Consider the following 72089-nt stretch of genomic DNA (forward strand, 5'->3'; position numbering starts at 1 on the left):
CTTCAAAGGAAGAACCTGTTTTGGAAACTAGTTTGTTTTTGAATGTACTAAATAATCAATAGATACAAAAATCCATCTATTTATCAAGTGAAGAGAACCAACATTTTTCCTCCAAATTTAAGACAACAGATTTGGATACCTTTCTATTTGTATGTGGATATATTCTGTTCTGTTTCTAGCTTGTGTTCAGTTACCTGGGAAATGGGTGTTATAGAAGGCAGCTATAGCATCACAAGTAGGGGTCATGTCATTTGTACAAAATACCCTTAACACTAATGGGATACTGAAAAAATGGGCTGAAAAAATGTATTTGGCATTTTAATGGGTAACATTCTTCCCCCGAATTACAATTCTTATAATATCCCTGTATAATGGCCTGTGGTGCTGGAGATGACATTTTTTGGCTGAAGCATATAATCACGATCCTGATTATTTGCAGTTGTTAAAAACTTCCTGGTGATTTAGCAAAAGGAAGGGTGTTAACTTCATGCTGCATCCAAATCCCAGCATAGCTAATTACATCCTGATTATTTAAATTCCTCAATAGGTTTCAGATGGATAAAGAATTCCTTGTAGCCCTTCTCTTCATTGTTAAATGGCTGACACAGTTCATCCCAGAGATGACTTTTCAGTGGTGGCCAAAATGATGCATAGATATTGGGCTCTCTCTGCCTCTTTTTATCATTCAGGAAGTAGAAACCAAACATTTCCCCATCTGGGAACTCTACTGTAGGCCAATACAACTCTATTGTAAAACTCAATTGTAGGCCAATAAGTATATTCCATACTTATTGGCCTACAATGGAGTTAGCAGCAAGACTGAGTAACATCCTGGGAGAGATTTGTATAACATCACCCATGTTAAGCACCCAACTTTTATTTGTGCCCTTGAAAAATCTCCTTCTTCCTCTTTTTTCTGTTTTGTTTTGTGGCATAAGCTTTGCTGCATCCCAAATTTCCTCCCCAAAAGCAAACAAAGCTGCTCTACCCCCACTCCAAGAAAGGTCCTGTGTGGTTTTAGTAGAAGAATGGATTTCATATCAGGATCTTTGCTTTGGGTTAGAGGTCCCATGCAAAACTGAAAGGGAACATTTTTTGAGTTCCATTTAACTGGGGCCATGATCTCAAGAAAGCAACCTGTCTTGCCTTGAATCATGGACATTTCTTACAAGACTATTTGAGCTTAAAGTATTTCTTTCATTTAATTTTCATTCAGTTTGTGCCTTCTGTGCTCTTGGGCTGATATCTTGCTAGAACTGTTTGTGACATTTTGGGTGTACTGAATCCAAACTGCAATCTTATCTTGAAATGAAGCCAGAATTCTGAACTTTAGCCTTGTCTCTTCATATAAATCACATTTGGACACAACACAAATAATTTTTTCTTTCTTCACTAAATCTTTCAAGTCTATGAAAGATAGTCTGATCATTAGTCTTAGCAAATCCAGGTATATCTTCTGGTATTGCCATGGACATGCTGTCTGAAACAACCAATCAGAGTGCTCCAAGAGTGTTCTGGACAGGAGGCAGTGTTAGAGTGCCACCATGGTGGTGGGGACAGAGCTCGCCCCACCCCAGCCCTGCTCCCTGGAGGTGGCGGCAATGGCGGGTAGAGTGAGCCCAGACTCCAAGCGGTGGTGCGTGGGAGTGGCATTGAGCCCCAGGCCTGACATGATGGTGGGGAGGCAAAGGAGGAGCAGGCCTGGGCCCAGTGCTGTGGGTAAGGAGTAGAGGAGTGGGCCCCAGCCTGACACAGCGGGGGGCAGGGGGGAGGAACTGGGCCCCAGCCTGATGCAGTGGGGCAGGGGGAAGGAGCTGACCCGGGCGTGATGAGGCAGGAGAGTGGGGAGCAGGGCGGAACCCGAAGTAGCAGGAGTGGAGAGGGGGAAGGGAGGGAATGAGCCCAGACGAGGGGGTGGGGGGCGGACGCAGGGCTCTGTTCCCCCTCCCCCCCCCACCCCCGTCATTCTTGGTGGGCAATTTGCTAGCAGTAATAACACGTTTTATTTTTATTTCTTTTGTAACATGGAATACTGAATAGTTTTCAAAGCTACACAGATTGTGAATGTATTGCCTATCTGTTTGATAAACAGATGAATTTGGGTATGTGTACTCAATGTCTACATTTACTTGCATGCCTTACATTTTCAATCCTAATTAAAGCAAATGAAGCAAGATTCTCTCATTAGTGCTATTTATCTTACTTTCAACATATGTTAACATTTACAGTTATTAAATTTACTCAGGGAAATGTGTGCTGCCCAATGTCATGGCTGTGTTGTAAAGAACTAGTGTTGGGGAAAACATGTCTGTAACCTCCTTTGCCAACACAAAATGTTTTCTCAGCAAGTGTATGCTGCTGACCTTGATTTACACACAGTGTATTGGATATATTGGATACCAGATACACACAGTGTATTGATATGCAAATATTTTTGGTGGGATAAATAGAAACCTAATATGAAAGCATACCTTGCACATCTGAGCAACACAACCATAAGATATAAAATAGCTGCTAAACTTGCTATATATATTAGAATAAAACATGTTAGAGGGGGAAAAACGTATAGGCAAGGTAGCATAAACTCTGTGTCAAAGGGTAATTGAAACCATCTTTCCATAGATATGGCTATTGATCACTAGAAGGAAATTTCTGTAAACAAAGTATATTGACTGTATCGTATTCTGTTCTCTTATCTACCATGAACAGTCCACTGAAATCTCTCAAGAGAAGGCAACTTGACACTCCAACTCTGCATAGGGCTTCAAAAGAAAAGTTATGATGGAAGGGAGTCTTGGAAACAGCAGCAGAAATACAGGCTGGCAAAAATGCCAAGTGCCCATTTATAAGAGAAACATGGTATAGAGCTTAATTGCAGAAGATGAGTTTTATTTGTCATGTTTTATCCTTAGAAGTATGGGTACATCTGTGCAGAGATATCTGTGCCTGGCTTATATTAATAGATTATTACTCTAGTAATAGTAGCATATATTGTGGCAAATGGGATGGGAAGCTGGTATCCATTTGTCAGTATGCCTTAGAAAGGAGAGAAGCTTATTTTTTTTTACAAGTAATTTTACTACATTTTATATGATAGACAAATCAGGATAATTATATAATATACCCTCCAATTTATTGGCACGAGTATAGTATAATTCCTCAAAGTCAGATATTAGTCTTATATTCTTCTAGCCATTCCCAACTTGGCCAGTAGACAGCTGAGTGATTTTTCACGAGTCACTGTATCTCTGCATCTCTCTGCACCATGATTTTTTCATCTGTAAAAATGGATCCCTAAAACTTAGGCATTGGGATGCCTTAAATTTAGATGCTTTGTCCTGAGAATGCAATCCAATTTGACTGAATTTTGGCATCTAGCTACTCTGTATAGAAAATGAGGAGAGGTAGGTGCCTCTAAGGAATGATCCAGGAAGGCTGTAGGTAACAGCTAGTCAAGTAGCCAATAGGAAACAGTAAGCACAGGGGTATGTCAGAACTCCTTCTCCTTACAAGGTTAGGCCCATGACCAGGACAAGTCTTCAGCAGAGTGCAGAGATGCAGTTACACCTCCCTTCATTTCCATGTTGCTGCTGAGAGCTCCAGTCTCAGCCACCAGGTGCATGTGCACTGAACTTCCTGGTTTTGCAACACCTACCCCTTTTCACAGTCATGTATCTGCTATGGCCCCTGCCTCATTCTGGACATCAGGCTTCTCTGTTCACTACCACTCCTTCCCTTCTCAGGACATTAGATATTTGACTCAGGCTGTACTTCAGGAACCACTGCTAACTTGGCAATACCTAATCCTGCTTCCAAGGTCAGGCAATTAAGGCAGTAGTGTCAGTGCCCATCTTTTGCAAAATAGGATATTTGAAATGGGAGACCTCAGTTCTAGGCCCAACATAGGGTAAGGGATTCAAGTACACATGGCCTACTTTCCAGGAAGGTGACACAAACACTGGACTATAGAATAGGTTATGTTTCAGTACCTTCCACCTGTTGAAGATGCACCACTGGACAGGCAAGAATGAAAGAATCAAGGGACCAGAAGGATGGCAAGCAAGAGGAAGCCTGACTCTGTAGCCTCATGGTTATGGCACTCCTTTGGGGAAGTAGAGTCCTGCATTCTGGATCCTGATGCCAGAATTATTTCTTTTTGTTTTTTAAATTAATGTAAAATGCATAACGAGTTCTGGGAATAAGAACCAGGAGTTCAGGACTCCAATACAAAAGGTAGAGTCCCCCCCCTCCCCCCCGCCCCTCCCCCCCCAAAAACAAACCAAAAAAACCAAAGCCACTCAACTAGTTTTAATATGGAGCTTAATTGGTCTATTAAAGGGATGATATAACTTTGTTTGCTGAAGGTAGACTTTTAAGGCACACTTCAGGGAAAACACATCATCATCTTTATTGTTCTTATATCTGCTATGACTACAACAAGAACCACCCCCATATTAGCTGCAAATTCTTGTCAGAATGATAATATTGTGTGTGTAATAATTTACCAGACAGATGTGTAGGTACTATACAGTGTACAAGATGTAAAGGCAAACATGCAGGACATGACAGACACAACAGGACTCCTACGACGGTAAGAAAAGTAATTTACCACAAACCTTTTAACATTCTAGATATCTAATTTTTGATCAGGAGCAGGTAACTAGAAAAATGAATGAATGGCATAGAAATAATGATATACTGATAATAGGACATACTAGGAGAATGATGCATGTAAATGTTCCGGGTATCTCTTATGCTATTTTCTCTTAAATGTGATGATCTCTAATACATATATTGCCAAGGTTCCTTCAATTTTTCATGTGGATACTATAACTTTTTCTATGGGTAGAAGAATTGTGAGTTTTGCATAATTATGGCTAATTTGTGACTGTATTTTCCTCAGCCATTCTTGAATTCTTGTTTTATAGCAAAGTGAGGATTAGATTGTGGCGGGGCAGCAAAGGAGGAGCAGATAATGAGAATTCACTTCAAATTAAAATTTTAAATTTGTTATGTAACAGCCTGCTAGAACTGCATTCCCCAGCCTTGTTGTCTTGCGTTGCTTTATCTTTAGAACTGATACAAGTCAAGGGAGGCAAAGGAAGTCAACATAACCATGGTTTTAACTATTGTCAAAGCTGACTGGTTTTGCAGAGAGAAGGAATCTGCACTCTTCTGTTTTATGAGCTGTAACCAATTACTTCCCCATAGCACATTCACAGGTCTCCAAAAGCATAACAGGCCCAGTTTAATCCCTAGTTTCTTGTGTAACTTGCCTGTAAAAAGAAGAACTTTGGGACATGTGTGCTCATAGTAAATGAAATATGGTGCCTTGCTGTGTAGGTGTCTCTTTAGCATGTTATGTAAAAGTAAAGAGTAGGTGTAGTGGGGAAATATGTCATCTCTATGAGCTTTAGAATCAAGTATAAACCTAAAAACAAGCTGTTTCTCTTCCCTGCTTCTGCTCATTTCACCTCGCAGAATGTTTCTTCTGCCCTCACTCTCCCTTTTACTTTGCAATATTCTACGCACATTGAATAATGCATTCTATTGAATTGTGGCTATAACACATGTTATTTATAAATGTTTTTCAGATTTTCCAAATCCTTAAACTCCTGAAAATCACGTGGTGTCAAACCACGCATTTCAGCTGCAAAAGCACCACCTGGATTTTTGTGGTTAATTAACAGATGTTGTTACCAGAAAAAGCATTTTGGGGTTTCTTAGTCATTCTACCCAATCCAGCAGTGCTAAAGCAAGGTCTCTCTCATAATTATTGCCATATACTTTTCAGAACCTACCAACAAGCAATGTACATGTAACTCATCTTACATCTACTTTGAAAGGATCAAAATTCTATTATACTGCTAAGATTCTTGATCAAAACATTCTACCAGTTTCATTTTCCAAGTTTTATATATCCACAGGATCTTTAAAAAAATAATTATTTTCCAGTTTTCTACAGCTCATTAACTCCTGTTTCCATCTGTACTTCTAAAACCATAATACAACACAGTGTTCTGCATGCACGTTATCACAAAATGTCTTGAAAAGCAAGTGAATCATAGTGTAAAAGAAGAGTAACCTTTTGAATTAAGCTAGATTTACATTTTGTTCTGGGGAAAAAAGCATCATTTTAAATGTAAGGGTGTAATTAACTAAAATGACTAGTTTTATATGGGTTAAAATATAAGTTGATCATCTTGTAATTTGTCTTTCAAGTCTGTCTCCCATAACATACAGGTTACATAATAATTCTTTGTGGTTGAATCTACATGTGTGCTTTATTGCAATGTTGACTAGCTCTGCAATAAAGTGTCACAGTCTACATGTGCACTGGTATTAGGATTCAGTAAACTAATTAAGTCTGTCATAGGATAGTACTGTTAGGGACAATACTATGTTATGGCAGAGTACTTTATTGTGTCAAAATGTACACGTAGGGTGCATCCAGATGAGTGCGGTTATGTGGTGCTGCAAACATGTTTGCAGTGCCACATACTGCACAGTCTGGAGTTCTCCACGCTGCAAGGACATGCTGCCTGTGCATGCACTGCTCCATTTTTTTTCTGTTTTTTTTTTTTTTGACTGCTAGATCTCCAGTGGTCAAAAAATATAAATTTGAAAAAAACCCGGAAGCAGCACATACTCAGGCAGTACGCAGCCCTAAAAAGCGGAGCCGGGCCACTCAAAGCCATGCTGTGGCTGCCAGCCAGGCTGTGCCTGGAAGGATCACTGTGGCTACAGCTCCAGGAGGCCCCCAGGACCCCAGGTAAGGTTACTGGTGCAGCTCTGGCTTTTGCCCTGGGCTCAGGACTGACGTCAGAGCTGAGCTGTGGACTCCCTGGGGCTGGAATGGCTTATTTTGGTGCAGTAAAGGACATGCAACAGGAGAGAACAGGGGAGGCAGTAGGTAGCAAGGGGAACATGTAGCCTACCCCTCCCACCCCCTGTGCCTGCTCTCCCACCCCCTACATCCTCCATACCCTGGTCCCCCCTGCTGCCTGAAACCCACCCAGCTGCCCTCTAACCTGCTAACATCTGTCTTGGTCCCTCCAGCCCTGATTTGGCTCAGCCAGGAGCTGCTGCAGCTTCTCCATGGATGGGCTAGGCTGAGCTGGTGTTAGGCGAAGTCACTGCTGATGCTGAGTGCCCTGATTTGGAACAGAGCTGTAGCAGCAGGGAGTGGGAAGGCAGGCTGCAGGTTTGGGTAGAGGATTGGGGAGACAGCGTGGGGAGGCAGGCAGGGACAAACAGGAAGTGTGGGCGCCAGGGAGTGTGGGGATCAGGCACAGACACTCAGAAAGGCAGCCAGAGAGCATGTGGCAGGAGGCACAGGCTGCGGGGGGGAAGCACAGGGGACAAGAGGTACAGGCATGATGGGACAAGGGGCAAGGGAGGAAGCGGCAGGAGTCTGGCTCCTGTCCCCACTTCTGCTTTCCCAACTACAGCAGTTGTGGGGTGGGGGAGGGGAATGGATTTCAAATGCTCTTCTAATTAGATTGTATACATGGAAAAGTATTTATGATTTTCCATGTATAGAATCCAATTATCAGGGCGGATCATCTTAAAGTTGAAGTAATCTAGGATTTGGGTAAATATGGTAGCAAGACAGTAGGAATAACTTACTTATTTGATCTTTGTATATACACAGACCACTTTCAACTCTACCTTTCTGATATGAATGACTCAGTTTGGTGTGATAGAAATATATTGTCATTTGCTAGCTTGTTTTGATATCTGTTAAATGGCCTAGATATCTGAAATGTATTTGCTTTTATCAGCCTCATTCACAGTGCACAGACACATAGGCACGCTACTTAAATGGGTATTAACAGGAGGTTTTGTTGGCCAACTCAATGAGGAGTCCATGGGCAGAGCAAATATAGACTGAACAAGTTTGCTCTTGTATGTGATCTTCTCTGGTCAGCGTGAAGGCACATTATCAGGGAAGCTGTGAATAAACTTGTCCTACTGTTTGATCATGCTGTTTTTGTTTTTGTGAACTTTTCAAGTCCAGGTATATTCTGAGTTTAGTACATTGTGAGAAGATTCAATTTACACATTTATATAAATAGTTACAATATATTAGATGAACTGGCTCCCTTCCTTGTGTATTTTATTTTAACAGCTTTTCTTGAAAGGAGACATGGCCTGCTTTTTCCTTGGGTGGAATCCTTTAGAAAATTAGGCAAATGTATCTTATTTGTAAGGAAAGATTTTTCTGGTAAAGTGAAGTTAATAAACGTGACCTAGAGGTAAATGGAAATGGGTTAAAATTCAATATTAGTTTGCCACCAGTAGAAGTAGACCATGGTGAACTAACTTTTTATCTGTCTTTGATAATATTTCTGGTCTCTAGACAAGGAATGGAGTAGATCTCAACTATTGGGACTTCAGTCAAGCATCCTATGTCTTGTCAAATAGGAAATTATTACTTAAGCTGGAGAAAATGGAACTTTACAGAAAAAACCCCATGGTAGGTAACAAACTGTTGGAAATGAAAATGACAGCAGGTGGTGATGGATGGGGAAGTGTTGGGCTGGATGGAGGTTACCAGGGGAGTTCTTCATGGATCAGTTTTAGGGCTTATTTAATATATTTGTTAATGATCTTGGCAAAAAAGTAGGGGGTTCTAGCACAAACTCACTACAGCCACAAAGGTAGAAGGCATCATCATTATTGTGGATGGATAGCATACAGGAAAAAGCTGTCTGACCTTGAGGGCAAAAGGAAAGAACTGGATGACTGAAGTAATAGAATTAGGATATAATTCCATAGTAAAAAGTATGGGATCCTATACTTTAAGATTAATAAAAAGAATTTCTGCTATATGTTGGAAGAAGATCTTCTCTTGTTTAGCCTATGGAAAAGAAAGCTGGGAGGCAATATGTATTCTTTTTATAAACACACCATGAGGATAAACAACAGGGATGGAAAAGAACTATTTAAGCTGAAGAACAATGTTGGCATAAAAATAAATGGGTATAAAATATCCATAAAGATATGTAAACTGGAAATTAGAAGATGGTTTCTAACCATTAGTGAAGGTTTTACAACAGTCCTCCAAAAGGAGTAACAGGGAAAAACAAAACCTATGTTGCTAAAGATGTAGTTTTATCAGTTTATAAAAAGGATTATATGACATGATTATTTGAAATAACAGTGGGGCTGGGCTTCATGACCCAAAAAGTCCTTTTCAGTCCTCTATTTTTATAACTTAGAAGAGGTCTTTCCTTAAGCCTTTATCAATATTCATTAGAAAATTAGTGTCTACAATGGTGCAGTCAAAATTATTGCCTTCCATCAAACTAGACTGTTTAGGTTTTTAGAGACAGAAATCTTGCCTTTCAGTCAATAAATGATAGCATGGTTTTTCCTATGCTGACAGAAAGCTAGAATTTTACAGTATATCCAGATTTACAATAGAAAATCTTATAGAAAACCACTCACCGTATATGCTAGTTTCTTCACATGTCATAAATTAGAAGGTTAGAGTCATATTTGTAATACTAGTCTCCAAAATTGTAGTTTGACATTTTATGCCTATATTTAATGCAAACTATTTTTCACAATCAGTTTTTCTGGGGCAAAACCATGGATATGTGTAAAAAAGATCTGTCCATGTACAAATTGAGATCTTGACTTTATTCTTTTGTTCAAAGAAACGTAGTAATTGTATTTCATTGTAACCATGAATTCTTCTACACACAAGACTTTAACTGTTATGAAATCTGTTACTAGTACCTTTGGTTTGGATTTTCTTGCCCTGAATCCAAAAAAAAAAAATCAACAAATATTTCTTAGATTTCCTTAGTAGCCTGACTTTGTATATTTTTTGAAGGAACAAAAGGTGAGACATATATATGTAGTAATTCAATTGAAAATGCATGAGTGCTGTAATGCCAAGGAAGGGTAGAATTATCTCATGCTGATACTTGAAGGGGCACATTTCGAGCATTTCCTATGTACCTGCTCCATAACTATTTGGCACAGGTTATAATAGATCTGAGTGGCCTTATACATGCTCATATGCAAAAACCAGTAGGATATGTTTGCAGCAGAAATGGATCCAGGATTTTACAAACGGGGGTGGGGTGCAGTTGCAGTGACTGGTGTTGCAGGGGTGGCTGCACCTCCACTCCCAGCCTCCTCCCTCTATCTCCCCACTGGTGCAGGTAGAATGAAACACAGGAGCAGCAGCCAGGGGCTTAAGTCCTGAGGAAGGTAAAAATGTCCCCTTCTCTTCCCTTCCATGCCTCCCCCAACTGCAGCCCCTTCCCTCCTATTCCCCCTTTCCCTGCTTGCTGCTGTCAGTGTCTGTGCTACCCCAGGAGCAAAGTCTCCAGATGCTACCCTTGTAGCATGGTCAGAAAGAGGTATGTGTGGCTATGCCACTGCACCTCTTCTGAATCCATCCCTGGTTTACTGAAAACTCCTGAAAACATGGGCTGTGTCTTCACTGCTCTTTGGTACAGTATAAGCACAGTGACAACTTTAACAAATAGCAATGAACTGACTTTCAGGGACCAGGATTTCTAAAATAAGCACTCTTAACAGCACTTAGCTAACTCCCCCAGAGTTCCCATATATAGTACTTATTGTACTTCTCACTGGGTTTATCTACATATACTATTAATGTGAAGAAACAAAGCATGGTGCAGTAAAACACATTTACACATGTGCTTTACTGTGGAGTAGACTAATTAGCTCCACAGTAAAGCCCCGCCATCTACACATGCGCTGGTATTCGGACACAGTAACCTAATTAACTCCATCGTAAGATAGTACTGTCCAGTACAGTACTATCTTAAGGCAGGGTCATTTACTGCACTGAAATGCATGTGTAGACAAAAGGTGACTGGTTGGGGGCCTGACTCCTGCCTGCTGCCTAGCCACACTGCTCTGCGGGGTCAGCACCCCTGTGCCCCTGCCAGTCCCTCTGCTGCCTGACTCTGCTACCCAGAGCCTGGCAGTGACCCCTGGTGCCTCCTGCTAGCCCGGGGCTGCTCTACCCGAGCTCAAATTGCTGCTGTTCCCAACACATGTATAGATGCTGTGCCTGGGAGCAGCTTACTCCAGCTCAAACAGCTCTGGAGTTTATTGCTTCACCCTAATTTCAGTGTGTAGGTGTACACACTGAGGAAGCGTGCCATAGTATTCAGCATTAGATTTATTCTCAACCTTTATTCCTTTGCTGCTTACTTCAGAACATTTCCTCCCAATTCTGCCTCCAAATATTTAAACAATCAGGCAAATGAAATCCCACCTCCAGTCATTAGCAAACCATTTGCGACCCTAACATTTAGTTTACACTTTATAATCAGATTTAAATTGCTGTAATTTATCTGATTTTAAAAGTCTATTCCAGTCATACAAAGAAAAACACTCCAAGTAAAAAAGAAGATATTGACAGAGCCATGGTCAGCACTAATACCATCAGCCCTCTAATCAGATTGCAGCTACTAGAGACTCCATCAAACAACATAATTGCCTTAACAGGGTCAAGAGGTTTCAGAATCCATTTGTTACAAATAGATTGTGGTAACACTGCCATCCGTGTGTTCCTTAAAATTATATTTATTCTAGCCACTACTCAGAAGTTGTTATGGATGTTTTTGCCTTAGAGCAGCAGGATTTCTGGGGACTGTGAGAATAAGATACACTATGATGAAATTAAAAGCAAGTGAAAGACAACAAGTCTCAATAAATGACTTATAAATCACTAGTTCTGACAAACCAAAAGGAGGTGGTCATTTTAATGGAAATGATTTCATAGTCTTGGTGAGTCATAAAACTGTTTGAAAACTTGGAATATTAATTAGACATCTGCCAAGAATACATTATTGGATTTTCTGGAAAGACTATTAACTCAGCAAATAAGCAAAATAAGGTCCACTCTTACTGAATTGTGTAATACATTATAGTAGTCTCAGACTGACTTGCTACTTTCAAATAAATTATATGGACTAGTATTTCTATTCTTCACAATAGGCAACTTAGGTCAGGTCGTTTTTTTATATTCACTTTTGATTGATAATGTAGTTTGGAAAATACTAAGAAGTTTTTCAACATCTCTTGACCTACCTTTTTAGAAGTAAGGTGTGTTTCCTATTGTAGGATAGTGTGTTAACAGTAAATCATCAAACCACACAACTGGAAAGGTTAGTCTATTTTGAAGGCCACTGAGTACTAAGAGCTGGGTCAATGAATCACAACTGAAAGCAAATCTTGGGCTGAATAATTTAGTGCTGGCTGACCAGAAGCTCTCTAGGTACATTGGTTTTCAGAATTTTTCATTTCATTAGTGTGATGCACACACACACTTTGAGCTATGGTGAAACACACAGGGGTTTGGGACAGTATTTTAGGCCCTCCAATGAGTCATTTTACGTGCTACTTTCTATCACATGATGTTGCTCTGCTAGCAACATAGGGTTTTTTGCTTCTGCATATCTTTAGCATGCTTAAACTAGTCCTGAATACAGGCTAATGATGAGATTAGAATTATTTGAATATAAAGGGTCTAGGCCTAGATCTGAAATCAGAAAAAGTAAGTATATGCAGTAATCTTCAAGCAGGATTTGGTATTGTTATTTCTTAGTTGTGTCTTTCATTTCTTTCTGTTATATTGTCTTAGATCTCAACTTGACAAGATGCTTGTATACAGGCATAAGGATGAGCAAGGGAATAATGACTCCTGTGCCTAAAGTAACACAAGTACCTTGCTGAATCAGGTTTCCATCACTGTGCTTTTCATTGGCTGAACAGAGAGACCTTTTTTAATAGATTAGTTATTTGCTCTTGCTGACTGGAAGGGTATTTTGAAGCTTTGCCATATACACTGAAGTCAGATATTTCAGACAGCACACGCATTAAAAAAAAAAAAATTAATACATGCTAGTCAGCTGTTGTTAATGCTGTTTTTCTACACATATTTGGGATCTGAAACATAGCAAGTAGTACTTTGCTTTAAACAGATGAGCATTTCTTCTGATTAGGTAGAAGAGTTTGCTTTAATGACAACAAGTTTAACAACTAAAATTAATGAACTGATGGTGTGAACGTTTTACTGAAAATGAAGCCAATTATGTGAGATTGTGAAATACAGTGAACTCTTGTTATTAATTACTTGGATAATTCATTTTATTAGTTGATACAGTGACCAGGAGGTCTCCTTTCTCCATATGTTACAAAACTTAACTCTGAATTTTCCAGGTTTCTAATTCCCGTTTTAAGAATAACCATCATGCCATTACATACATGAACAATGATTTTAACTTTAAATCCCTGATGTACTGTCTTAATTCTAGTTTACTGTTTTATTTGAGAAATATAGTGATTTTGGCTTTCACATGATCCCTGTGTTATCTGACCATGCTGGGACAATATACCTCACTTCTGCCTTTTTCTTAACTGCTAGGACTTGATGGACTTCAGTAGCAGCAGTGTCAGTAGCAGCTTCCTTGAGGGGGGTACTGTGACGCTTTTAAACACTCCAACACTGCTAACACTCACTGAAATTTTATGAATTAATGCTATTTGTAGAAAATAATGAAAGTAAAAAGTAATTGTAATATTTGCACCATTCTCTATAATTGAAAATTTCTCCTTCAGTGGATGGTGATGAAAAATGTACTTAACTAACATTTATACCAAGGGCTAGCCTGTTTCAAAACAGGATTGGCCTTCTTATTGATCTCAATGAAGTGAAGTTGCAATGCATGGCCTGTCCTTAGGGTAAGATACTCTCTTTCAAAATTGCTACCTGATCCTGCTGAAATTAAGAAAAAATAGGTCTTTAAAGAAACTGTTTAATCCAGGATTACAAATATTTATGCACAGACCACATGTGTCATAACAGACTGGAATTTACTATACATATTTAATATGATTGAATTTCTTTCAGTTTGAACCTGAATTCTGTATTTAGGTTTCTAATGCTTATGTTTGGTATAATTGCAACACCTCTATAAGGATTTTACTTGTTACTTCTATATATTCAATTTTAACACAATTCCAAGGCCTTTTTTATTTAGGAACTGTGTTTGTAATATCAGTGTTTTAAAACAAGCTCAATAAATATGCAACATAATTAAATATAAAAGATACCTGTTGCTTTTAAATACCGTAATTGGCTATCAAACATGCAGTTATCAAGGTTCCTCAACCAAAGGTATAGAACATTTAAATATCTGTTACCATTTTTCAAGTGTCCCAATTCCAGGGAAAACTATACCTTTTTCTGTGTTTTGGTCTCCCTCCATCAAGCACCTGCGTTGCCCAGAAGATCCAATTGTATTTGGGTATCTACAGTTATTTCCTTTGAGAATCTGACTAGTGCTACACCAAAATATTACTTAATTTAAACAGTTAAAAGAAAACATTATAGAACAAAAAGATTTTAAAGCAACAAATAACCTACACAAATGTCTATGTATCAGTGGATGTTAGCTGAGGTAGATCTAAGTTCTTCAGACACCACACATAAGTTATCTTTATGTGTGATCCACAAGTGGGAAGGAGTCCTTTAATTAGAGTGGTTCTTGGGACTTGCTTTAATTAAAGTGCCTGTAGCGTCATGTGTATTCAGTGTCCTGCGCTTCAAAATGGCAGCGGAGGACCTTTAACTAAATGTTGTTTGATGAGCTTTAGTTAAAGTACCCTGACACCATTTTGAAGCATGGGGACACTGAACACATGAGATGCCAAGGTTGCTGGAGTGTGTTAATAGCACGCTTCAGCAGACTCAGTCGAGTCTGCTCTGACGTGCTGTAATTACAGTGTGTCGGAGCAGACATCTTGCACATCGACAGGTACCTTTAGTGCTTATGTCTGTTATGAGCAGCCTTTCCTCCAAACTTCCTATGCCTGCCTCCTGTCTGGAAAGATGAGAACTTTTCTGAGTGGTAATAGTTCTTTTTTTGGTTACTACTGACCTTGCTTAGGAAAACACGGTTTTTACTTCACTGAAGGCAGATAATAGAATCTTCACAGGACATTTGGATATACTTTCCTAACAGCACTGAAGTGTTTAGTTTGTGATAACTTATCTTCAGCCATTATATTCCATTCTTGCTTGGTTTCCTAAAAGCCCTGTTGATTTGACCCAATATGAACTAACCATTGCAATGAGGAGCACTACAGAGCAGTTCACAGCCATTAAATTCAGTATAAAGAAGTAGATTTAATACAACAGTTGGTTTTATACACCACTAAAAGACCAGTTGGTTAGTAAAATCCTTTTTACTGAGGTTTTCTAGTAACATAATATATAGATATCCATTACACTGAATTTGTTTTTAATAATCAGCTGGTATTTATTGAATGTGCCATCCAATAAAAAGTATCATATTAAATCTACATTAAATTTATATTTCTGGAATCTTAATTTAAAGTGGCATTAAAAGATCCCCATTCATAAGTGTCCTCTAGTCAAAAGCCTATCATCACCAAAAATAATAAGAAATAAAAAAAGATGAAAGGCTTCTTAAAGTCCTGTGTGCAAGACAGATAAATTATATAAAAACATCAAAGCCACTGGAAACACACTTATTGAATGAGATTTTCCCATTTCATTCTAGTGATTGTGCTCAGTGAGACGACCACAAAGCATTTCTTACAACTTAAACAGGAGCCACAACTTTCAGACTGTCTGCTCAATGAGTTTGTTTTTGCCTGCACAAAAGAAAGAAGGAAAAAAAATAACAAAGAATGACTGGGCAATTATATCCAAACAAAACATCACAGCTACACAATTCTTCTTTCCTTCCTGTCTTTTTCTTTTCTTTTTTTTTTTTTGTAACAATGCTTGAAATACATGGATCAACTGTATGTCTTACTTGTCTGTGTGTACTGTAGAGAGGAAGAAGGCCCAATACCTAAACAATGGATTCTGGGACTATTAAGTCTTTTGGTCTAGTAAGCTGTCCAGTATTACTGAGAGAGTGAAAGGTGGTACTTTCCTTGTCATACTTTCCCAAAGGTGTAGCCAGCTGAACTAGTGGTCTTCAGTCACTGTGCTCCATGATTCTAGAAACCAAAATATGACTGACCCTTGAACAATTTTGCTGCTAGGTCTCTTAGCTGTTCAAGGGAAGGTATCACTTAGGCAGTTAATGGTTTTGTGGATTCAACTGACTTTATTGGACCTTAAGCAGCTGATTAAAATCAAGTATGTGCTTCAGCGCTTGACTGAGGCATTGCCTTACTATGGTGCTAATAGCCAGGGAGTTGACAGTCCTTGGCATCTTGTAGAGATCCCTAGGTAAGGTTGTATACATGTATTCAAATGATCTGCGTGAAATTCTCCAGGCTGTTTTTCTGGTAGAAAAACTTACCTGGAGATGCCTGAACAGACATTCAAATCCTGAGTTTCTAAAGAGCAGAGCGCTTGCAGTGCTGATGCTGTGGAGCCAGGGGGCCCCTGTGGACATAGATTGCTCTACAGTCGTGCCTGGCCTGCTCAGAGCCAGAATGGCAGCCCTAATTGCCTGACCTAGGCTGCTCAGTCATCCTGTGCCTCCCTGTAACAGAATGAGGGATTGTGAAGGGGAAGTGTTCTGTTCCCTGCTCAGCTGGAGGTACAGAGTCCAAAAAGAGATGCACTGTCTTCCTGGGGGGCAGGCAGGAGCAAAGGACACTGGGATGCTGGAGGACTGTCCTGTGGCTTTTTCAGAAGACAGCATGTATAAATATTCACTCTCTTAGGAGAAACTCTTCCAGGGAATGATTTAACCCTGGTTGTTCCCAGGTTACTTTTTCCCTGGAGTGACTGTTTTTGCTCATGGAGAAAAATCCTGAACATCTGTACATTCATGATTTCTCCTGGTATAGTAGAGACTCTCCCAGGAGAAACTGAATGTCTACTTGTGGCCTCCTATGAACAGACAACATTTTAATTAGCTATTGTTCAACAGCTAACTTCAGAGAGAGAAGGTCTAGAACAAAAGATGCATATGACCTTGCCTGGTTATTTATCCAGTTTTTTAGAACAGGGGTGGCCAGCTTGCAGCACAGGTTACACAAGTGACATGGGCAGCCTCTGTGTATGGTATGCACCAGGCTAGGGATGGGACAGGGAGCACAGTGGCAGATTGGGCAGGGGGCAGAAAGCAAAGCATCAGATCAGTTCAAGCAGAGAGCACAGGACAGGAAGCAGAAAGCAGAGCTTCAAGGATACAGGGTAGGAAACAGAAAGCAGAGTAGCAGATTGGGTAGGATGGGTATTGGAGTGACACTTGGGGAGGGTGGCATGCCTGCCAAAGACCTTCACTATTATACAGCAGGAAATTTTCAGTTTCTAAAATGTTTCTCATTGTGGGGGTTTTGTTTGAATAACAGGGTTGTAATGGAAGAAAACTTACCAGTTTAGAAATGAAAAGAAAAACATGACTGTCCTTGTCCATTGTATGCACATCCATGCAAATATTGTGTCTTAATTCAATACACTAATGCATATAAAATGATAAAATGAATGTTATATGTCTCATTGTGTTGAATCCAGTTGTTCCATTAAAAACTCAGAAGATAAAATAAGTACTAAAATAAGCTCTTTTCAGTGTTACTGCATATCATTTTAAATGCAATAACTAACAGGATTTTCTCATTACAGGAGCCACGATTAATACTATGTGAAATTAAGAGAATCTGCCTGGTGTGCTAGCTTTCTTTTTCTTTTTAAATCTCTCTCCAGGTTTGCCAGAATTAAATGAATTCAATTAAAGTTACTTGCTTTTAATTTGAAATGGGCTTACTCCTACTCTAATGCCTCTTCTGGAGAGCCAATTTTGCTAGAGGATTGTTTCAGACTAGTAAATATTCAACAAAAATTGGATTTGCAGAAACACCTGCAAAGCCAGTGCACAAAATAATAATTATATTAGAAATATGAAATCCTAGTCCATAAGCAGGGACATCACATTAAAACAGTGCCCATGTCTCCTTCAAAGCTGTTCTAAAAGCTGCTTTTCTTACTCATGTTTATATATCAAAATAACAGTAGACATATTTTAAAGTTTTAGAAGTCTATGAGTACCATCGTGGTTTAAAAACATTCCTTATTTCAGAGGATAAAACATAATCCTGTTGTAATCTATAATTTTATGTGCTTTCCTATACACAGTTGTTATTTCCAAAAGAAATGAGAGCATCTTGGAGCAACTTCTGAAGAAGGGTATGGATGTTCTAGCACTGGTATAATTCTGAGCAAGCTAAAATAATTATGAGACTAAATAAAAATAAATAAAACTATAGCTGGCATGCCAAAGGGAGTGTCCTACGGTTTTTCAAGTGAGACTACAAGTCTAACTGATATCTGTTTCAGACAAACACCTTATTAGCACTTGGTAGGAAATATTTTTCTTGTCCTGTATCAATTTTCAAGATTTGACAACTTTTTTCACCCTGAATAGAGAGGTAAAGTTGAGATTTCAAAAACTTCTACAAAATGACCCCCCACCCAGAGGAAAGAAAACAGAAAAGTTTATACAAACTGAATTGTTTTATTTAGCTTTTTACCTTTTATTTATTTTAAAAATATTTTTAGTATAAATTAAGTTATATTTCTAAATGGAAAGCTGTTTCAAATAAAAAATGAAACTTTTTTTTGAAAATATTGAAACAGGACATAAAAAAAATCTTTCTAAAAGTATTTTGACATTAACTTTTTCCAACTAACATTTTCATGTTGGATAAATCAGTATTTTTCAGCTCAAAAATTTTTGTCATATGTGTAGAGCTGCCAATCATGATATTGTAGATATATAACAATAGTAATATTACTGTCGGAAGCTTGGCTTGCTGTTTACACAATATAATATAAAATGAGATGGATGATTTGTCTGATTTCTTTAGTAATGTCACCAGAGTTATAAAGAGAGATCATATGCAATTCTAGTTTAGCTGTTTCAAACAATATTTGAAAGATGTCTCTTTTTAAAATATGATTTTGATAACTGTGGCGGAGCACAGGGTGCTCCTGCCACTTTAAGGGCCTGGAGCCGGCAGCCTCCAGGTGCCTGATTGCGGCAGCCATTTTGAGGCCTATATAAACCAGGCAGTTGGGCTGCAGGAGGTCAGGCAGCAACATTGCCTGGCCTTAGGGCTGCTGTGAATGCCCGGAGGTAAGGGGTAGCTGCAAGGGGATGGTAGGAGGCTCCTGGTCTTGGGTATGACCTGAAACTGCACCCTGCTGGGAGTGGGTGGTCTGGTGGGGCTCTCAGTGGCGTGGGAGCCCCCAGGAAATGCCAGGCCAGTGATCACCCTGGTGAAAGGCGGGTTAGGGCGCCTTAACCCCTAGCTCCCACCACCACCGGGTGGGTGACCCCTGAGTTGGATGAGGGCCGAGAGGGCCAGGGTTATGAGGGCCAAGAGGGCCTGTGTTTGTGAGGGGCCCAGAGAGGGCAGACCCCGAGAGTGGGAGTGATGTGGGCGAAGTGCCGCAGTTGCTCCTAGGAGGAAGGGAGTAGTGGCACGGTGAGGCCCAGTGTTAGTGAGTGGCTAGAGAGACCCAGCCCGAAGGGGAGAGTCCCCTCGAGTGGCCCATGCTGGGGCCAGGACCAGTGAGGGTCAAAAGGGCCGGGGGCCCACCGCGAGGGACGCCCAAGAGCCGGGGGCCTGGGGTCCCGACTGGCCTTGAGGTGGGCCAGGGCTAGGCAGCCGAAGGTTCCGGGGGAAGCACACCCAAGAGGGGAACAAGGCTTCGGGTGGGTGAGGTAGCCCAGATGACGGCGGAGTGGCCGCCTGAGTAGGGAAGACCATAGTGGGGTCGCGTAGAAGATTCTGGGGCCCAGTGTGGGGCTGGTGAGATCTTGAACACCATGATGCCATCTGCGAGGCTTGGGCTGCGGTATTAGGGGAGGTCAGAGCCGCAGAGCGCCCCTGGGCATCGGGGCAGTCAAAGGGCAGCCTCCCACTTAATTAACATCCTAATTGAACTCATTATCATCAAAGGCGTGGCGGGCGAGATGAGCAGGCGGTTGCCCAGAGACAGGTGGGCGGGCCATGAAGAGCTCGGCCCTGAGTAGGCCTGCTGTCATGGTGACAGGCAGGCGGGCCACCGAGTTCGGCCCCGGGAGGCCCCCCCTGTCACAGTAACAAAAAAAAAAAAAAAATATGTGGCTAGGCTGTTGGTATTATCTAGGTGTAAGGGGGGAGCTGAAGGGGATGGTCAGGAGGCTCCTGGTCCTGGGCATGACCTAAAACTGCACCCTGCCAGGAGTGGGTGGCCTTGTGGGGCTCTCAGTGGCACGGGAGCCCCCAGGAAATGCCAGGCCAATTACCACCCCGGTGAAAGGCGGGTCAGGGTGCCTTAACTCCTAGCCCCCACAACCGGTTGGGTTACCCCTTTTGTAGGGTCTGGAAGGTGGACCTCAGAGAGAGAGTGTGAGGCCATGGACTCAAGAACCTGTCTGAACATCTCCTGACTGGTCAATGCTGGGGCCAGGACCAGAAGGGTCAAAGGGCCAGGGGGCCCACTGCGAGGAACGCCCAAGAGCTGAGGGCCTGGGGTTCTGACTGGCCTGGAGGTGGGCTTGGGCTAGTACCCCAAGGTCCTGGGGTGGGACCACACCTGTAAGGGGGATCAGCACCCTGGAATGAAGGCAGAATAGACTGCCTGAATGGAGGGATCTAAGAGGGGTTCAACTGGTAGGATTATGGGGGCCAGTGCAGGGCCAGTGATATGGATAACATCTGGATGCCATCTGTGAGGCTTGGGCTGCAGTGTAGGGAAGGAATGGAGCCACAGATAGCGCCCCCTGGCATCAGGGCAAGAAATGGGCAGCCTCCCGCTTAATCAACATCAATTATCATCAAGGCATGGTGGTTGAGAAGGTGGGCGGTTAGCCCAGAAACAGGTGGGCAGTCCACAGTGAGATCAGCCCTGAGGAGGCCCCCTGTTACAGGGCCAAACTGTGGAGTGGAAGAATGGGAGGTAGAAAGTGCAACGAACTGAAACTTGTAGACTTCTTTCCTGTAAATTTTTGCATATAGCAGAATGGGGCCTTAAAATTATTTATTTATTTATTTATTATGTTAAAAAGACTTAGAAAAGTTATCAGGAGTTTAGAATACACTAAGACTAGATATTCTTGAGCATTACAAGAGGTTATCAGGGAATGCATCAGGGAAATCCTGAAACTGCCCATGTCTCAGTGTTAGATTTGGAAAAATTGCATACCCTTTATCAAATATGTCAAAGAAAATCTCTGTAATTTATTTATCCTTCAGAAAGTCTACAGGGGTCTCTTGAGAAGTGTGGAGCCTGATTCAGTAATACGCCCTGATATACACCCTTAGTCACCTAAAAGATGATGTGTTTGTGATCTCAAACATATGCCTATGCAGAGCTATGCCATCTAATGCTATATACTGGCATACTTAGCTACTGTTGATATTTATTTGTCATTCTTACTCAGATGTATATGAGCATATGCAAGGTAAGTGTAAGCCATTTTGGAATTCATTAACTTGAATGCTGCCCTGAACAAGACACATGATTGTCTATTTATTTTAGATGCCATCTTAAGAGCACCTATCTGGCTAACCCATGACCCATGTATTATTACTATTATTTACCATAATTTCTGCATTTTTATTGGTTCTTTAACCCTCAGCCTTTCAATTGCTTTGTATGAAAAGTTTTAAGCATTTTGTTTTGCTTCTGTTTGGTTAATTATGGCATGGCAGTCATCTTGCTTTTTTGTCTAGGATTGGCATAGACAGATCCCTTTTGAAGGTTGGCAAACCAGTCCAGCCTTTCTAGCAGGCATGACACAAATGAAGTTCCATGCCCTCTCCAAATGCCACTCTAATTCCTTTCCTCTGCCCTATCTTCTCTGCGTTCTGCTTCCTGCTTTATCTGCCACTGTTGCTGCCTGCTCCCTCCCCAGTCTGCCATGTCCTACACAGAGATTGTCCGTACTACTTGTGGCACACATGACTGGAGGTAGGGCACCCCTGTGGCAACATAGGGGAGGTTCTTTTTCTAGATCCAGATACTCAGGTGCATACTTGCCCCAGGAGGCCTAACATGCTTGGCCATGTTTATTTTTTACTTTACACAATATAAATTGTGTGTGAAAGGTATGATATTTTCTTGCTCTCACCTCAGAAGGGTTCTGTACAATATGTCTCTATAACTTTTTTCAGAGTATTTGTGGGGTCATATTTATTGCCCATGCTGGCTTAATTCTCCAGCATCCAACAACAGTAAGGAAAGCGGAGAGAAATCCTTGGTCTCCCCAGAGGAAGAGTATCATGCTGTCTGATAGTCTGAGGAATCATAGTTTTTTCCTGGATTGTCACAAATATGGTTAGATATTATCTGACAATAGTGTCCTTCCTTTGCAGGAGCCTGAACAAAGAATGCAGCGAAAACTGCAATATGACTAAGGTAATGAAAATATCAGCATTCAACAGTTTATTTTGCACAGTTTCCTTTATGAATGTCTTGATAGATTTGTTCAGATAAACAGATCGGCAAATACACATAATATAAAAGTATACATTTTCCATATAAAATAGGATGAGAGATCTACTTAAAGCAGTGGTTTTCAAACTTTTCATTTGCAGACTCCTAAAAATTGTTGAATGGAGGTATGAACCCCTCTGGGAATTTTAAATGGAGGTGCAGACCCCTTTGAATGATAAGTGTGGGTATTCACATACTTCTGATTGATCATGGTCATCTTTCACAGACCCCTTAAACATAGCTTTGTGGATTTCCAGTAGTCCATGCACCACTGGCTGAAGACCCCTGTCTTAAAAGGATATAATGTGATTCTCAAGAGCAAAATTCATGAAAATTCTGTTTGTGACTGAAATGCAGCTACAAGAAACACTAATAAAAAATGCTCTCAACAATCCTTGTTAGGAAAAAGCAGAAGGCTCAGTACTGAGGCCCAGGACTGGCTTAAAGTGTGGTTACATGCAACAATTCAGAAAATTAAATGGGGACATTAGACTTATTCCCAGTTTAAGAAGGAACAGATTATAAGCCCTGCGTACCTCAGGAGTTTTAACCTCTCAGCAACACAAACTACGACTTCAGGCATCATCATAGATGCTACTTACTATGGTTGTTCAAAACAGCATCGTTCCGCTTCGATTTCCATTTTGATGTTTCAATGGAACAGTGTTTCGTTTTGAGTTTTGTTCCCTTTGAAAATCACTGTTTCATTTTGTTTCACTGTTTTGCTCATAGGGTATAATGGGGAATCATAAAATGTGGTAGGCAGGCAAATTGGTGGCTTACCCGCACCCCTAGGAGGGCTGCAGCAGCTATGTTGGAGTCTTCCTAGGGGGGTACATGCCCTGGATCTGCCTGCCAAATAACAGGAGCTGGGAGTTTGGGACTGGTGCCGTGAAGATTGGTGCTGCTGCCGGCCTCAGGTGGCAGCACGTGGCTCCTGTCATCCCACGCACAGACTGGGGACATGCACTCCCAGGAGGACTCTGGCATAGCCCCTATAGCCCTCCCAGAGGTGCCGGTGGGCCTCTGATCTGCACACAGGATGACAGGAGCTGCTGGCCCCAGGCAGCAGCATGTGGCTCCTGTCATCCCATGCAGGAGCTAGGTGCTGCTGACTGGGACGAGCACAGGGAAGATCGGTGCTGCTGCTGGTCCTTGATGGCAGCATCTGGCTCCTGTGATCCAGCATGCAGATTGGAGGCCTGCTGGCACCCCCAGGAGGGCTGTGGGGGCTGTGCTGGAGTCCTCCCAGGGGTGCGTGCCCCCAGTCTGCATGCGGGATGACAGGAGTTGTGTGCTGCTGCCTGGGGCCAGCAGCAAAAATCAGGGCAGATCAGGGGCCTACCTGGGGTGAGTGGAAGCACCAATCTTCCCAGCACTGGTCTCAAGCTCCAGCTCCTGTTATCCAGCAGGCAGATTTGGGACACACATGCCTGGGAGGACTCTGGCACAGCCGCTGCAGCCCTCCCAGGGGTGTGTATGAGCTCCTCTTCCTGCTGGATGAGAGGAGCTGGGTGCTGCCAGCTGAGATCAGCACTGAAGCCAGTAAGCCTGGCTTCAAAACTTGAAATGTTTCAAAACTTTTAAGATGTTTCAAGTTCCCTTGTTTTGTTTTGAAGCTGTTTCAAAGGTTTTTATTTCATTTCGATTTTACTGTTTCAAGCTCGAAGCGCATCAAAACAGCTTCAAAATGAAATTCTGGGTGAAACTTCACACAGCCCTACTACTTCCTTACAGAGAAGAAGAGGGTCTTAAACACCCCCCACCTCTTCCAGACTTCCAGTTGACTGGACTATGTATCTCTTGCACAATGTGCCAGATGTTGGATGCCTCCATTCAAGGCATGGAGACGTGGAAGACATAACTCTCCTGTTTGAATACCCTTTATGTACATACATGCTTACATTTTAGGCACAAAATTATACAGTACGGCACAGATTAAAACCTTTCATGAATCAAATGGCCAGGGTAGAAAATCTGCTTTGGACACCCCATGCAAATATTCTATGCAGACACTGGATTTTTATGATATGGACTAGCCAATTGCTTGTCATGAATGAAGGGGGGGCGATGGAGGGGGCTGGGATGGAGTGCCTCCACCTAATGCCCCATGCTGCTGCTGTTCTACCTCTTGCAGGGAGCAGGGTGGGGGAGCCGAGGCCAGCAGTGCTCCCCATCCCCTTCCGGTCCTGAGTGCCACATGCAGGGAGTGGAGTGGAGGAGCTGAGGCCAGCTCCCCCACCTTCTGTCTGGTCCTCGGCACGGCATCAGAATCATGGCAGGTGATCCCCCATGCTTGGAGCACTCTGATTGGCTGTTTCTATCAGCCAATCGGACTGTGAATAAAGTGTTATGGATAGACAGACAGACTTAGGCTTTTATAATATTAGAATACTAATGATCTCATTGTTCTGTCTAGAATTATATTTGGACTTGGAATAAAAGGGCTTATATTGGCCGTAGAACACACTTATGGATTCAGGCTTGACCAATTTTTGGATGAATTTAAAGATGTAATCCACAAACGCACCTCAACCAAGCCATCAAAGGTAAGCACCCATGAGTTTAAGATCTGAAGATATGAAAGCTAAACCTTTGTGGATAGGGCAATGAAGTGCCAGAATATATCATATGTAGGCTGGCTGAGATCTGTTATTTCAATATGTAAAATCTGAGTGACTTTCAAAGCTGGTAGCAGAGGCATAACAGGCAGGTTTTGTGCCCTGAGAAGAGATGAAGGGATATGGGAGGAGCAGGAAGAGTGTCTTACTTGATGCCATGTGTTCTTCTCTCCCGGGTTGCTGCTGCTGTGGTGCAGACTCCTTGAGAATGATTTCTTGTGCCCTCCCTAGGGCAGCAGTTGGTGTCCTACCCACCCATATCTAGTTGTGCTACTTGCTGATATTATGCCATTCCATTTTTGTATATCTTATACTTGCTTTTACAATTTGGTATTGTCTCTGTATAGGGGGTCTTTCAAGAAAACGTATCTAAAGGCCTGAAAGATATCCTGATGAATTTACACATTAGTTCCAAAAGAGAGCATGACTAAAACCTTTAAGCAATACCCTTCATTGGGCATGGGGACTTGGAGTAAAGCATGACTTGCATTCCTAGGTTGAGCTACTTTGAGCACTGCTGTCATCAATTGTAATATGAATAGTTTGGCTCTGACATCTGGAATGTAATATCATCTTGAAGTATCAATGAACTAGAGATAAAAGTCCTCAGAATTTTATAGTTTAACAACAAAACAGAATTATTTGAGAGAACCAATAAAACCTTATTGTAGGGGAGAATAAATAGCTACAAATATATTTTGACCCATGCAAAACTTTATCCCAAAATGCTCCAGAGAAAAGGGTCTAGGATCAGTTTGTTATATTGTATTTGTCTGTCCAAAAAGCAGCCAACATGACTAGGCTTTTTGCTTCATTAACAAGTACAATATAAAACCTCTGGACTATAAAATATATATCCTGAAATTATTATTAATTTATACACAATGCCAGCTCAACATGAACTTTGGTAAAAGGTTAAGGTAAGTGAAAGATCTATCGATCTATCTTTGTTATATTGGGCACCATTCCAATAATAACTTAGGGGAAGAACCAGAAAGGACTCTAACAGAACTGAGTTATTTCAGTGCAAAACCGTAGTTCTGAAAACTCTTCCTGTTATTTAACTCAGGAAGTGCCTGTCCCAGAACTCCTTCTTGCTTGGTCCCTGAACTGTTTATGCCTAGAAGCCAGATGTCTCATTTCCTGGGCAGGTGCTTTAGCCACTAGCTTATTGTACAAGAGGTGGCCACTGCAACCACTGGCTGTGCTGAAGAGTAAGTGTTTGGTACTGAGTTAACGGTGGGCTGCTCCTGTTAGATGTTTTGATTCAGGTAGGCACCTCCTCTGTAAGTGCTCTAGATGTTGCCGATAACTAATGTGCATCCCTGAGTAAGAAGCTCAGATCTTATGCCTCCTACTAGATGCCTAAACCTATGTATGACAGTTTTTCCCAGAATATGCATTTTACTTCAGGAGACTGATCCTGCTCTACTAGGGAGGCTCATAGCTATCTGATACTCTCAGTGGGTAATCTTATGCACCCCCAGAACACATCAATACTGAACAGAGACTTATTAACAGATTGCAAATAGGAAACCTAGACATTGGAATTGGTCTGAGCTTTGGTTCTGCCTTGGGATGCCTGTACACACCACAGGATTTAATCCGAGTTAAATTAAGTAAATTTATAAAATTTAAAACTATTTATTTTGGAGTGTTGCACCACTGTTTGCATGCACTAGGTTTTCGAACAAATTAATTCCAGGCCCCAGCTGGCACTGCAGGAGAGCAAGACAGTTCAGTGCTGCTCCCTGGCCCAAGGCCCTCCACCCCTGCCATGCAGCTATGGGAGCATGGGGTTGGGAAACAGCACAAGTAAAAAAAATGGAAGCAATTCAAAAGCAAAAGCAATTTGAAGAAGTGAACTACAAAAAATTTGCAGTGCCGTCTAGTGGACAAAGTGGCTCATTACATGTCTTTGAGTGTCTATGTTTGCATGTAACACATCCATGGACATGACACTTTAACTCGTGGTGAGCCAAACTAAACTACGTCCAAGGAGTTTTACTTTAATGCACCAGAAAGACTTTCAAAGCATCCGGAAAACCCGCTCGTGCAAACAGTTAAGTCATTGCAGCGCAAGGAAGGGGAAAAATGTGGCACGTACAAAGGCCCTTGGAGTTTAAGTATCTGACCCAGAGGCAGCCAGGGTTCTGGTCCTTGCTTCCCCATACTTATGCATTTTACCAAGGACCATTTAATACAAAATGCATAAAGAACATTTGGAGCAGAACCCAAGGATTGTCTTCCTTATTGGGCTGCAGTCAGATTCCATTTTCTGGCCCCTGGCTAAAATCCTTAAAATCCTAAAATCTGGCCATTAAAATCCTTTCCTACTACTGTACTCTATTGATAAGCTACTGGGCAGAAGATCTTTCTCTTCTTCCTCTGCTCTCACTGTCAAGTGGTTTCTTGTTGTAGTTTTCACTATGAAAGGAAGTAAATGACTATATAACCTAAATAAAGCAATCAGGGACAGGCCTTAGTTTCAGAAATTAATCTTAAAGTGAAAACATTTTTATGCACATACTGAAAATATTTATTCCATTACACTGAAAATTCTAAGCACTTTGCTTCTTTTGACCGCAGTGAAATTGGATGCTGTCAAGTTTTTAGAGCATCTTAAATTGTCATTTAAAGTGACACTTGTTAAATAATTGCTGAAATTAAAATTGAATTCAGGTTCACACAGGTCCTATTTTTATCTAAAGAAGGTCCAGCTCTCAGCAAAGCATAATGTTGAGGTAAAAGAAGTATAAATTGTGTACATTAAACATGCAAATAGCTTTTAGTCTCTGTAAATAAACATTGTAGCTGGAAATACAAGTAATATTTTAAGTGCAGCTTCTTTTTACTTCATGATACTTGCTTGTAATTTCTTATCTTCCTGTATTTTTTTTGTTTTATGGGCCAAATTTCACAGTGGCCTCAACACATCTCCCATGTGTATCCACTTATGCATGCAACTAAGATTAATGACACCTTCAGAACCCATCATAAATTAATTGTATACAGCTGAGATTAATGATGTGCATAATCTATCCTCTTCATTATGTCCTACCTTGACTTCTGAAATAACCTTCTTTCTGTCTTCCCAGAAAAATATTACCTTCTAATGTCCAGGGCACACAAAATGCTACTGGTAAACTCATCTCTCTTGCCCATCCATGTTGACTGTGTCACTCCTATTTGAAGACTTTTTCTGGCTTCCCATCTGCTAGCACATCAAATTTAAACCTTAAATCTTGTCTTAAATCATAGGACTTGATCTTGCAAAATGCTGAAGCATTTAGCATTATCCAAAAAAAATGTGGTTGAAAGAAGAGACTGGTCACAGCTGAAGTTGGGGACATCTAACCCTACTGTAAAACAATTCACTAATAGTAGTAATGGCAATGCATATATATTTTTATAGTAATGCTGGAGTGATGTTGTAGACATGATGGTCCAGGAATTATGTGAGAGGCAAGGAATTCTTTCATGATATCTTTTATGGGATCAACTGCGTAGTTGGGATAAAGTAACACAAGCTTTCAAAAGCAAGACATTCTTCTTCAGGTCATATTTTTGTTGTGTATATTTTTGTAACTCATGTTTATATACAGTTTTTGGAGTTTGGGGAGAGAGAGATTGTCATGAACCATTATGTTATAAATGTGATTTGTCTTTAGGATTGCATTAGGTTTGAACAAACACAATATTTGTTCCAGTACCTTTTAAAGAGGACAAAGTCCAATAAATTTTTCTAATTTAAGTTAAATGAAATCGTATCATACACTTTAAAATAAGTATGTTTTTCTTTGCATTGTTTAGCTCTGGAGCAATAGGTCATATATACTTTCCTCCTACTAAACTCTTCACTTCACTACTTAATTTATTTCCTAACCAACATGATCTTTTAATATCATGAAAAAGTGTAGTCAACATGGATTACCGTACATTTGTAAGTATGTAAAAATATACTATTCTCTATAAATAACAATCCGTTATTTTTCCTATTGGTTATCTTGTCTCCAAACCTGTCCTATTTTTGTACACAAATTTTCTTCCCAAGATTTCCTAATTGGCACTCAAATGATTCTAATATTTAAATATACATTTCAGAAAAAAATGTTTTAAAAACATTCTTTATTTATTTTATATGTATCAAGTTTCCATTAACACTGTTAAGAGATATTTTGCCATCAGTACCCTATACAGTACAAAACAAGGAGATACAAAGGAGCATAATAATAAATATATTTTCCTTTTGGTCATGCTATTTATCACAATTAATTGAGTATTGGAACATTAGTAATACTAGTTCATTCCTTTGAGATTTGAATTGTTAGTATTGTAGCAGGAGTACTGTGAGCTGGTGCCAGGATATGTTCCTGGAAACATTTATAATAATACAGCTTCAACAGAGACAGTAATGGTATAAACAGGGCAAAGGAAATACCAGAACTGCAACAGATGCGATTGATTATATGCCTTAGGGAATATTCCACTTATTTATTTTAAGTCCTGTCAATTTAAATCAAAAGACTGTGATGCTGTCAGTAAGACATATCACAGACTAAGTTATGTGCTGTGACAGTGCTCCCAATTTATTGACACAGCAGATCATGATTTGGGACATGGAGAAACCATCTGTAGTATAACTCAGGCATCATAAACTAGAGGAAAATAATCTGATTTAAACATATGATACATTGTGAACTGTGATAAGTTTATGCTGGAAATGTAAGCTGATAGGGCTGCTTTAGGTTAAATTGACTAGTGCATTTGAACTCGATCTAAATCTTTTTCCTGCTTTTAAAAGTTAGCAGTTTTCATTATTTCTCAGGGTTGTAAATCTGGTAACATAGCACTAAATTCTAGGAACAGGACTGAACACCTAGCAAAATAAATGAAAGAGGTGATTTAAAATGTGTTGATCTATTTTTCTGAGATGTTAAAGCACATTGATGTGGCATAACATAAAGGTAACAGCTCTACTAGCTGCCAAGAAGTCAGATTAATTAAGCAAGCTGGCATTTTTTTAGACACATTTATTCCCCACTTTATTTACCAATTCAGCTCATTTTAGAAAAGAAAGGTTAAAACTTACTTATATGACATTCTTTAGGGGGATGCACTGATGATTAGAACTAAGATTAGAGCAAACAATTTGCATTTCTTTTTGTCTCTTTCAAATCAGGAATTCTAGCAAACATTTTAGAATCACCTTGAGACCATGTGAGACTAGTCCCATGGGTTTTTCTAAAGCTGGAACTAGTAGAAAATTGCTAAGCTTTTTAATAAGCAGAAGTCTTTTAATTATTACTAATTTGCATCTTAGTTCCTATGAAATTACATGCCCATTAATGCCACAAGAGTTTATTATAATTAGTGTTCCTTCAATTGAATTGCAAAGAAAATCAGAATGATTTGTAATTTAGCATACAATACTGTTGCATAATCTGTTGTAAAGCATGTTTTCCCGCTCCTTGTCCAGCCTACTCAGGGGTTTTTGGGAGAATGTTCAATTTTCCCTTATCTCCCTCTTCACACCAAATACTCTGTAAAAACAGCGGTGACAGACCTCTTTCCAATATTGTCATACTTTGTTAAATATAAACTCTGCTTGTCACCTTGTCATGGAAACAGCAAGATTTAAAAAAAAAGAAATATTTAAGTCTGTCTGGTGTTCTGGGTTTTGCAGAGGCAGACGTGCTCCCAGACATGCAGCTGGTGGAAACTGGCATAGGTACTGCCTTTCATAGAGTTATGCTAATTTGCATCATTTGATTATCTGATATTATAGCGATGTGTAGACTGATAAGTGATAAATTGGATTCAGATTTTGTGTAAAATGATTTTGCCAGTTTTTTAAGCAACCCAGCTTTCTTTAAATGTTCAAATGCTCAATGCAAAAAAAGGAACATGTACCAAAAAGAGTGTTCCATTTTTCAAAAATCATTATCTGGTTCAGGAAATATAGTTTCTCATTCACAAAGAAAGAATAAGCCACATATTAGCATGTGGGTAGATTTCCCATCAGTATATGCATATTTTTATTGAAAAATGAGACCAGATTCTGATGTTAGTTATGCTCCTGACTTCTTTCCTGTTATGCTCATTGATCTTTCATGGAGCTTTCCATTACTGCTCCACTCCATGTAGCTTATAGAAACCTCTACAACATCTTATTCCTGTTTTTAGACTTCATGATACTTACTATACACATTGCAACATAAGCAATATTATAAGTTTGCATTAATTTTTCAAATTTTCTATCCCCTCTTCATTTACTGTAACTATACATGGAGGTACTACTTCCATTTTCCAGTGTCTCTAGAGAGATGCTGGAACATGCATGATATAGACCAGCTGTGTCCCATGTAAGACCTCAGCTATAGACAGAATTGATACAAATTCATTTGATTTACAAAAAAAAGCTAGTGCTACTGATACATAAATTTACTGTAAGAATTGAATTTGGCTTCCATATGTAAATTAACTATTAAAAAATAGTCTTAACTTTATTATTAAGCCATGAGAATTACCTCCAAAAGTTTACAATTCTCCCAGGCTATTTGTACCCAAGTGATCTCTTCTCTCTCTCCCATTTCTCAATTCCAAGTGACATCCTCATCATGGAACAATGTATGAAGTTCCAGTGCCAACTCATAGGCTAAATACAGACAGTCAAAAAGCCTGAGGCTGAATTGATTCAATCTTTACAGGTTAGTCTAAGCTGCATAGATGGATCTGGTAAGCAAGTGAACAGACATTCATTTTTGATTCTGGAAATGCAACCATGTGCCCACAGTGGCTGAGGCCAGAAGCTAGGGGGTGCTAGAGCACATCTCTCTGCTCAGTTGGAGCAGACAGCTTAGGCCAAAGCTAGCCCACCCACCCTGCAAGGAGCAGGGTGGGGTAGTTTGCAGGGAGGTACAAAGTATCCTGAGATGCTGGGGGACTGTGAGTTAATTTGAATCTGGAGGTAATCTGGGACAGAAGTTCAATAGATCAATTTAACCTAAATCAGTTAAGTCTGATATTGCATTCCTTCAGATTTATCTTAAACCGGTTTTGGACATTTTGAAAGCAGTTTATGTGCACTGAACTTCTGTTACAGATTTGAACCAGTTTCCAATCATTTATACTGGTTTATGTGTACTTCTGTCCCTAGCCATAATGCAGAGGTTGATTCGCATGGGGTTATTCCACATTACTTCAATATATGCAGTGAAACTTTGTGTAACAAATTTCATGAGACATCAACTAATTCAGTTTGGTCATTGTTTTTCTTATCCAGACTAGGTACAGTGCTAGCTAAGGTAGCTAGTAAAATTCCCCCTGTTCAGGGGTGCAGTGGGGTGAATGCCATGATCTCTTTCAGTCAACCATGCTGTGGGAGCAGGAGATGGAGACGTTTTTTTTAAGGCCCCAGAACAAGTAAGAATACTCCCCTCCCTTCCTTTCCATGCTCAGTGGCACATCCCCTTTTTTCTCCCCCCTTCCTTGACAACCATTTCTGCTGTCTCTGGCTGCCCCAGGGCAGGGAGAGAACAGAGGCAGGGGGGAAACTCCAAAGCTGCTCTTGCCCACTCTGTCTATGCTCCACGAGGAGCCAGATTTAGGCAGGGACAATGGCAGTAGCAGGCAGGTGCCTGACAGGTCAGTAGCTGGCAAAGGGGAAGGGAACCTGCCCTCTGCTGCTGCTGTCATTGCTGACCTGGCCCAGCCTGGCTTCCTAAATAGCTCAGCTGGAGTGGGGCAGGGAGGCTCTGTCCCTTCCTCTCCCCCCCCCCCCCCTTGCCCGCGGGTGCGCTGGGGACAGAAGTAGCAGCAGCAGTGGGTGGTGAAGGGAAGGGAAGAAAGGAGTGTTAGGACAATGCTGCTAAGCATGGAGGAGAAGGGAGGGGAGAGGGAAGATTTTTACCTGCTTGCAGGACTTTTTAAAAGTCCCCTAATGTTGCTCCTGTGGTGCGGTCTGCCCACCCTGATGTGTATGTTTGTGTGGGAAGGAGTGGCTGGGGGTCATTGTTCCTCCCCTCCTTTTTAGGAAATCCTGGATCTGTCCATGTCCATGTTAGCCCATTAATGAGCAGCCTGACATATACTAATTTCTCCTTTAGGCAATGACACCAACTGGTAAAGGCTGAGAAGACTGATTTATCCATTGCACTTGGGGTGAGTTCAGCTAACTAGATTCTCAGGCCTCTATGCTGATGCCAGATGTTTCTGTTTTTTAGGCTCACAGAAACATTATGGACCTATTATTCTCCCCATAGAGGAAATGCCAATGCAGCTCATGTTTCGAAACACAGTAGTTAAATTCTATTCTTATGATCTCGTCCAAAACTGTAGGCTTTAAGTTTGAAGAGCCTTTTCTAATAGCTAGAAAATGATTTGGTATCTTTAAATTTATGTAAACTAAAAGTATTTAGGATGTTCTTCTTTCTAAAACCTATAAACACATTTTGACTTTAACATGTAAACCAGGAATTGAATTAATTTGTGGGGCCTGCTTTGGCTGGTTGAGCAGACCTGGATATTCAAGTTCCACTGATTTCAATAGCATTTCCTATGGTGTTTTCTTATGTCAAGATAGAGCTTGGTATAACTTCTCAGGTATAGATTTAAAGATTCCTTGAAGGAAAACTTTTAGTTTAGATTCTTTTTTTTTTAAATCTTATATTTAATCAAAAGCGTTTTTCTTATCTTCTGTGTGAGAACAGCTTTCATACAAACTTTCTGAGGTGAGTTAGAGTAAGACGCACATCAATTTTGTGAGCCATATTCACTCCTGGAATCAAAATTGTAACTTCAATGAACAGAGAAATGCCTGGATCACGCCCAAAGTCTGTTTAGTCTAATATCTGTCTCTGAACATAGTTAATACCAGATACTTCACAGGAAGCTTCAATCGGTGGCCAAATATAGTCCACATATTGATGTTTAAATCCTGTTCCACTAATTTTGGTTGTCATTGATTATGATGTATGCCTATCCTTGAAATAGATATAAAATTAAGGGGGGATTAACATTTTTAGGTTAAAGAAAAAATTGACCCTTTCTTTCAGTTTCTCTATTTACAAAATGCGTATGATATTTTTCTTTCTCATAGGGGATTTATAAGGTTTAAAAAGCTAATGCTTGTACAGTGCCTTCAAAATACAAATCTGAATCCTTGGCTCTGAATAAGGAACACTGGCTGCACAAGTGAGATGCAAAGGTGACATTAAGACTTTTTATTAGTTTTCAGTCTTGGTACTGCTCTGTACTGGGCTAGTACTTTGTCACAAGTTGGAACAGTCCTCCGTCAACTCCAAGGGACTTCTATAGAGGTCAGGGAATGATGATATGCAGAAAGCGTTGTATACATGATCACTTTTCCCTGGTCCTGGAATCAGGAAGTTGGGTTTGGTATGGAACAATGTGACTATCCTTTTTTTGCTGAAATAATCCTTCTATGGCTGGCTAAAATGGTGTTAGGTCAGCTATGTATCAGTGGGCTAGTATAAACCTGCTGTAATGCAGAGGAGAACCTTGCTTATTGTAGTCTGTATATCTCTTCTTTCACTATTTATAGATAAGAACTTCTGCCTGAGAGCCATATCTTTTGTTGCTTATAAAAACATCCATTTGCACAAGAATGAAAAACTCACCTATTATTCCCATGTGTAGAATTTCCCATATTCTTGGTTGATTTAAAAAGTACAAAATAATTAGTGTGGCTTTAATTTGAATGTTAACAGATTAAAAGAATTGGAAGTAACATTTATCCATTAAAACTATTGAGTTCCAGATAAAGATTTTTTTAAACAGGAATGTATCAAGTCTTGAAAGTGTGAGGCATAATGGCTCTCAGCTGGCAAACATGCACTTCTGACAGTTCTAATCTCTGCGCTATATTTTCCTTTCTGTAATTCCATTGATCAAGGATGAATTAGGTCCTCTGAATTTTATGAAAGGTGACCTTTTTATTCCTAGGAGCAAACTTCGTTTTGATGAGAGCATATTTAACAGATAATTCTGAATAGCTACTGAACAATTCTTTTGAGTGTTTCCATTTTTGTTGTTGTTGTTCCAAATGTATTTCAGCTTCAAAATATATATACATATTCTTTGGTATACATAGGCTTCCAGTATATAAATGTATAATTATAAAAGAGATGCAAAATGTAAGTCCATATTATATTAGGTTAAAAATGTATTTAAAAAACTGCACTATCACAAGCATCATAGATATGAACCTTTATAGAACTTACATTTCCTTAAACCAAGGGAAAGTTACTGGGCAGAATCTTCTACTATGGTTGAGAGAGTAAGAAATTATTGATGGTTGCTAAGAGTAGTTACAATAACTCTGTTATGATGGAGCATAGGTAACGCACAAGGGGGAGAATGTGGGGGGGGGGCACATGCCCCCCCTGAGATTGGGCCTCACCCACCAGGATGTGGGAGTGCTGAGTGAAGCACTGGCTGGTGTCCCCCCCTGAGACTGGTGCCAGCCGGTGAATGGGGGTGTGCTGCTGGGGAACCCGCCCCCAGTCGACAATCGGCTGTTGGTGCCCCCCCAGACTCTGGAGGCACCAGTCACCCATGGGATGGAGCATCATGTTTTCTTAAAATACTGATAAAGACTTGAGAATGAGCAGTACTAGAAAAAGATGTTCCCTCCAAAAAACAAATTATATTAACATGTCTCTCAAACCTGACCCAAAGGGGGCATGAGCCTAACTTTCAAGGGACAAATTTCTGTTTGGATCAACCCAAGACATTAAAGGGGCTTGTTTTCAAAAGAAATGGAGAACTCAGCTTTTGAAAAGCGGGCTTGATAAGATGAGGGTGCCCAAAAGGAGAAGGCTGAGTCAACCATTTAAAACCTCAATGTAAAACAAATAAATTATTATGTTTTGGGATGTTTCACTGCACATTCCTATGCATGAGAGGGATTGTGCTTTTCTTAATGAAAGACAGCTTCAATAACCTATAAGAAGATAACACTTATTTCTTATCATTTCATAAATTTTATATTTACATGATTTATAATAGCGACAATGAGCTCTGAGTTGGGTGTTTCTTGTCAGTAATTAAAGAACTAAGGTAAAGCTTCACTTTTATTATACTGTAAGCAGAACTCAATATCCATAGCAACGTGAAATTCAACTTTGAACATTTCAACACATTAAAAGAGATTTGTTTAATTTTTTTTTCACTGTTCCATAGTTCATAGTCACAGTAATAACCTCTGAGTCAGGCATTTCCTGACAGTCATGCCAAGAGAGACTCATCTCCTCCATATAGCTGTACACTGTTAGAAAATGCTCTCACTGTCAGTCATTATTGCTTAATGCCCCAGTTAATCATTTTGATGGAGATGGAAATTGGGTTTCCATTTCCTAATATATGAAGACTTAGAACTAGACCTGTCCAAAGCTTTGAAAAAAATCCAAAGACATATAGCAAAGTTGTGAATTACAGATTGCAAACTGCCGGGGAAATTAAGGTTCACTAAAGTGTCTAGTCCTCCTGCTGGAGGATTTGATTGGCTTGTTCTTGGTTTACAGAAGAGTCAAAAAGCATACCATTTCCATGAAGAAACAGAATGAGTAAGTGGCAAACTAAATATCATATGATTGCATTGGAAGTATAAAACAAAGTTTTTTTTTTTCTAGGTTTATTTTGATTTGCTACAAATAAAAAGTTCAACTCAGAGGTTATTACTGTGACTATGAACTATGGAACAGTGACAAAAAATAAATAAGTTTTGCCTAGTTTTATTGCGATTTGCTATAAATAAAAAATTAAGGTGGGTTATGACTGTCCAACTTCTGAGTGGCTGGTATCTGTATGCAATGTGGATTCCCTGAGCTCCCTTTCAGCACAGGCTCCCCTGACTCCTGAATCTCCTGCCGTGTGGGCTGTGTGGAGTCCCTGCCCCCCCACCGCATGAACTGCATAGACTCTGTAGGTCCCTATCAACTGTACTGCACAGCCTGTAGGGGCAGGAAGCAGAAACCAGAGGAAGGAGGGAGAGTCCAGAGTCTTGTCACCAGCACAAAGAGCAATGGAAGGAGTAGTATTTGAGTGGGAGCCCATGGGCCACAATTTATCCCTTCAGCTGGACAGCCCTGATATAGGTGACTATTGAATTAGATACATCTGAAATGTTTACATTAGCTAATTACGTGTAAATGGAAATATGATGTGGACATATTTCAGTAATGTAAGAAATTATGAATGATTATAAAAGATGTTTGTTTATGTTTTACTACAGGCTTTCAGTGGAGATTTTGGTATTCTACATCTTATGTCTTGAGATCTTGTGGAAAGAATAGAATAGTCACATAAAACTCAGTGGACATATCAAGAATGAAAAAAACTAAAATGAAAATGATTTAAAAAACTTAAAAAGCTAAGCTGAGATAATTTCATGCCTTCCTACTGCTATATACTTCCTGGCCTCTGTTTTTCAATTACAGAGTATCATTGACTTAGGAATTACTCCTGATTCAAACTGCTATAAATCTAAGGAGAAGCAAGTATGTCTATGTCTAACTATTCCCTTTTCAGCTTTTCGTAGGCCATGCAATAAGGATTGTTCTGTAGGAAAAAGAACAGTAGCCCATGCACAGCTGTACAAATTTGTTGCCCGTCACTTGCATTTTTATTTGCTAGATGACCAGGCAACAAGAAACTTTCTGTTTTGCTTCATTTTATTTATGCTTTTGCTTTTTTTTCCCAAGGAGGTCATCTGTAGCCACTTAAGAGAAATAGAAAATATCTTGTGTTTGTACAATGTCAGTAATTATCATTTTTTCCTACTTATTATTTGAGCTATACCTATTGCTCTCTCTACTGCAATTGACTCATTATCAGATTCTATTGCTGTACCCTTCTCAAGTGATATAATTGTGCAAACAATTTAAAATCCTGACCTTTATTCCACTTTCCAGGATATTGTCTTAATTGCTAAACCTGGTAATTAGTTGAGTGCACACATATTAAAAATTACAACAAAAAGCCTCCTCATTCAATTGTTGGGATGTAAGTACCAGTAAAAATTTCAAGACTTTGTATTTTATTCTATAGGGCCAGATACACATTATGGGAAGTTGTGTGTTAAAGACAGGCATGGGCTGCATTGCTCCAGGAAGAGTACATCTGCTACTACAATCTTTAATGAGGTGCACATTACTGCTTCAGCTATGGTATTTCCCCTGTGTGGTCTTCTGTGGAATGGGTTTGAAATACAGTCTTACTCTCTCCTTCACCCTTTTGAGGACCTAAGGAAATAGGACATTACTTCGGGTGGGTTAGATTGGGGTTTTTCAAGAGGGTTTCTCTGATGTTTTTACAGATGAAATGGATACAAATGCCTTTAGTTAAGGTAGCCTGACACAGTCCATTGTATGACCTTAATTTTGGATTCTTTAAACTTGGCTATTTGTTCAAATAAACCTTTTCTGTGCCTTTACTTGCTAAGAATAATTCTTTTTTTTTTTTAGGAAATCCCCAGCAAAACAGGGCTCACTATGCCTGAATATAAGGTTATGGAAAAATATTTTTTGACTATGCTAAAAATTCTTAAAACCATTTCATTGATGCCTGCAGGGTTTGGCATAGAAACTTGGCAGATTTGTCAGAGGGGTCACCAGAGCATCACGAGCAGTCCTTTGGCTACCCCTGTGAAGATCTGCTCAAATTTGGCCAAGCTGTCAACTTAAAATCTGTTTGCATATGCTTGATTAATATTTGACAGCTACATTTTCCATTGATTACATCTGGATTGAATGCACTCTAGCTCAGAGCTGCAGAGTACAAGCAGAATATTCCTCCAAGCAGGCATAAGCACAGGAACTAAGAACGGAGACCTTCTGCCTTATGCTTTCAGTGCTCTTCCTGTTGGGATTAAGAAAAGTATCAATAGAATCATAGAAAATACAACTGGAAGCAACCCTGAAGATCCCCAATTTCCATCCTTTGCCCCAAGTCAAGATCTACTCTAACTAAACCATTCTTGGCAGTTCATTAAGTGCCTAGACTGTTCTTAAACAGCCTCCAGTGAGGGAGATTACAAAACTTCCCTAAATGATTTCTTTCAGTAGTCAGATTTCTTTCTTTCACCAGTCCCTAAAGTCATAAAGTTTTTTTTTTTTTTTCCCTAATGTTCAACCTAAATCTCCCCTGTTGCTTATTAAGTCCATCACTTCTTGTCCTATCCTCTGTGGGTATTTGTCTTGGCTGTATTCTTTTAGATATTTGAGGCCTCTAATGTCTTCTTTTCTTCTCTAGACTAAAATAAACTCAGGTTTTTAATTCTTTCCTAATAGGCCATGTTTTCTAGACTTCTGATGATATTTGTTGCTTTCCTTTGGATTCTCTGTGGTTTATCCTCATCTTTCTTGAAGAATGCTGTGCAAAATTGGCCATAATATTCCAGCTGAGGCCCTACCAATGCTTTGTAGGGTGGAAGGATTGTTTTTTATAAATAGCGTAACCAGAGCGGGGTGAATCGGACACCAGGCCTGAGCACCAACTTAGAGAGAGACCCCCTAGGAGTCTTTCCCACAGCAGATACAGCCTGGCCATGGGAGTCAGACTGGCATAGCCCCATGCCCAGCAGTATATCTGAAGGGGAAGAGAGGTGGAAAACCCGTTTTGCCATAGGAAGTCCTGCTCTGCATCTGAAAGTAGGAGGTGAATAGGGCACCAGGAGCACCTCTTGGGGAGCCCTTGCTATTGCTTGTCCCTCAGCAGCAGCAGCCCAAGCCCATGCTGCTACGGGAGCAGCAGTAGCAACTACAACTCAAGTGTGGAGACCTATGGCAGGAAAGCTTCCTCTCCCTCTCCCCCTGCTCTCCAGTGGTCAGCATAATTCTACCCCTCCCACAGTGGTCCCAAGCACTGAAAGAGCTTGCTTGCTCCATGTATAGCACTCCTCTTTACATGCTACAGAAGTCATTGACCAAGATCTCTCCCACATCGTAAGGTATCTTATACTTTGAAAGGCAAAAAATTGGGTTCTTTTTTATTTGTCTATTGTGTTTTGAGAACTTAAGGATACATTTAGCTCAGGTTTTCAAGCCTTTTACTAAGGCTGTGCGAACCAGCAGCATTACACTTTGACTTCTGTTTCGATGGAACAGTATTTTGTTTTAAGTCTTATTTCATTTCGAAAGCACTGTTCCGTTCTGTTTCATTGAAATGGTTTTGCTGTTTTGATGCTGCTTCGACGTTTCGCCCATAGGCTATAATGGGGAAGCATGAAACAGCTTATAACTTTGTAATTTCTTGCCCAATGCTGATGAAACTTGCAGGGCTAGTAGCCCCTTTTGAGGGTATGAAGCCTGCCAAGTTTCAAGGAGATAGGTGCAAGGGGTTCTAGGAAACTACACCTTAAGCTGTTGACAAGCAGAAGCTGGGGAACAGGAACAGCATCCTGTGATCCAGCAGGCAGATCGGGGGCCTGTACCCCTGGGAGGAGTCTAGCAGAACCCCATTAGCCCCCCTGGGGGTGCAGAAGGGCCCCCAATCTGCCTGCCAGATGACAGGAGGTTGTTCCTGCTGCCTGGGACCCAGCACTGAGGAACTGAGCCCGGCTGAGGGAAGCGCTTCCTACTGCCAGGCTCAGTTTCCAGAGGTTCACAGTCCTGGGAAACTCAGCCCAGCTGGGGGAGGAGCTTCCCCCAGGTGAGCTCCATTCCCAGTGTCGGGAAACTCAGCCCAGCTGCAGGGAAACTCAGTTCCAATCGGCTCCGCCAGCCCCAGGGAGCGCAGCCCAGTAGCGGGAGGTGGGGAGAGCCAGGCCAGCACTCCACGCCGAGCTGAGCCACATGGGGCTGCGGAGCCACTTCGAGTGCAGCCTTGGCTCTCCTCTGCATCCCATCACCTGGCGGCTGCTTCGAAACTGAAAATGTTTCAAAATTTTTGAAACGTTTTGACTAGACTTGTTTTGTTTCGAGGCTGTTTTGAAGCCCTTTGTTTCATTTTGATTTTGCTGTTTTGAGTTTAAAACGAGTCAAAAACAGCTTCGAAATGAACCAGCGCGTGAAGTTTTTCATAGCCCTACCTTTTACCACAGTCCTTTAATTTAGAAATGTCATTTTTTCCAAAAGGAAAGCTGAGGTTCTTACCTCATTGTTAACTTATTCTTACTTCGTAGTAGTAACTGTTACTTTTTAAAATTAAACACCACCTATTATAAAATGAGGTTACTTCATTTGAGCTCAAAACACTGTGATCCTTTTTCAAATATATGTATGTGAATCCTCATTTTATGAGAATCAGCATCTTTACTGTTCAACTGGAGCATTGAACATTTACTTTCAAAACCAAAGGTGTCTGGTGCACAGGCAAGAAGAGAATCCTTATTTATCTAAAGCTTGTGTTCATACTGTTTTAATGAAAAATGATGCTCCAGAAAGTAGGATAGCAATTAGGAAAGTAGGACTGAAAGAGACCTCATGAGCTCATCCAGTCCAGCCCCTGACTCATGGCAGGATCACACCTAACTAACAATCCTGGCCAAGTATCTGTCTAATCTGCTCTTGAAATATTCCAAAAAACAGAGTTTCCACGATTCTTCTATGTAGCTTCTTCCAAAGCTTGACTAGCCTCATAATCATACACTTTTTCCTAATCTCCTGCTTAAATTTCCCCTGCTGCAGCTTGAGGCCATTGCTCCTAGACCTGTTCCCTGTGGTAACAGAAAACAGCCTATTTCCATTCTCTCAGTATTTGTTCTGTGTATTTAAAACCTGTTATTAAATGCTCCGTAAGTCTTTACTTCTCCAGACTAAATAACTCTAAATTTCCTCCTTTCAACCATTCTTTGTAATTTTTGCATCCCAGGCCCCTAATAATTTTTGTTGCAAATGGTCCATATCCTTATTGCTGATCACCTTGTTCTCTTCTAGGTACTTCACAATAGATTCCTTGAGCACTTGTTCCATGATTTTCTAGATATAGAGGTCAGGCTGATTGATTAGTAGTTCCCCAGATCCTCCTTCTTTTCTTTCTTAAAGATGGGTACTATATTTGCTTAATCATCTGGGACCTCACCTAACCTCTACAAATTCAATGGCTCCAAAATTACTTCAGCTAGTCCCTTCTATACCCTAGGGTGCATGCTATTCAACCCTGCCAACTTGAAACTTTCTTTAAGTAATCTCTAACCTGGTTTTCCACTGCTTTAGGATATTTGTCTCCTTCCATATCTTTGCTTCCAGCTATGCTTGTCATCTAGTAGCTGCCCTTAGTTCTGAAGACTGAAATAAAAAAGGCATCTTGGCATCATCTTTAACTAGATTGCCTTCCACATTTCATAAGTAAGCTACTGTTTCTCTGGTCTTCCTCTTTTGACATACCTGTAGAATCCCTTTTTATTGTTTTCTTATATCCTTTCCCAGCTGCATCTCAAGTTGTGTGTTGGCCTTCCTAATTTCCTCCTTGGATGCCTGTGCAATGCTCCTATACTCTTCCCTAGTACTATGCCCAAGTTTCCACTTTTTGTAAGATTCCTTTTTGAGATTCAGCTCACTGAAGAGATTGCTGTCTAGCCATGTTGGCCTCCTGTTGCACTTCCCATTCTTCCACTGCATCAGGGTAGTATGCTCTTGTGTCCTTAAAAGGACCTCCTTAAAATACAGTGAGCTCAGTTTTTCCCCTTTGACTTGCTTCCTAGGGGATCCTGCCCACCAGTTTCCAGTGTATAAAGAGGTTTGGTTCCTTTTATGAAAGCAATGTTACCCATGTAAAGAGGACCTTAACATTTCCTTCTAGGTTATGTTGAAAGAAAAATCAGCCCATAACTATAGCTAACTAGGCATCAATGCTGTCAAGCCCTTAAGGGGCCTGGGCTGATGTTATGCTATCCAACAAACTAAGGATTCTGTTCTGCTTGACTTCTTGGACATTGAAGCCTGAATATAAATATAATAGAGTGCTTTTTTCATCACACTGTTGGTAAGTCAAAATGAATATCTCCAAGTATTAAGCCTTTCCTAATCCTGTGAAAAACATGAAAGATTTTTCTTAGCTCTGAGACTGTGGAGATAATAAGTGCAAATGGCAATTGATAGTTGATAACTAAAAACGATAGTAAAATCCTGTATATGTGTTTTCTTATGAGTTTTTCTTAGCATGAAAATTATCCTTTGAAGCTGTGAACCAGAAAGGTCTTTCATCACACACTTACCTTCAAGAACTGTGAACAGTTACGTAGCTTTCAATGGCAACTACTCAGATGAAAAAGGTTGTGCACTTGGTTGTTTTGCTATAATGAGATCAGCATCTGAATTAAATCTGTTTATTTAAGATTCTTTTAAATGTTTGATTCTACACGTGCTTTTCCATGCTTTATGGAAGAATGGTCTGTACAACTCTGAGCTGCCAGGTAAGCACAGTTTCTGTAACTAACCTTACCTAGTTACCTTCCTCATAAGATCCATATAATGTAAAGTTTGAGTGCAAGTCTAAATCCTTTTAAATTTATGAATTACTTAGAACAGATTTCTATTTTCACTTTCCCTTTTCACTCTTTGTATTGGACAATATACTAATAAAACCTGGGAAATTACAGTATTTCAAGTCAGCCTCAAGGCTGCTGCGATTGTTGCACCTTAGATACTGTAACAACCCTCCTCTACTACAGCTCATGTTTGTAGACATGGGTTGCAACTGATCTGGTATGAGGTTACTTGAGTTACTTTGCATCACTGGTGATTTTTCAGGCCCAGTGACCAGGTGGCGCCCATTTCTTCTCCAGGTACAAGTGGCTGGCTTTGACAGGACTTATTTTCAGTTCTTCTGGGTGTCCACACACCCTCCTAACCCAGGCTAGCCCAGGTGGGGGTTCGGATTTAGTCACCAACAACCTAACCATGGAACAGGCTGTACTGGTACCAGATAGCAGACCAAGAGAGCCTGGCCTGACAGGATTATAGTATTTAAACAGATTAAATTATGGGCCAAAGTTTGTGTTCTTCAAGATCTTCATTCTGGAAAGATTTTCAGAATTTTCTGATTTTTTTTTCTCACTTTTTCTCTCCAACATAGAATAATAATATAGTAATATAATAGGAGAGAGCATGTCTAAAAGACTTTAAAATTAACCTGACTTGAAGCTGGGAGATGTGATTGAAAGATCAATGTTCTAATACAAGGATTCTTCTTTCTCTCATACAAAGGCTAGTGTTATAAACCAAGACCAAACCCATATGTAGCTCAACAAACCTTTGCATTTTAAAACAGGAAATAATGTTTGAAAAGTATCTTTCAGGTTGGTTTTTATTTAACTGAGATGTAATCATTATGGATGACCCACAATTAAAGTTTCACAAGGCTTCAGGCTGTAATTCATTCTGAAACACCGAATGCCAAAGTTAACACACATGGTCAGTCAGATGGAAAGTGATTATTAAAAAGGAAAGAAAAAAAGAAGAAAACCATGCACTCTCTTTTTAATTCCAAAAGTTAATGTTTGAGTCTGGATGTTTATTTTAAAAAGTGGCATCTGTCTGTTAAAGATTCAGGGCTCACATACTACTTTGACTTTGGGTAGCCATGTACATCTGTGCAAAATGTTAAACTCCATCATTTTGATTTACTAGCAGTTTAGAATCCTTATTCAAACTTGTGTGCACTTGTAATACAAGGTGCAAAAAGTAGAGAATTAGACCTTAGGTAGTAGAGAATTAGCATTTGAAGAGCATTGATAAATAATGCTTGATATACCTGAATTTGAGGAATGATGTATATAAAGTTGAGAATGAAGTACAGCAAAAGCTGTGTTAACCAGCACCTTACAAGCCGGCATGCTCTGTTAACTGGCATGCTGGTTTGTAAGGACTTGTAAGGGAAAAGTGAAACTGTAAGTGCCCACCATGGCACTTCCAGTTTTGTGGAGCCCACATGGCCCAGGGGAAAGCAGCCTGCACTGCCAAGCCCCACAGTTTGGGGCATAGCAGCCTGTGCGGGTCCCCCCTCCCTGTCTCTTGGGGCCCATGGGGCCCGTGGGAGGGAGGGCAATGCGGCAGGAGGGGCAGCGACATTTCAGATGCAGTGGGACAGGCAGTGGCCTGAACAGTCAAAGATGCCTGTTCAGGCCACTCAGTTATCCAGCTTATTTTGTCATCCGGCACCCTCCATTCTCCGTGAGTGCTGAATAACAAAGCTTTTACTGTAGTGATCTTAGGTTCTGCATCAACTCAGCTTAAACTAGGACCCTACACAGTGGCTGTGTCTACACAAGTTGCTGACTACTGGTACTACTGTGCAGTAACATCTCATGGCGTACACTGTGATGTAACGTTACTGTGCAGTAGCATCACAAAAAAGCTGTTTGTTGGTGCTATTGCACAGTAACCCAGGTTACTGTGCAGTCATTTAGTACTTGCTTATACAAATGAAGATGTAGTAACAACTGCACAGTCAGTGTCTCATGTAGACGTGGCCAGTGGGAACAAAGGTATTTATCGCCTCTTTCTGCTTTCCCCAATCTGTATAAATCTGTGTTACACTAACAAATTATACTTAGGTAGTTTGTTAAATGGGTATTTTATATACTGCTTGTTATTTTTCCCAAATATTATTTGTCACAAATAAAAGCTCTGTGTACAATGGAGAAATAGTACTCATTTGTTTGTCATGGATCCAGAGAACCTCACAAATCTGCATGATGTCTCTAAGCTAAATATTATTTTGCATTTGGGTCTCTAAGTAGCAGAAAAAATTTAAATCACCTATAGGCATGTGCCTTCTTGTCTGGGCATCTAAGGAGGCTCATTTTCATTGTTTATTCCAACAAGTGCATGGAAAACATTTCTTTCTAAACACTGCCTTTTAGTACGTCTGTTTTAAATGGTCATGGCCATTTGGGGATATTATATACCCTGTACAGATGATGTGCACATCTGACCTCAGGCAAATTTTGGAGGATGACAACATCCAAATAGTGACACAGTTTAGTGGCACAGTTACTGTTTCTAGAAATGACTGTTAAATGATGAGGTTAAAAAAATCCTAGTCATAAATTGTTCTGTACTGTACTGAAACTTGAGATCACTATCTACTTAGGAATCAAGATGTGAGGAGGAAGAGATTATGGACTTGGGTTTTTTTTTGAAAATATTTAAATAAATATTTCTAAACAAATAAAAGTATGGTCACAAATGCAGAGCTAACTGAACCCCTTTCCCCTTCTGATGTCTCTTGAGTTCTCCTGTTTCCATGCCACTCTGAGATGAATTAGTAGAAACAACCGTGACTTAACCATTATTGCTCTTCAGAAATTAGCAACTGTAGAGAATACAGCTGAATAATTAGCTGGACTTTGCAAAGAAATTGTCAGCAAAAAGTGTTTAATTCACACAAACAAAAAGAAGAGCAGGAGGGAAGAAGTAGAGCCACTGTAGACAGAAGTGGGAGAGGAGATTACGGATTAGCTAGATATGGCCGAAGTAGCAAGTTAATTCTTTGCCTCCATCTTCAAGAAGGATGAAAGTGTAAATGAGGATAATGACAAGATATCAAATGGGAAAGAAGTAACAGAAATTACTGAATCTGAAGTGGGAACAAAACTTGGATTGGTTATTGTGATAAGATTGAGGGTTCTAGATCATGTCCATCACAAAGAATGGAAAGAAACGAGTCACTAAATAAAAAGTCCTGCAGCATGGCCCTTCAATGGATCTGTCACAGAAGTAATACTCTATAATTGAAAAGTAGCAAATGTAGTGCCTATATTAAAAAAACAAAAACAAAAAAACAAAGGAGGAAAAAATGAAATCCAGGAAAAAATAGGCTCATAAGATTGAGGTCAATCTCATGCAAAGCCTTAGAAGAGAGATTGAAAGAATGAATAATCAAGGATATAGAAATAAATATGAAGTGGGACAATTGTAAATTGGATTATGCATTTGCTAAAGGGAGTACAACAGATTACGATGAAGGAGAAGTAACAGAATGGAGAGAAGTTACTTCTGGTGTTTCTTGGGGATTGTTCCTGGGACCCATCCTGAATAACATTTTTGTTAGCAAGGTTGGAAAGATCTAGGTTTGTATTTAGGATGAGACACTGGAAGGAATTGCCAATATGGAGGGACACTGAACTGCTATACTAGAAGAATGGTAACCTTGAGTAGAGGAGCAATAGATGTGGCATTAAATTCAATAATACAAAGTGGAAAATCCTGCAGCTGAGGAGCAATACCAACAACATTTATTATAAGATGAAAGAAACAGAGGAAGAGAAGGACCTGAACATACTGGTTGAATATAGTGTGACATGACCCTGAATAAAGATTAATGCAAATCCAGGTTGGATTAGTCTGAGTATTTTTAGAAGAGATGAGGAAGTTTTAGTTATACTGCGTAAGGCCCTCATGTAGTATACTGGTATAATTCGGGTCACTTGCAGAAAGTCCCTATGTCTAGTTCAACTGAATAAGTAGGTGTCCTTTAAATCCTGACAGAGTTTTTTGTCTGTTTGTGTTCGGCAGTTCCTTGGTTGTTCCTAGTCTGAACAAGACTTGTAGATTGTCCAGAGATGGAGTTATACTTAATTACAGCTAACATTTTGGGCACTGTTTCTTAGTGGCTCTTTTTGATGGATGGCTGTCTTGAACCATCTTTTTTTCTACCTGTACTTCAGATCAGTTTCAATGAGTTAAACGAACATAATCATAGACAATTCACTGCAATAATTAGTTACACAAATATGTGTTTTCTGAGGACCTGAAATGAATGCCTATATTCTGTTCACATTTACCCTCATGTAAATCTAGCATTAATCCATTTATTTCCATAACATTTATTTGGATTTGAACAGATATAATACGAAGCAGAATTAGAACTCTTAATGTATAAAAAAAATCTAGGGCTGGTGAGTTGTTTGAACAACTCCGAGTACATAACTCAGTCAACTCCAAATCTGAATTCACTTCATGACAGGGCATCTACATAATAATGTTTTGTTAATGTTTTAATAATATTTCCCAGTAGAAATGAAAGCTGACTGACTGAATTTCACCAAAATAAGGCTGATAATTTTTACCCTTGTCAGCTGTGCTATATTATAGTTACTTCTCTAGGAATTCATACTTGTGAATTAATTCATTTGATGTTGTCTTCTTCCTTTGCTTATGAAGCAGAGACACATTTCAATCCCAATAATTTATTTTGTATTACAGGGATTGATGTCATTCTCACTGAAGTCAATGGAAGATTCCCATCACCTAAAACAATAACAGGATTGAGCCCATACTTGAGATCTTGTGACTTTTGACCACTAAGTCACCAGGATCCATTTTTTATACTGACAGTATATTTTAGCAAAGAATATCACTCTATTTCAAATACTTATTGTAGGATATTTAGTTAGAAGTTGTGTTACAAAAGTGGGTCAGTCAAGTTTCTTTTTATCCATATGTCTCCATCTCTTGTTAAAATTGGGAATTCATTGATGTATTTATAATGTTTATCTTTATTTAAGCCAACCCCCTCAAAACTTTATCAGATGTAATATTAGATTTGTGTTAGGAGGTAAAAATTAAATTAGGGCCTTGTTGCACATTAATTCTAGGCAGTTGCTGGAACTCTTAACCCCTTGGATTATCCACACACTAACACCTGAAACTACTTTTAAGCACACTTTAGGCAGTTTATAGTTTTGCCACTCCTGGGCAGGTTTATGACTGATCTGCATTACCCAGCTCGTTTTCCATTAATGTGTGGGCCCCTCGCCACAGATAAGCTGCTGAAGTTGCAGTCCTCCAGCATCCCAAGATGCAGTGTCCCATATCCACTTCTTTAATTTATTTCCTCTATATTTCTTTTTAAATTCTTTTAAATTTTTTCTTTTTATTTCATCCTTCAGTGGCTGACTTCCTTAATTTCATCACCCTTCCCCCACCCGTTTCCTTTCCATCTCCCGTTTCATTACTTACCCACATCCCATTAATTCTCCACCTCTCAACTTCATGTTCCTGCCCAACCCATCTCTCAAACCCCCACCTAGAGCAGGGATGGAAACCTGTCCTAGCTTACCAGCCTTGTAGGGCCCTTGTAGCTGTAGCTTCTAGCCAGGCCCCTGCTTGCCAGCCCTCTAGTGGCAACTTATAGCTGTACAGACAGACAGAGAAGGGGGGCAGCCAGAGAAGGTTTTTAGCCTTAAGTTGTGACTGCTCCAAACTTGAGCTAGCACTGACAGTAATCAACATCTGACCAGCTCAAAGAGCAATGTGTAACAAGCCCTTTAGATATGTAATCATTTGGCTTACCACATGTAATGTAAATCCTCTCATGGCAAATTACTCTGATTAAAGAGTCTTCATGGGGACTAGTAACTAAATGTGTCAGTTTTTTAAAATAGTATTTAAATTGTACAAATGTATCATATTTATGGATGATTTTTTTTGTCATAAGCAGAAGTTCAAGGAAGTTAGGCAGTATAAGTTGCCCTTGAGCTCCTGTGCACAGGATACATGTATTCCTGATAATAGCGTGGAGGAGTACCTGTTTCTGTGGAATTCTACTTCTCTTCTCATGAGTGTATGAGCACAGATGGAGACAGGGTAAAGCCTTGGTCCTAAGTCTGCTCTGGCCAGTGCCACAGGGGAGATAATCAGCTACTGGGATAAGCAGGAAGCAAATTACTTCCTCCATAGAACTACTGGTCCCTCACCTTGGAGTAGGTAGTTGAATTTCTTATGCTGTTGGATAACACCTAGTGCAAAGAGGCCAGTAAGCTAAATAAATGAATGAAAAATATCATAATAAGTGTGAAAATATTTTTACTTATTTTTCTGGCATTGGATTTATCCTTGCCGTGAACATATCCCCCTCTGGTTTAGAAAGGAATTCTGCCTGAAAAAGTTGCTTGTTCTTATTAGGGTTCTATTCAGTTTAGAAGAGTATCCATTTTAACCAGCTCTGAGGAAGCAGATTATATATTCCAAAATGTAAGATCCAGCTTTTTGACCACATAACAACCCCATTTCCTAGTTACAAGTCTTAGGCTTCAGAGTAAGCCTTACAGGCTTCAGAGCCATGAATGATATACCTATTCCTAACAGGTAGCCTGCCATTTTATGCAGTTGTGAAATGCTCAACTGTGCATTGATTGGCCAGCCCCTTTTCCAAGTTCAAAACCCTTCTCAGCTGGAAGCCTTTGTATTATATTGAGAGCCAAAGACAGTATTTAGGCATATTGGGAGAAGAAGAATCCATCATACTAAATGTAACAGTCTGTGCTTTACTTATAAACAATACCAGAACCTGGGATATGATTTCCTCCCCATGTTCCATTTTGTGTGACTCAGCTTTGAACCACCTTATATTCAGCAGTGCACCTACTAGGCATAAATTAGCCCTCAATCTTGGTTCATAATTCTTCTCCTCTGACTATAAAAATCGCTCAGATCCTGCTCCTGTTGCCATTTAAGGAAGTCCAATATGTATTTTGGCACTGGCTGTACACTATCTCCATTTCTAGAATGCTTTCCTGCTGAACCTGAAACTAAGAAATGAGCCTATACATTTCAGTGTCACCTCCCTATGGACACATCTCCATGAGACACATTAATGTGCATTAGCCTAATATGTTACAGGGGTGTAGGTTGTAGCTGTGTTGGTCTGACATAGGCAGACAAGGTTCCTTGGGTGAATCTGATATCTTTTATTAGATCAACCCAAATAGTTGGAAAATAATTATTAAGCAAGCTTTTGGATTCAAAAACCCTTCGTCAGGCAAAGGAAGTTGCAGCAGTTGGTGTGTGCCCTTCCTGGATGGAATGAAATTTTCCAATGAAAATTGTGTGCGCCCATCCAGGAAGGGCACACACCAACTGCTGCAACTTCCTTCGCCTGACGAAGGGTTTTTGAACCCAAAAGCTTGGTTAATAATTATTTTCCAACTATTTGGGTTGGTCTAATAAAAGATATCAGATTCGCCCAAGGAACCTTGTTAGCCTAATATAACATGCATTATGTGTGCATATCTACACGCGCATATCCTTAATGCACATTAAAAATGGAGAAATTCAGGTAATTGCACAAATGCACATATCAAATTTAGGGACAGTTAGTTAAAGTGTATTAATGCACATGTAAACACACATTTTGTCCAAGACCAGCAGTTAAAGCAGATGGTTCAGAGCACTGTTCTTCACCAGTGCTGTTCACTGGTTCTTAGAAAACTGGCATATATACTTAGAACCCCTCTACCTGTCTACTTTGCCTAATTTCTGGCCTTGAGCACATACAGGATGGGATCTGAGGGTGAAGGACTTGTTTCTTAGTATCAGTTCCTCAGAAGGAAGAAGGTATAGACAAATTCTATGTGTACTTAAGAGTCATGTCATTTTCTGCTAACTGAGAATCTGGTTTAACAACATTCCATGTATTTAATTCACATTCTATCTCTGCCATAGACTTATATGTTAAATTTAGTTAGCATTTTTTTAATAAGGGTTACTTGGAAAAAAATTGTTTTCCTGCTGAAATAGTAACTGTCATGGATATAGTTTACTGATCAGGGATATCCATGATGTTTGTGTTTAATCTAATTCTAAAATTCAGAAAAAAGTCATTCCCTGAATATAGTTTATGGGGAAAAAAAATACGTGTGTATGTATGTGTTTCAAATGCTAAGTAAGTGTAAAATAACATTTGAGATTTGCTTACATTTTCTGTAAATTGTCATTTAAGATTATAATTACGACACACTTTAGGGAAGATGCATGTTTTAAATCAAGTTCCTCCAGATCTAAAAGGCTTTTATTCATAATAATGAAGTAGAGAACTAAGATATAAAATAGCAGTATGATGCTCACAAGTTTCCGTGCTCTGCTTCTATTAGTACTTGAAGAAATCTGTAAATGCCTATGTACCATGTATATTTAGAGAGGGAATCTAAAAAATCATGTTTTCTTATTCAGACCCCTCTTATCATGTTGGATGCAAGCTACTTTCTAGTATATTCAGCCATGTGCGGAAGGAAAATTCATATCACAGGTATTTTTAAACGATGTGTGTAGCCACACTAGCTTAATGACTTTTCTGTGACTTGAACACTTTTCTGTGCCTTGAACACTGATCACAGTAGTGAGTCCTAACTATTATTCAAAGAAAACGTGTGGTTGTATTTCTTAATATATTATGTTTTTGTAAGACTGATAGGGGTCCACTCCACTGGCCTGGTCCTTCCCACTGCCCCTTTACCTCCCATCTCTTGCCTGCCATAATTTTGATATTGTTTATTCTTATGAGGAAAGGATCCTTGGGGCCTGTAGAAACCTTATACTAGCCTATTCCATTCAGCCAGGCCAGCCTCCTACCTGTGTCCTTTGCCTTCCTGTAGTCCTTCTTTTGGTGCTCCCATAGGTTTCTGAGGGCCTGTTGGGGTTCCAGTTATCAGAGTCTGGGCCCCCTTTTTCTTTCTGGCTATGCCTTTGTCCACTGGTCAAGACCCCAGCTTCTGGGTATTGGCCTGGTTTCCATGGCAGCCCCTCCTGGGGTTCAGTCTCCTTATGACCATTTCTGCCCCTCAGGTTGGGGCTGATCTCAGTCCCTATAGCAGGGGAGCAAGCCCTGGCACCCCTATTTGTGGCATTCTCCCTCCTTGTAGCCACAGCCTGGCCCTCCCATAACAAGTTCAAGCAGAACAAAAGCACAAGCCAACTGCTTCATAAAGCAAATATTCTCCTCCTCAGGGTAAATGTCACCTACAGACCCTATCTTGGCAGTAGCCTTTGCTCTTCACCCCCCATACTCCTGGGTGGCTGCCTGTTCATCTCCAGCAGCCCCTCACTCCTGGGAAGCAGACATAACCCCCGCCCCATGGCCTTATTAATCCTGGGCTCAGTCCACCTGGGTGGCTACTCTTCACTACTTTTCCTGTCCCTGGGTTTCCTTCTTTCTCAGGTCTCACTAGGAACAGGGGCAGGGGCTCTGTGTTACAGTTTTACATTGAGCAAACATTCAACACACTCTAATAAGCATTGTTTAATTTTGTTTTAAAGCAAAGAGAAGATCCTGGTTCTGACTCAAGTAGCTGAATTCTGTACCAGTCACTAGCTCAAAATGCAGCCCTAGCTTCCAGTCTACATGAATACCTGGAAGGTTAGATTCTTCTGTGTACTAAATTCTTTTTGTATTGGGTAAGAAGTATTGCTAACCCTAATTGTTAAAAACAAACAAACATGATTTATCTACCCAAAATCAAAAAGATGCCTTAAAGCTCCCTCTCTCTGGTTTCACAGGCCTTGGGGCTCTATAACCACGTTAACCACAGCCTCCTGTCTTCCTTTCTTGTGCATTCTCCTTCCACATTGTCGCATCTTCACCTATCTCTTCCAGATCAGTTTTTATGTTTTCTTCCCATCTGTGCCTTGGTCTACCTCAGGGTCTGATACCTTCCACCCTCACCTTCCAAAATCTGCCTCATGTGTCTTCTCTTATTGAGTCTCATGATATGTCTTGCCCATTTCATTCTCTGTGCTCTTATCTTGCTCAGGGACTCCATTTTTTGTAAAGATTCACAAACTCTTGTCTTCTCTTCTATACTCCATTTTCTTGTACTGCACCAAATATTTTCCCTAGCAGTTTGTTTTTCAAACACTTGCAGCCTTTTTCCATTTGACTTTGTCAGCATCCAGAATTCACATATGTATAAAAGGACAGGTTGAACAATTGTTCTATGAAACTGGATTTTAAACTTTCTTTAGATCTTCCTTTTTTTATGCAGACTCAGTGGACATGTATTAGCACTATGAAATCTTGCCAAGATTTATTCAGTTCTTTGATTGTCTTCAATGATTGCTGTTCCTGACTTTTTTTATTTGATTTTTGTTCTTGAAACTTTAGGGTTCAAAATTTATTTTCTTACAAGTGTGAGTGGAAGCGTTATTCTTCTTTTAAGAGAAATCTGTGAGTATCTTGTAATAATATGATTCCAGGATCTGAGACTTCATGAAGACCACCAAAACTCAGATAAAGTATAGACACCTGAGTGCCTTTGAGACTCTGGGCCCAACTGACTTCAGTTTTGCGATAAAATGTTCTTGTTTGGCAAAATTGAATGAGGTTACTTTGAAATGGATAAAGAAGAAATTCCATCCAGTAGAATTATTTGAGTATCATAATATGAGTAATCTAGGCTCCATTTCAGGCACAATCTATGGTATACTCCTAGGCCCCCTCTACATATTAGCTATTGCATAATTACCTTCTCAACTGCACAATAAATTTAGACTGGCTACATGTACAAATTAACTGTTGCACATTTAAAAAGTCCAACCAGCTATAAAGTTATCACTTAAAAATGTATAACAACTTTGTAGCTGGTTTCTATCCAGCTTTAATGTACACACGTGGCTGGGAGGTCACAGCTGCTATGATTTCCCAGTGTTTGTGCTCTCCCAGCTGTAGGGCATCCCATACACTCCTGTTGCTGGGAGACTGCAACAGAGCTGTGGGGACTGAGAGTCCCAAAGCTGATGGGGCTGTCAGTCTCAGCTGTGCACCACATGTTCAGCTGGGACTGAGAATCCTTGCAGCTGACAGGGCTTTTGGTCCTGGCTGCATATGCGGCACAGTTGGGACCGTGAGCACTGGCAGGTGCTGGACTCTTGGTCCTGGTTGCATGTGGTCCCTGTGGTTGGGAGCCCTGTCAGCAGAGGGGGCTCCCAGCCATGGAAGCCTGCTTCTTGCTAATGCAGGCGGAGCCCAGGATTGTCCTACAGTAGCAATAAGACACATGTGGCATGGTATGTGGCATGACTGTATGGATCACACATTAGATCCAATAACACCTTTACCTGCATATATAGAGGGGGCCCTAGAGCAACACAAATACTGTTCTTTACTAAATGCTTATGGCAGAGCCACAATTATATTCTTAATCAATAGTCTTTTAAAATGTATAAATAAATTCAGATGTTGTAGAGCAATTTAATATTAGATTTCTAGAACATTTATTTTAGCAAGACAGAGTGCTTAAACCTCTTCCCTGAAGTGGTGTACATTCCCAATGCTTTCTCTTTAATAGGATCAATAGTCTTTCTGCTTATTTTTGCATACATTTTGATAATTTTTCTTGCTGTCTGGTTTTAGCTTGCACCTTGGAAACTTTTGACCTTCAAATGTGAGGCATCATTGTGGAAAGAATTGTTCAAATCCCTCGCCTACTAAGGGCAGAAGTTCTGAGGAGAAAGAAAACACACACAAATTGTAAGAAAAATAAATTCACAATCAGTGTTTTTGCCACACTTACTTATAACATTCCTTAAGGGTTCATTTCTATGGTACAATATAGAAAAAAATACTCCACAGAGAAATATGCATGCCTTGAAAGGGGATTTTGTATTTTAATTAGTTTAAGAAGATTATAATTGCCAAAAAATTAAGAAGTTGCATATAATCTACATTAATATATGTGTGTGTGTGTGTGTGTGTGTGTGTGTGTGTGTGTATATATATATATATATATATATATATATATATATATATGTATATATCAATCAAAACCAAGCCTTTAGAAATGTAGACACATGTATATATTTTGCACATATTTATATTAGTTATGAGTCAGGACTGGAATAACTTATCCTGCCTGTAGTGTCATGTGAAATGTTTAGAATGTAAATTGAAACCAACCAATTGTATCCTTTCCTTAGAGTTCACCAAAAGGTTAAAAAAGGAGCTGGGGTTAAACAGACATTGGGCAAGGCCATTAAACAGGCTGGAACTATTTCCAACCATGGAGAAAAGTCTTACTGGCACTTCATTAATATTGAAGAGCTTTCAGTAGTTGTCTCTGACATCACTTTATGGAGGAAACTGCTTCTTTTTGGAGGAAACTTTACATTTGCCTTCTCGCTTGGAAATAAAATTGTTCCTGGACAGACATGGGAGCAAAGAGTGGTCATAATTGGACTGTTGTTTGAGATAGGGTTAGCAGGGTTTTTAAATGATCAACTGAAACCTTTGGCCTGGTAGGAAGCATAAGGCATCGTGAGGATGGTAGGTATTAATGGATCTCAGTTGCCCATTGGAAAGTGAGAGGAAAAAGCATGACTGTTCTTATCTCTTCTCCACTCTTTTGTTTGCTACCATATTTCTCTGTTTTGTGTGATTCATTGTGTTTATGTTGTACTCATCATGAAAATACTATGAGACTCTCAGTAGTGCATTAAGCAACATGACTGTATTTTCTTTTTAGAAGAAAGGGTAAGGCAGGGAGAGCATGGTTACAGAAAGTGACCAGGCTGCTGTAAGACGACCCTGAGCATCATTTGTATTCAGTCTTCCTGCTGAGAATGTCACCCGCTTAGCTGGCTGCTGGCCCACTTAGTCACGCCATATGCACTCTTTTACAAAGCTATGAGAAAACATAAGTGTAAATGTCTGGGGAAAAAGGTCTAAGTTTTCAGGATCAGGTGGTTCCCCTGGGCTAGCAGGTTTAAGGTTAAAGTTGAAATGCCAAACAGATCGAGGAAGCTAATCCTCATCATATCATATGCTCTTAATTAACTACTTCCCTGTTGTTGCAGTAGTGGCAGTGTGTGTCTCTAGTACTTTTTTACCTATGGCATTTAATATGGTGTTGGTGTTTTGGGAATTGTTCCTTGTTGTCCTGGGTGATGATCTGCATGTTCTGGGGGATTCTTTCAGTTAACAATTGCCTGTGAATTTCGGGGACTGGACTAGAAGACCCAGTGGTCCCTTCTTATTCTCTAAAGAATTCTTGGAAGCATAAAATACATTATCTTAGATATCTAATACAAAATCACCGGAACAATGGCCAGAATGCTTCAGAAAAGTGGGAAAGAGGCACACAGACTATGGCAGTCATCAAATTGGTAAGTGAAAATACTTCCTACTCCTGGAGTCATTACCGATCTCAAGGACTTTTCAGGGGGATATCTTTCCTTAATTTAGAACTGTAGGGCCTGGGCAGTTATTAACCTTTACATGTGCAAATGAAAGAAGTAAACCAGTGATGTAAATTCCTATACCACCATAACTTTAGCCAGCTGAGTAAAGCCATAAAGTCAAGGGTAAAACAGAACTAGTGTAAGTTATAGTGTTATGAATATCATCTGTCCACAGTTTGTTCCAGGGTAGCCATTTCCTCAATGCAAACAGGATACTGCATGCTCCACCACTGCCTAACGGCAAAGCACTGTAAGAGTTTCCTTCTTGGTGTAGCTGCTCTGTGATAGATGAGCATCTGTCCTTTCAGGATCCTGATGGAACTTACACCAGTGGAAAAAGAAAGTGTAAATTATACTAAGGTCCCTAACATGGTGTTTCAATGTTAATTTAGTAGGTAAATTCTTCACAATGGAATGATTTCTCTGTGACCAGATAACTGTGACTGTTTTAAGTAGCAGATTAGAGACAGATCCATTTTTCACCCTAATTGGGGTTAAACAAGGACGTGTCATTGCCCCACATCTGTTCTTCATTTATTTGACAATCATCCTGGTTCTGATTAAGGAGTGCCTTCCTTCTGGAATTGACATTGAATACTGAATAGATGGAGGACACTTCAATCTGGAACATTTTTGCTCACAAGTCCAAAGTACTTAAAGCAACCATCCTTGACCTTCGGTATGCCAACAGCTGTGCCATCCTTGTGGCTTGCCTCCCCAAATTACTATTAAGAGAAAGACCCTGTAGGTAAGTTGATCCCTTCCCTTACCTTGATAGCTGTCTCTCTCAGGGAGTGAACTGACAAGGGGATCCAGCACAGGATCCAGTGTGCAAGTGCCTCCTCTGGGAAGTTGCTTTGGCATGTCTTTATTCATTACAATCTTCAGAAAGACACCAGGTCTACCATGTAGTCATCATCCTCACCCTCTTCTATTGATGTGAAATGTGAATAATCTACAGTCATCTCAAGAGCCTGGAGAAGTACCATCAATGATGCCTCCAGAAAATCCTTCACATCGTTGTACAAACTCCGGCATGCTTGCTGAAGCCAATGTTGCCAGAATTGAGTCAGTGATCCTTAAATACCAACTTTGCTGCATCAGACATTGTGTGAAGATGCCTGACTCCTGAATCCCAAAACAAGTGCTCTACTCCCAGTTTAGTAATGGCTTAAGATCTCACAGTGGCCAGAGGAAACACTACAAGACCACATTGAAGGTATACCTCATGAAAAAGTGTGCTAACATCAAGAGTTGGGAGGAGCTGGCTGCCAACTGATTTCAATGACACTACAAACTCAACCAAGTGGCAGCCCAATTTGAGGTAAAGGGTCTTGCCCTTGAAGCAGAGAAGAGAGCGCAGAGGAAGGAAAAGGAGAGGAATTCCAGCCTACAGCCCTACTCTTCTTTGTGGGAAGGCCTGCAACTTTTACAGACAGGTCTATGGCTAAAGGATTGGACTCCTAAGTCACTTCAAGACCCATCAATGAGTTGTAGTAGAGGTAATCTAATTGAGGGACTGCCACTGTCACTTATGAACTGTGGTAGGGCTGAGATTAGGGAGGAGTCTGGCAAGTATCCCCAGCATTGTGAAAGTGCAGTTGAATGCTCCTTTCTCATCACCAACCACTTTGCAAAATACACTATTTGCTGCCCATATGTACTTTGTAGACAGCTCTGATTTAAAGCAGGGAAGAGGATATTTGGGCACTGATCCTTTTGGGGACACCGCCCCCAAAGGACAAGAGCTTGGGGAAGGGAGCAAAAGAAGTAAAGGAATTGTTTCTGTGACACAGATGAAGTTTTCCATGAAAGAGTGAGGAGTGGTGGGGTGAATGACATGTGCTGATATTTGTTTGAATCTTATATATTCTAAAGGTCAGATAAATATTGACTTAACAAATCACGATTGTAATTAATATTCTTCTGGGTACAAAAGGTTTGCAAATAATAATTATGGTTGTTTATCTACCACCAAAAGCCTGGAAATCACTATTTAAATCCCTACCCCAGCTCTGCAGTCTACCAGAACAATTTTATGCAATGAGAGATAGAAGCTTCTCATTTCTTACCACCTGATCTACCTTAGGGTCACATTATAGCCTGGCTTACATAAGGATACATAGAAGCCCCCTACATGTGAGGGATCAAATGCTTCATTAATTCTCCTTTGTCCAAGTGAATGGCTGGGTATAATGGTTGGCTTCTTGGCTTCTCTTCCCAGAACTCTTGGTGAAGTGTTGTAAACCTGTCAGTGTTTATTCCCTCCCTGGTGCAGTGTGAGACCTGGAAGCATGTTGCTACAGTCCCTTTTGCTCAGGGACTCATTTTAACTTTCTTTCACTGTTGGGTTTTCCCCTGTGATTATGCGATTCAGAACCAAGTTCTGCTTTCACTATTTGGGTGTGTTTCCTATTAACTTCAGCTGGCATTGTCCCTTTGTAATTGAGAACAGAATTAGTATGGTAGTATTTTAATAATAGCACTAATGTGATAAGCTTCTTGTGCTTTTTTGTATTAGCTTTAAGACACAATTCTTAGTTTGAAATAGATATGTTACATTATATTTATTTTATTCATTTTGCTTTTAAGCCACTGTTGGAATAAATACAATATTTACTGAATCCCATAAAAATATGGAAAGGAATTTTGAAGCCACTGTCCTTCAGACTTCTCTATTAATAAGTGAATAAACTGAGCATCTAGTTTAAATCAATGTGTGATTGAACTGATTTTCTAAATGCTCACAAAGAGAGCAGTCAGAATAGGCCAGGCCTGAATTACAGATGTGTTGAGTGTAGGCAATAACCAGATACAGGAACAGAAAGGGTGAAAGTTTTAACTGTTTAGACGTTAGTTGTGGTAAGATGATAAGGAAGGGGTGCCCAGAATGAATTATTTTGGTTTATGAGCTTGTAGTCACCCGTGGTGCCAAAAGAGGATTTCAACTGAGGAAAAAGGCTAAAGTGCAAGAAAATCAGTGTATATGAATGATTTAGTTTGAGTATTTCTGCCTGTCACTACATTTGCATTGCACACCAAGATAGAGAAAGTCAAATTGGTAGGTGGACCAAGTTAGTATAGCTGTAAATAAGGAGAGCTAGGAGGCAATGCTTGCTAGTGGGAGGAAGACAAAAGAGGTGCTTATAGTTTGTAGTGGATCAGGAGGCCAGTGAGCAGTCCATAATCTCTGCTCCCAAAATGGCTTGAGAGAGAATTGGGGAAGGGCCTATGACAGGGCAGGGTCAAGCAATGAGGTAGCATCCCCTGGCAACCTTTGGACTCATGCCTCCTCTGGTTCCTTGAGCCCTTCCCTCCCCCTTGCCTGCTACGCTTTTGATGATATTTGAACTTGGAAATATTGGGAGGCTGCCCAAGGCCCAGAGGGAAACCCCTTGTCAAGTCTCTCTCTATTGATGTCTCCTGATACCAGGTGCCCTAAGGGCTGCATTTGTGGTCTCTGACCTTCTCTACAGCCATACCCATGCCTTGCAGATGTTATAAGTCATTCTCAATGGGCTTTTTACCCTAATTACTACTTGGCCCTTTAGCCTCTGAGTCTTTGTATGAGCGTTAGCCTTCTGGGCCTCAGCTCCTTTTATCTAGATGGGTTCTTTTGCCTTAGGCCCATGGCCTGGGGCCTCAGCTTCTGGACCCAGCTCCTTTTTTCCCTTCTCTTGGGTTTGGGCAAGTTGTTCCTCCTGTGTCCTGTGTCACTGCCCTCTGGTAGGGCTTACTGACATGCCCCTCTTCCAACCTGGGGCTGTCATCACCCAGCTCACAAGGGTCCTGGTTCTGCCCCAGGTTTCCCAGGTGGTCACTCTCCCTTTGGAAAGTTAAGCTTCCTACCAGGATTTCATGGATAATGCTCCTTTTATAGAGCTTGACTCCTGGTCACTCATCCACCCCTACGGTGTGCCCTTATCTAACCCCAGCTGCTGCCATATCCAGGTCAGGTAAATCAACGGCTCTCACAAGTGTTTGTTCTTAGGACTAATGAGCCATTCTGTCCTTCATGCTGCCTCTTAAGTTTATGGTCTTCAGCCCTTATTTTGGCTGTTTGTTGGCTTACACAGCAGCCATTTCAGCAGTGTTTCCCCCTTTTCAGTAGCAGGAGCCTCTGGGTCCCTGTTATAGGGCCTCAATGGTCAGTCAACTTCAATTTCTTAGTAATTGAGCAAGTTTAAAGAAACAATAACAGTAACTCAGGGGCTGAAAGTATCATGTGATCTGTTATGACTGAATAAACGTGAAAATAAGTCAGTCAATAATAGACTATCCCTGAATCTATGTACAGGTCTTAAATGATGAAAGTTTTGGACAAATTTTTAAATTATATTTTTTATAAATTTTTGAAAATTCGTATTGATGATGAGGGCTGGCTGCCCATGAACTCTTAGTTACCTGACTAGACTTGAAATTCTTTCTCCAGATTTAGGTATTGGGTATGCAGTGAATCTTAAAAGAGCTTATGCATCATATCCTTATTCTTATATGTCCATTTTTTATACCTGAAAACCCCATTACTTCTGTTTAATCTAACACATTATTGATTCACTTCATTTTGGAGGATCTGGTTTATTTTTTCTATCTTTTTAATACTGGCTGTATTTAATAAACCCTTGATTTTTTTCCTCTGAAAGAGCTCATAATACTTTTGTTAATTTACATACATAAATCGTTACATTTATTCACCTCTGTTATTTACCCATCTTTAGGTGTAATTTTATTATGTAATTTAAGAGAAACAAAGGGTACTGGCTGTTTGTTTTCTAAAGAAATGGGCAAGGCTTACTCTTTTCTTTTAAACCCACACCTCTACTTCCCAGGAGAGTGTACTAAATCATTATCATTCCTGCTGAATGCAAGATTCATTGGGTACAAGTGGGATCCTGACCCCCTTGCTCACGTAGAAATTCTCTTCCCGCTATGTTAGCTTTTTAGCCAGTGCTTATCTAGTGTAAAATAGATACACAATCACTAAGCCAGAGTGTTTGGATCTCAGTTTTGGACTTGGATGCCTACAGTGTGCCAAAGTCCTGTTTTAAATATCTACATCTTTTTTTGGATCTAGGTCTAAATTCATGGAGTCTATATATATACCTAGATCTGTAAAAGGATGATGGCTAGCTGAAGCAAAACCAAACATATTAAGTTGCAAATTTTTTACTTTATTGTCTTTAATTACTATATTACAAATATCTTACAAAATTACAATGAAAATGAATTATGCACAACAGTCTTTGTAAACACAAGTATCTCAGCTTTCTAGTATATGACTTAGCAAAGCTTTTGACAAGTTGCCTCTGATCCAGCAATGAGTCATTCATCTGTATTTCTGAAGTCCCACATTATGGAACTGGAGCCCCAGTCTCCATAAGAACCATATAGCCTATTTAACAGGGCACTTTAAGAGGGAACAGACAAACTAGAGTAGGAGCCAGCTGCAGGTTGTTAGCTATTCAAGGAGTACCCTCTGGGGGCGCAACCACATGAGCGCACACATCAAAGCCCTTTGAGATGCTGCAAGAAGCATGTGGAGGAAGGAAAAAATGTTTCGTTTTGTGGAGGGCAAAATTAGACCCCTGGATATCCAGGGGTCAAAAAAAAACTGTGGGGGGGGGGGGGAAGTAGAGGTTCAGTCCTCCACAGAGACACCCTGGTAGCCAGTCAGAGCATCTCTATGGCTGGTCCTTGCCCCAGTGCTGAAGCATGCCAGCCACAAGGAGCTGGATCTGGGAGCTGGATCTGGGCTCCTGCTGATAAATAGCAGGTGTGGGGGGCTGGAGGCAGGGGGGACTCCTGCTGGCCCTGCCCACTCCCCCAGCTCCCCGGATCACTGCCCCCCCTGGCCCCATCCCTCACATGTTCCCCCAGCCCTCACTGATCACTGCACCCCTCGGCCCCTGCCTGCTCCCTGATCCCCCCCCATCGTTACCCCACCCAGCCCCATCCCCCACCTGTCCCCCGAGCACCCTGATCGCTGCCCCACCCAGCTCCACTCACCAGCAGAAGCAGCTTCCGTGGGGGTCATGGGCCTCATGGCAAACCCCCCCCATGCATTGTGGTGCCCAGGTGACAGCTGCAGTGGCCCTAGCTACTTGACAGCGTGTGGAGCCATGTAGTGCCCTCCTGACCCCAGCCACACCTGTGTGATGGAGCAGTGACAGTGTGGGTGCCAGGCAGCTGGAGCCAGGCCCTGCTGCCCCCCACTGCCCCATGCTGCATGGGGGACCTCTGCCATGTGGCCCCACAGCCCCTGCTACTGCCAGTGAGTGCAAGGCTTTTTTTTTTTTTTTTTTTTTTTTTAAGTGCCACGAGGTTGGGGCTGGAGGGGCAGCCATTGGGGGGAGGGCTGGGGGTACAAGCAGGGGCTGGGGCTGGGTGGGACAGCCATTGGGGGCTGCAGGAGCCAGTGTGGAATGCGGCGTGGTGGGGCAGCAATTCAGGGGACTGGGGGAGCAAGCAGGGGTGAGGCATGTAGGCCCTGCAGGGGGGGTGGTAGCCCCTGCGAGGGCCATGTGGGGAACCCCTTTTGGGGGGCTGTAGCCCCTGGGGCAGTCTTTGAGTTGTGTAGGGGGGCTTCACCCTGTGGGGGGCAGGGAATGCACCCTGTCTGAGCAACCCCCCCTGCACAGTCCCCTCACGATCTACCCACACACCCCATGGCCTCCCACATCCCTCCATAGCCACCCACATCCCCCCACCTTCCTTTTCACCCCCTCCTGCAAACCCCACATCCCCCCTTCACACACCCTGCATGCCCAGCTGCCTGACAGGATGAAACCTGCTGCCAGCAGCGGTGGCTGCAGGGGAAGCTATCCTCACATCCTGGTTACTGAAAGGGTCACAGGGAGCTCTAAATGCTCTATGGTAACAAAACCAAAGACAAACAGCAAAACATATGTATTTAGAATTCATTTTATTATGATGGTAGAGATACTAGTAGGCTTCCAAATTGCTTTAACATTGTAGATATATCAATAAAAAGTTTGCCTAACTGATCAGTGTCTCTCTGTCTCTCGCTCTCTGTCTATATATAATGGTCTTTTGTTTTAATTATGGAGGAACTTGGATTTCGGGGTATTTCACAGAGTGAGTTTGGTATTTTTTTCAGGGATTTTTCAGTTTTCAAATAGGGAACACCAGAATTCCTGCTAGGGAGGCCAGTGGCAGGACCCAGGCAGAGGAGCCTGCTCAGAGCTGGCACCTTGGTCCCAGCTGGAGGTGAATAACAGTTCAAAGCAGGCCACCATACCCGGAACATCTTCTGGGCAATAGCAGCACAGATAGCCAAGCAGGGGGCACACATGGCAATAGTGTCACACAAAGGCCAACTCTGCAGCCACAGCCCACTAGCAGCTGGCCTAGATGCCTCTACTGGCTGTACAGTCCCAATCCAGGTCTGGCAGGTGCACAGCAGGTCACAGCCAGGCAGCAACCCCCCCCTGCCAAGCTGTTGCAGTGGGTAGAGGGTGCAGAGAACTCTCAGGGCTGCTTCAACAGTCCAGCTGGCACAAGAGGTAGTGGTCCCAGGTACCAATTGGCTGGGCCCCAGAAGCTCCTGAGAGTGAATAGCCTTGAGATACTTGACAGGGCAGCTTTTTGTACTGATAGGGCCAGGTAAGGGCAGTTTTTTATACTACTGGGGACAGCATAGGTGCTGGACCCGGGCTCTGGCTCCCCTTAGCTGTAGATCCAGGAGGAGCCAGGCAGGATCACTTTGCCCCAAGTGGTACAATTTGCCCCACACCAAAGTGCATGTCCGGGCATGTGCGCTAAGGCAAAAAGCCCCGGCTCAAATTTGCAACACTTTTTTTTGAGCTGCTGCAAGCACACATGTTTGCATGTGTGGACGCACCCTGGCAGTTTAAAATCCCAAAGACAAAGAACAGGGATCTGGAGTAAAGGCGAAGAAACAGTTCACAAGCATGAAACAGACTAAAAGCTAGATGAGCTCCACAGTAGGAATGGGCCAGAGGAAAAAGGTTCTCCTACAACCCAGAGAACAGCTATCAGTTTGGTTTGCTGATCTGTTTATTTTATTAGTAAGGAGTGTGCTTGCATCTTAAAAAGGATCATCTGAAGAGCCCCCTTGGGGAAATGCCAGGCTGCCAATAGGCAGCAGGCTCACTAACCCATTTACATCTATATTAATGTATTTTTGATTCTACCATCTTGTTTGATGGTTTTGAAAGTAAAATTATTCTTGTTTTACATGTAGTCAAAAATACTACTTAGCAATTCTTATACTTAGGGCAAAATCCTTCCATGAAATGGGCTGGGTAGATATAACATCCAAAGCACAAGTAATTTCATACCTCAATTTTAAGACAGGATTGGAAGTTTTCCTGATGCTTGCAGCACTAAGTGGCTGCTTCATTTGTATCAAAGCATATAAAAATGAATTTAGCTATGGTCAATTCATTTGACCATAAATGGTCAAATGAATGCATTTCAACCCTGTATATCCAAACTCCGTCTGAAATAAAGGCCATGGTAGACGTCAAATATATTTTATTTTTTGAGATAAATATTTATTTTAATCCATTTTATGTAAAAAGTTTCTGTCCCAGACTCAAGAAGGTTTTTCCTTTTAATAACTATTTATTTTTAAAAGAATGAAAAAGAAATCCATAATCCAAATGAGGAAGGAAACAAATGCAGCTGGCCGGATGTAATGTTAACCCACATAACCTTATAAATCAGCCACGAGATAGGCAAATATTATATGCAACTCTTTGTCTTTAGGGACTCCAACAAATCATCCCAAAGGTATCACACATCTTCCTTGAGAAAAGAAATGAGCTTTGAAGTCGTGTCCTGAAGGTCAACATATTCAGGCAAAATTGGACCATGGTGGGGAATCTGACTTCTCAAGTTTAGGATCCTCCAGTGATTGCTCTGTCAGCAGCTGCCTCTTTTTTTAAATGAAATTATTTCAGCTTGAGTGCCTTTGCTGACCACAGCTGTGGTGATATCATAGAGGGAAAGGCTGTTTTGTACATAGGCAAGCCCTAAATTATTGAATGATACTTTCTTCCCCACACTCTCATGAGTGCTGTTTTGAGGATGTATCCATTCATGTATGTGAGGTACTCACATGCAACACTGATAAGAGCCACATCAAAATCTCTAAAGGCCCAAAGATTCATTTCTCAGCATAAATATTGCCAAGAACATGAAAGAGCATCAAACCTTGAAAATGCATACTTGGTTCCAAAAGGAGAGAGGAATTTGAGGAAATATCCCTTTCAAAGTAAAATCCATTAGCATGTTAATAACATCCCCATCCCAAGAGATCCCTTTTCCCTGGTTGCATTGTCAGTATAGGCTATTCCTTTTACATCCAATTTAAATTTACATTAATATGAATTATAAAGAATATGTGGAGGCAAGTCTGTTTGAAAAATTACATATTCCCTCCATCTTTTGCTGTATGTAACACTATGATTAAGCCAGAGGCAGCCAGAGGAACTGGAAGTGAACTTAACTTTCCTGAGGCTATTATTAAAGCTGTTCTGTTACAGTACTATTTGGTATGATTCACTGGATATAGGAATTCAATTCTATGAATTGAGAAAGCTATACTATATAGTATGGGTGGACTGCACACTCCCATCATTTTGCATCTGGTGCACATTAGGTTATATGTGTTATGTCTGGGGGATTCTTTTATCTAAACCTAGTTTTCAGTTGGGTCAACATACATGTCTCCCTTTATCTCCATGATCTTTTGGAAGAGAGCAGGCTTGTCCCTGGTTCTTTCCTTATCTGTGATTGAACTCTGCTTCTGTATGAATATGTCCTTTGTCATCGGATGCTGATGATGAATAATGATAATTAGATGCTGCATGAGGCAAATGCAGGGTTTTGTGGTGAAGTAGGAGAATATTTGCTCAGAAGTGGCACACTTCACCAGACTGGTTAATAACAGCATGCTCTGTTTTGGTCTGTAGTTCACATTCTTTGTTTCTGTGTTTTGAAGTTGGACCTTAACATTTGGAATGATAGGGTGCACAGATGTCTTTGATAAGCTAAAGTAATCTTATCAGGTTAAACGACATCCAGAATGTTGAAGGGATATTTCTTTGGTGGTCACGTAAAAAGCAAGATCTGTTACCATGGTACTCTTAGCTTACTCAGGGCACAAGAAATAAATCTACTCAATGCTGGTCAGGAGGAACAGCAAAACATGCAAAATCACAACTAAAAATAACCCATCATTTACGTAGGGAGAGGATCCAGGTGTTCAAAACCATTCCACACTTAGATTACTAAGGGGATAGCAAAACAGCACAGTGCATATCAATTAGAGAGACCCATGCTAGCTACCAGATGCAGTAGAGCCAAGATAGCTTTACTCTATTGGAGTAAATTAGCTTACCTGAGTAAATGTGCCTGCTAATGTGGCTATAGAGCTTTCACTGTCCAAACTATTTTTTTAGAGCTAGAATGCTTATCTTTAACCCACAGTGTACTGCACTGTGCTACACAGAAGTAGCCTAAAATCAGATTTGAGGAACAGATACAAGACTTTTAAGGAGATCCATTGTCATACTGGTGTGGAATAGGAGACATTTTATTTCATTATCTTGGGAACATAAGATGAAGGACTGGAAGAAGCTACTAAATCCAACCTCTGCTACTACAGATAATCTTGCCACATAATCTCTTTCATAATCTTATTAAGCCCTATCCAAAACCTATGGTTCTGGAGATGTGAATCTGAGCCTTGCTCCTGACTCATGCCAAAGGCCACTTCCAGTTAACCCACCTGTAAATGGGTACCTGGTCATGTACAGTGAGGAGTTAAAGGGAGTTGGATGTGATGTTTCTTTGTATGTGCTATTGACTCCAGACAATGGCATGCCCTAGCCATGCCAACCCAATAATGTTGCAAGATTTGGGAGGATGTTTGACTACTTAAGTGCAGTTGATTCAGCTAAAATAATTCTCATCCCCAAAAAAGCCATTAATGTATTATCAATTGGGAAATTCTAATATTGAATCCTGCTTTATGATGGTTTAAAAAGAATCCAATATTTACCAAAAGGAAAAATGCTCAAAGCTGCATCCTGACCACGTAAAGCTGTTTTTTAATTTTAAACAATTTTTAATCTCTTTGTATTGGATTACAAAATATAAAACCTTTCCTCCTTTACTCTGAATAAGGGTAACTAAAATGATACATTATAAAACATATTATAGAATTAAAAATTAAAGGGATTCAATGAAAAATAAGTTAGTTTGGGGAAAGCATTACACAGTTTAGGACTGTTACAATATTTTACTATTTTATTTTGGTATCAGTGGAAGAGGCAAGGATTTCTTAGGGTGATATCCTTATTGGACCAACTATGTAGTTGGGATGAAATTGCACAAGCTTTCAAATTTAAGGCAGCTAGCTTCTAGGTAGTACTTTCTTAGGTGTCTAGTTTTTTTAGATAATGCTTGAGGAGCCTTTGCTTCCCACCTTTAGTCAAAGACTCCACTAAGCAGCAGAGCATATGGGAGTTATGCATGGCAATGCTAGTGTTGCAGCAAGTATGTATCTTGGAGGATGTGGACCTCAGCAATCTGCTGAAGGTCAGGCAAGAAATCTGTTGAGAGATGGGGTTTTAACTATTTTAGGCAAGTGCCCTTATGACTAGAGCAGTGGTTCTGAACTGGGGATACATGTATCCCCAGGGGGTATGTGGAGTCTTATTAAGGGGCACGTGAGATATATTTCATACACTGTCTAACATAGGTCGAAGGGCCTAAAAAATTAATTTCCCATTGAAAGGAGGTACGTGAAGTGTCACTCTGAGACGAAGAGGTACGTCGACTGAAAAAGGTTCAGAACTGCTGGACTAAATTGTCCTTCCTCCCATCCTTCTTCATAAACCTAAGTCCCTTTGAAACAGTGGCTGATGTAGAAATCAAAGAAGAGCCTGAAATCTTCAAAAAAAAATGAAAAGGAAGGACTTAATTCAGGGATCAAAGAGAAATATTAGACACCTAGCATAGACAAGTAGAAGAGAGTATTATGATTCTCATTTTTGTCTCTGATTCATATTAAGATCCTGTCTGGGTAGTACATGCCTTTTGAGTATCCAATGCTGATTTGATCCCCTTATGTGAAATTGTATGGCCTTACTGAAGTGCTGAAATGTAAAACCTGTCCCTTTCAGTTTTAATGTATTCCAATGCAAGAGGAAGCTATATAGTCTCCAGTACTCTGGTATACATCAACAGAAGCCAGGGATCAAAGGTTTCAGCAACTAGGTAAAAACAAAACAAAACGAATTCCTTTTGTTTTCAAAATTCTCCATAGACCTGCTTTAATCTACCTCATATAACCTCTATTTCTTTCAACGCTCACTTAACAGCAGCCTTTCAACACACTTAAACCTCTTGATTCTACCGATCCATAGCTCCATCTTCTTGAATTTCTGGCTTATTTAAAGCCTTCTAGAAAAACAATCTTTTTCCCTTGCTGATACCTTTTAATTTATTTCCCCCTCATCTATTGTATTATTTATTAGTCAGATCTGTAACTGTATTATTTAAGGCTGTAAAGTGCTTTTTAAATATATATTTTAATGAATCATCATATAGTAAATAAAACTCTATTGCATATTATTGTTCATACCTAGTACTTTCTACAACAATATATAGTAACTGCAACTGTCAAATTTACCATGCTAAACCATTACACCTATTTTGCTTGATCTGTGAAAGCGTTATATCCTTTATGTCTCTCAGTTCTTCATATGTTGACTGTGTTGTTCTGTTGAGGTCAGGGAAAATACAAATCTTTTCCTACATATAAAATATGCCTTTTTTATTTTACACTTGTAACACATTTTCTCCTTGGTCTTTTACCTCCCTAATATATACCACACTTGTGTCTTTGAACTGTTTCTTTCCTTCTAGTTTCTCTTAAGAAGGTAGCCAATTTTTCAGTCTTAGTAAGTTATCATTGTATTCAAGCAAGTTTGGGTGGTTAATGTATCATCTGTACCACAAAATCAGGGCAATCGTAGTAAGAGTAATTCTAATGTACTGTTATTAATAGGTACTCAGAAACACACACCCCTGAGTGCCTAACAACAATAAGCAAAAACACAGCTTTTTTTTTTTTAAAGCAACATAACCCAATAATATCGAGAACCGATTAAATAGAAATAAAAGTACAAATGACATCCAGTTGTACCCTAAATGATCAATGAGTTGCATGCAAATGGGAGAGAGAGAAGATTTCTTGAAGTTTTGAGTAAAAAGTTCCCAGAATGGTTCCTATATCGAGGAAAATATTCCACAAGCATGGGCCCTCAACAGGCACAGTTTTGCCTCCAAATCTTTCAGGCAGCAGTTGGGTTGTTGTTGGTGAAAATAACTCAGATTGTTGATAGGACCCACATCATTTAAAAGGCAATAGTATGTAAGATTTCATTTGTGCAGTAAACCTGGGTCTCTAAACATCTTATTAATCTGTCCACCAGCAAATTACAGAACAGAATTTTTTAAAATTGGTATTTAAATCTTTGACCACAGAGACCTGAGCCTTATTCAATGACTGTTTTCCTAAGAAACATTTATGTCAAATCAACTTTTAGATATGCTGTAATTAAATATGATCCAATGTCCAGGGCATTGGGTGTGTGTGTGTGTGGGGGGGGGGGGGGGGGGATAGGGGCACAGGGTGGGGCCTGGTAACTCAGGGAGCCACTCAAATGGGATTACTCACTATTTCTTGTTCTCAGAAGAGGAGGGAGGAGGGAGGGCAGAGGAAGGGGACTGTCAAGATCTATCAGGCAACAACATTTTGCTCACAGGCCCTGCCAATACTAATTCAAGTAAGTGGGAGTTTCTACATTGACTTCAGTGGATTTTGGATAGGACTTGTAGTGTGTTTTGATAATATATGATCCTGCCTATTCTTCAGTGGACTTGTTTTTTGTTGAGGTATATGGAGACGGCATTTGACTCTCAAGAAATAAACTTAATAGACTCATCATACTCAGCTCTGTGGGAAAGATGTGGACCCAAACGTCTGGTCTTGGTCCACTTCTAATTTTACAGATTTCCATCTGTAAGTGACTTGCTCAAAGTCGTACAGGAAATCATCACCATAACCAATAATAGAATTGAACAGGTTATGGCTTCATTTCCTAGATGTTCTGTCCTATGTTAAATCTAACTGTAACAAAGGTACAGGACTGATAAAACTATTAAAACCATTTGACTCTTCTGTGGAAACTTTTCCAGTTGGGTGTATATTGATTTGATAACAAAAATATTAGAGAATATTATGAAATGTTGCAATCCTGAGAGAGATTTGACAGGTAAAGTTCTCTTTGAAACAACCATTTTTTTTCTCCTGCTAGACACATTCTGTGAAATGAAAATAGTATGACAAGCAAGAAACCTCACACCGTTCTGCCATAACTGCTGGAAACTGTTATTCTAAACTTCCTTTCTTGTAGCTGTGTCTTTTAACCTTCAAAGGTTTCCACACCATTCCTAAACATTTCAGACAGGAATAGATTGGCTACTATACATTTAAATAGTTTTCATTTTTTGTGGATCATCTCAGGGTTGGCCAAGTATTTAGGTGTTTCAGATTTCCAAATAAAGTTATTCTACACATTTACATGTGGATCACAAATGTGATCAATAGAAAAATAGTAATAATATTTTGCACACCTATTTGGGTTGATTATTCAAAGATCTCTTAGTAGTCAGGCAATGAAAGATTTAAATTATTAAACTGTTATTTTTTCACAGTTTCAGAAATGTATCTATTCAGTGTTCTTTTACAGATTAGTAATATGTAGAGCCTATTAGTTTAGTATGTTCTCAATGACCTTTGTTAATCTTTGTAAAGGTTTGTAAAGCTGTTTTGCAAAGCAGCTGAATATAATTTTGAATGTTTCTCTATGTAGTTGAAGCAATTGCTCGTCACCTGTCAAAAAGAGGTGGCATTTACTTGAAAGCATCTTTCTTGGTATGACAAGTTGGATTGCTTGTGCAATGCAGGATGTGTACAGAATACAGCATACTTCCAGGTTAGTGGGGATTCATTACAAA

General features: G+C 40.4%; 1 long non-coding RNA gene across 1 annotated transcript; it reads left to right on the forward strand.

Annotated features, from left to right (window-relative positions):
* The first annotated feature begins 19075 nt into the window (after positions 1-19075).
* Positions 19076-49424, forward strand: LOC132249826 (uncharacterized). The gene is made up of 4 exons (XR_009461332.1): positions 19076-19124; positions 22354-22396; positions 24894-25023; positions 48267-49424. It is a non-coding gene; the product is annotated as an uncharacterized LOC132249826 (long non-coding RNA).
* The last annotated feature ends 22665 nt before the right edge of the window (positions 49425-72089 follow it).

Source organism: Alligator mississippiensis, chromosome 4 (genome assembly GCF_030867095.1).
Source record: "Alligator mississippiensis isolate rAllMis1 chromosome 4, rAllMis1, whole genome shotgun sequence".
Taxonomy (NCBI): Eukaryota; Metazoa; Chordata; order Crocodylia; family Alligatoridae; genus Alligator; species Alligator mississippiensis.